At 41.8% G+C, this 70,122-nt stretch overlaps 1 protein-coding gene across 1 annotated transcript; it reads right to left on the reverse strand.

Moving 5' to 3' along the window:
* Positions 1–17,531: 17,531 nt before the first annotated feature.
* DIRAS3 (DIRAS family GTPase 3) lies at positions 17,532–42,134 on the reverse strand. Its single transcript, XM_060084457.1, is given in 2 exon segments — positions 17,532–18,292; positions 41,960–42,134. Coding segments are annotated over 2 exon segments (936 nt in total).
* Positions 42,135–70,122: the final 27,988 nt, after the last annotated feature.

The raw sequence follows: 70,122 nt of genomic DNA on the forward strand, positions 1-70,122 counted from the left end.
ACAAGGGTAGTATTGGTGGAATTAAATAAAATTGGGGTTTATTTTAGAATAAGAGCCTGTAGATCTGGTTCATGGACTAGATGGTGGGGGTGAAGAAAACAGAAGTGACGATCCAGAAAGTAAGGAGAAATACCCCTGGGGTGAAATGAAGATTTCAGTGTCTGCTACACTAAGTTACCTTCATACAGAAGACTTCCCTGATCTCCAGTCCTGGTTTGAGCCTTTTATTGGTTGCTTCTAGAGCAATGTATAGTTCTCATTGGTAACACTCCTAACTTTTATCATTTGTATTTGTTCAAAAAATTCCTCCACTAGACCTGAGGGGAGGAACCCACCTGTCTTATTTAACCTTGTTTCTCCAGTGCTTTGCACAGTGCCTGGTAGTTTATAATGTACTGTATTGATATTAACAACACTTAAAGAGCAGTTTCACTGTGCCAGGTACTATTCTGAGTACTTCACATGTATTAACTCATTTGATTTTCACAACAATCCCCTGAAATGGATACTATCACATCCATTTGACAGATAGGTAAACTGAGGCACAGAGAGTAAACTTGCCTAGGTCACACAGCTAGCAAAGGCCAATAAATGAAGTTATTATAAACAACACAGAATTTATGCTGCATGCCAGCACAGTGAGGTATGCTTGTGTTCCCTCCATCAGTTTGAGGCCAGTGAGACATACAGACCTGTTTACTGGGCCAATCATGGGAAGCAAAGTCAGCAGGGTTTGGACCATCTGGAGGCTAACTGAGGAAGGCTCTATTGTGGAGACAGCATAGTAAGTGGTTGAGAGCACTCACTTCGGGGCCAGGCCAGCTTGGTTTGAAACACACCTCTACAACTTACTGTGTGACACCTTCGCTGAATTACTTACAGCCTCTGTGCCTCAATTCCCCCATCTGTAGACCCTGGCACTATTAATAGTACCTGTCATCATTTGGACCATATGTGATAATATTTATAGAGCACTTAGCATAGTGTAGCTGTCATGGGAGGAACTATAGTTTGCCTAAAGGAAATGGCAAAACACGAGGGTTCTCTGCTCCCCCAATCTTCCCCAATAGGGCATTCATCCTGGATTAAGATGTTAGGATCAAAGAATCATTGGGGTTAATGTTGACAATAACCTAATTCATCCCCTCTTTCTCATCGTATAGATAAACAAACTGGGGCATGCTATGAGGATGAGTGGGATGAAATATGACAAAACCCTGGGAGTCCCGTGGAGAAATACGAGGCCTTCTGTATGTTAGAGGTTTAAAGAAGATTAGACATGTAATATACAGAGCTAGAAAAATCCGGCATCATTATGATTGAAAAGAAAATTCTTCCCAATCATTTCTAAGACAACTTCTCAATTTTCTGTGATTTGAGGGTCAAAGAGCAGGGATTATTAAAGTGTTCACTTACATTCTAAGTTTATTCTCCCATCAATCAAAAAAAAAAAAAAAAAAGCTTGGGCATCTTTGATTTTCTTTTCCTTTTACTCCTCTATTCAGTCTTCTGGTGGAGGTGTTAATGAAAAGTGAACTGGTCAAATCCCATCTCATCAGAAGGAGACAGACAGGGGTAAAAATTCATGGTAATCAGGCCCTAAATCATCAGGACTGCCTACGATGAAGCTGACTTAAAAGTAAGGTGTCTGAAAAGCCAATCCTCCCATTTCTTTAAAGAGCCTTCTCCAAGTTGCATTCCTTTCTGTCAGGCAATGAGCTCAATGACGTCAATTTCATTTCTACTCCCATGACATAAACAGTTCCTTATCAAATGCCCGGGCCACTGCACAAACCTGGCTTCAAGAAAGAACTCTCCTGATCTGACACATGATCCAAGTCAAAATATTTGAAATCCAATTTGAAACTGTGGTCTGGCATAATTGACACAATTCAGGGCCAGATATTTAAAAGCTGATGCAGAATGTACAATCCACTGGCAGAACATTTGCCCAGGGCTGGTGGATATGCAAATTGTTGCAGTCTTTCCAAAAAGCAATTTAGAAATACAGATCAAGAACCTTAAGAATGCTCAGACCCCTTAACCCAGTAATTTCACTCGTAGGTATTAAACCTGAGGAAATATTCAGAGACAAGGGGTAAGGTTAACGTACAAGGTTGTTCCCTGCAGTACTATTTGCAAGTACAAAAGCAAAATAGGAACCAAAGAAAATATCTAACAATAGTAAATTACTTAAATTTTGCCATATTTCAATCAACCAAATACATGGTTGTTTAAAGAAATGTTTAATAGAAGGGGAAAAACATTCGCAATTTGACCATGGGGGTGGGGTGGGAGAAGGGAACCCCGGGATTCAAAATGACAAGCAATATGATTCCAATTTTGTCAATCAATTCTATCAATTTATCCATCCATCCATCATCTCTCAATCTACCTAGAGGATATATGCCTAGAAAAATGCCTGGAAGTAAATAAATATGGTAATGGTAATTACCTTGGAATACTAGTCTCATGGGTGTTTTTCATCTTTACACTTTTCTGTATGTTCTAAATTTCCTAGAGTGAGCACGTGCTACTTTAAATGTGAAAGGGAGTTATAAGGAATATCAATTGCAGAAACAAGTTAACCCTATGTCTTCTTTTAAAGAAGAGGATCAAAGAATCACTCGGAATCACTGGGGTCCTAATTCTATATTCCCCTGCCTTCATTCTCCCTCTCCTTCAACTCTTCTGCTATACCTTCTGCCATGTCACTTTTTCTAAGCCATTCTTTTTATTACATAATCCCTTGCTTTAAAGATTCTCTGGCTCTTCACTGCAAATATATATATATATATATATATATATATATATATAGTGTGTGTGTGTATATATATATACACAATAACTCCTAAACTTGGCCTTCCAGGTCTTCGGCAATCTTTTAACAGTATACTATCTGTGTATTTTTACTAGCACTTTTCCCCCCTCAAATCCTCATCCAACAGATGTTTATGAAGTGCCAACTCTGTGCCAGGTTGGCTCCATGCCTCACCCCTCACCTCCCATTACGCTCCATATATTGCCTCTGCCCCGGACCAGTCTCATATGCTCTCACCTGCAAGTTTCTGCTCCTTGGCACACTCCATTGTGGAAGACCCAGTGCACTAGCAAACATCCTCTTCTTATTGAACCAGGTTCGTTTCTCATTTCCCCGACGTGCAGCAAGTCAAATGCTGAGACGCTGAGGTTTGCAGCAGAGGAAGTGTTTATTCACAAGGCAGCCAAACAAGAAAACAGGAGAACTCTCAAGCCAGCCTCCCCTAAAAGTGAGAGGCTGGGGGTATTTATGGGATAAAGCTGAGGCGTGCAGAGCGTGGGGAAAGGTGATTGGAAATAAAAAGGTGATGTAATCATCGTTCTGCGCAGGCGTAACTAAGCTACAGCCTTCTTCATCGGATGCACGTTCATGAAATGGAGGCATTAGCACGTTCTGAGGGTGGAGTTTTGGGCCCTATGACGTCAAAAGGCCACGAGCAAACACCCGTGCAAGCCCAAGTTGGAGGGTTGGTGGTCCTAACAATCTTAATTGGCTTGAGCTTAAATTGGACACAGCTGACTCCAAGTTCCTGACAACAACTTGGGCAAGTTCTTTATTGTTTAGGCTACGTGACACTTGGAGGACATGCAAGTTTTTTACTTTTTTTTTTTTTTTCTTTTGCGGTACGCGGGCCTCTCACCGCTGTGGCCTCTCCCGTTGCGGAGCACAGGCTCCGGACGCGCAGGCTCAGCGGCCATGGCTCACGGGCCCAGCCGCTCCGCGGCCTGTGGGATCCTCCCGGACCGGGGCACAAACCCGCGTCCCCTGCACCGGCAGGCGGACCCCCAACCACCGCGCCACCAGGGAAGCCCGACATGCAAGTTTTCTGTAGCAACAATTAAAGTGAGCTTGCTCAGTGAAGACAGGTTACAGGTTTAATGGATCTAAGTGATGATTACCCTTGGTTTCACTCTCAGAGACTTTAACTTATCCCCCCCAACGGGAGCACATGTTCTAGGGATTTAGGCAAGTGCCTTAATTCCGGCTTGCTTCAGCTTTTCCATTTGAATAATGAGAACTGTAGTAATAACATGTGCCCTATACATTTGTTGTGACGATCAAAAGACCTAATACATGTCGAAGGCTTAGAACAGTGCCGAGCATAATGTAAGAGTTCAAGAAATGTTCCTTATTTGTGTTAGAGGCTGTAAATTCATTAAAGGTAGGATCCTAATTTCATTCCACTTTGTAACTCCCACAGGACCTGCCATCTTGTTTTGACTCCTATCGGAAACTCAATGAATATTTGTTGACTGAATGTATGACTGAATGACAGTTATGTGAGCCTTTACTGACCATACCCCTCACCCTCTGGGCACCCTGTGACTATAAATCGTGTCCACATCATTCATGTGGTCAGTATCAATGCCAACACAGGCAGAGCCTATGCAGTAGCTATTTAACTCTGCACCATATTTCTTCCGCTCCTAAAGCATTGGGGTGGGGTAAATGCCTTATACTCTACTCCCAGGTTTCTACACTATTGAGATTTTTCCATGGCAAGTTGCAGAATAGCTACCTAATATTTTCCAATCTTACTAATTTTCCTGGCCACAGCTGAAGAAAATTGCATTAAGACTTTCGCTTTAAGCCCACACATTGTACTGTCGCAAATGAACATCAGGAACTGTGAGTGGACTGCCGGGGGACCACCTACACAATTCATTTACAAGTTAGAGAAAAATAAACAAATGAAGGCAAAATATAACCAATTTATTTGCATAACCATCGGGTACTAGGTACTGCAATAACATTTTCATGCAGTATCCTGCTGAAAAATTTTAAAGGCACTTAGAAGCTATATGACCACAGTCAAATCAGTTTGTCCCTCTAAGCCTTGACTACTTTCCCCAGGCCACCTCTTTTCTGCCCAGGTACCTCTCCTATCCTCTGACCCACCTGTCATCTGTCTACTAGAAAACTCTACTTTGCATGTGCAAAATGGAGTTAATTATTTCCTGCACCAAATCCACTCTTCCTCCCCACCACCCACTCAGCTGCCCAAGGCAGAAACCTGGGGGACACCCTCCCTACCTTCTTTTCCCCTCACACATAACTCATCGCAAAATTGTTGCAACTCTACCATGCTGCCCTTGCTCTCCAGATTTACTGCCACGACTTCAGTTCAGGCCACTTTCATGTCTCATCTGCTTTATGGCAACAACCTCCTGGCTGGGCCCTCACCCCATCCCCTCTCAGCCTTTCTAATCTAGTTTCCTCATTAGAGCCCATGATCTTTCCAAAATAAAAGCGACCTTGTCACTCTCGGCTTTTAAGCCCTCAGTGGCTCTCCATGAACTCCATCAGATGCCATCTGGCCCCTGCTTTTCTCCCAAGCTTTATCTCCAATCCATCAGTTCCTCTACTGCATAATTTGGACTTTGTACATGACGCAAGAGGTTCTCAAAACAAGATTCGAGGACCCATGGGGTCCCCAAGGCCCTTTCAAGGGGTCTGAGGTCAAAGCTATTTTCATAATAATGCTAAGACAATATTTGCTTTATTCACTTTCATTCTCTCATGAGTATTCAGTGACATTTTCCCAAGGCTACATGATGGGCCATACTCCAACAGACTGAATGCAAAAGCAGGTACAAGCAGCCAGCTGTCTTCTATCAAGCCCAACAAGAGATTTGTAAAAATGTAATTATGTCAGCTTTTTGCTAAATATTTTTTTCTTATCAAAATACTTTACTTCTACTGAACTTTCACATATAAGGCATCTACTTCTTTTTTTTTTGAATTTTTGAATTTTAGTTTATTTCTTTATACAGCATGCTCTTATTAGTTATCCATTTTATACATATTAGTGTATATATGTCAATCCCAATCTCCCAATTCATCACTAAATTTTTTTGTTTTGGAAAATGCATTTAATATTCATAAAAGATAGGTTATTGATGTTAGTACCTAATCGGCTTATTATTATTAAGTTAATAAACACATTCAAAAATTTTTAGTTTTAACTCAGTGTTTTACAGTAAATATCCATAGATATGGCCCACATAAGAAAAATCTTTGGAGGGTCCCGAATAGTTTTTAACACTGTAAAGGAGTCCCTACACCAGAAAGTTTGAGAACTACTGCACTAGCCCAGTGGAACCACACAGAGTATTCCAGTGTCATGTTCTCTCTCTCCTTCTCCTTCAGGTTTTTTTAATGACTCTCTTTGGCAGGGTTACCTTCCCCAGTCACATAACTTTCCCCTCCCCACCCTTGGCCTGCCAATACTTCTGCACATTTTAGTCCTCAGCTTGAGAACCGTACCTCAGGGAAAGACTCCTTTCAGCTCCCCAGAGCAGCTCCAGGGCTTTTACTGAAGGCTTCTTATATGCCAAGCATAGTAATCATTGCTGTACCTGCATTTTCTTTTCCTCTGAGTTAGGCTGGGGCAGGGAAAAGAAAGCTCAGGGAGGGGGAAAATATAATCAGTTCCAGTCTAGAGCTAAGGAAAGTTAGGCTCAGAGAGGTTTAGAAACCACTCGGGTCACACAGCGAGTGAGTGGCACGGTTGATTCGAATCCACTCTCTTCCCACTCTGTCAGTCGTTCTTGTACTTGAGGGTGGTAAATCTTCAACAGCTGGTTCTCCAGAGGGACCAAGCCCTGATCTGTAGCATTTAGCAATTTCCAGGGTGTAAATACTCCTATGGTAGCCAATTTCCAGCTACCAACATAACATCACTGAACCCAGTGTTGGGAAGGGCCATGCAGTAGCTCATGTCATAGAGTATTCCCACCGTACAAATATAGTCAACATAGAAAACCCAAGAGCACAGATAATAGTAACCGGTAGTAAAATAATTAGGAATGATAGTGTTGAATTTGGGGTATTTTGAGTTTGAGTATATTTGTTTTAAATATGATTAAACATAATTTATTTAATTGTGGCTTTATATAATCTAATTTTTCACAATGGCCGTATTTAGCAACCAGCTCACAAAATTCCTGAATATTTAACAATTGGCTCTGGTACCTTAGAATTAACTGTTCAGAGTTTGACAGTTTCAGATGCTCAGGCTCTACTCCACAATTACTAATTCCCCAGGGTGGGACCAGGCTTTTGCATTTTTACCAAGACCCCCAGCTATCACCAAACCCAGAGAGAGTCATTTGTACATTCTTCCTTTCATTCAAGTATTCAACCCACACATTGAATGCTGAAGGGCCTGCGTTGTGCCAGACACTGTTTCAAGGTGCCAGGAAGATGACACTGAATAAAACAAAATCTCTGCTACTGATGTTTAAGTGGAGGAGACTGCTCATAAACACAGAAGCAGATGGATTACCCTGACAGTCCAGTGGTTAGGACTTGGCGCTTCCACTGCAGGGGGCATGGGTTTGATCCCTGGTCGGGGAACTGAGATCCTGCATGCCGCATGGCACGGCCAAAAATAAAGTGAAATAAAATAACACAGAAGCAGAAATTATACACTATATGTGAGGATAGCAATAACTCTTTGAAGAAAATAGGGTAGGAAATGGAAAGCAATGCAGGTGCAGTGAGTGGTGAAAGGTCTGAGGCAAGAGCAAGAGGGGTGGGCTTGAGGAACAGCAAGGGGGGCAGGTTGGGTGGTGCACCTGAGCAAGAGGTGAGTGAAAGGAGGTGAGATCCAAGGAAGGCAGGGCTGAGCATGGAGGGCCTCGGGTTGGGGGTCAGGCTGAGGGGCTCCAGCCTTCACTAGAGCTCCCATCCCAGCACTTGCACTGGTCCTTACAGCAGACCTAGTATTCTCTCTGCTGTATTCTAAGTGACTTTCCAGTTGTCCACATTCCTACCAGACTGTGTGCTCCTTTAGAGCATGGACAGTCTGTTTCCCAGAGTTTGGTGCAGTGTCCTATACATCATGCAAACTTCATAGATATTTGTGCTAGAGAAAAAATAATAGCAACAAACCAGCATTTATCTGACTCAGCTTTGACCAGCCCAAATCCCTGGGATTGCAAAACATCAGTGGCAAGACTGTAGGCTTTGGCATCAGATGGGCTTGAGCTTGACTCTAACTCTTGGACACAAGTTAATTTACTACCGTCCAATTTCCTCCTCTGTAGGAAAACTGGTACATACTGCAGAGGAGAAGCACGTGCAATCATGTTTTTTGTCACATGCTTAAAAATGTGTCCTGGCCATGTTATCTAAAACACTCCCCTGACATTCTTGATCCCCTCATCCTGTGTTCTTTTTCTTCATGACATTTATCACTGAGATTTTATTATATAATATTTATGTATCTGTTCATTGTCTCCTCCCTCTACTCTCCACCCTACTAGAATGTATGTTCCATCTGGGCAAGGGCTCAGTCTGCTGCATTCAATCTCTATATCCTCAGCATCTAAAAAAGTCCCCAGTACCTAATAGGCCCCAAGTAAATATTTGATGGATGGGGATTGATGGATGGATGGATAGGTGGATGGATAGGGATGGATGGAGATGGATGGGATGGATGAAGTTTGATGATTGGATAAATGGATGGATGGTTAGATAGATGGATGGAGAGCTCAATAAAAGTTGGTTGTTATTAATAACTTAATATTTTTTCAAATATCTCCCTTTGGATTAGGGGTCCCATTAGGTGGCTCACTTGTACCTGCTTGGGTCTTGAACCTGCTTCCTTTTCATCCGTGGCACCTGCCATGGCCTCCTCAAGCTCCTGGACTGTCATCATGTATCAGTTCCAAGACATTGTGGTGACACCATCCTCCCCAATGTGTTCTGGGGAGGTAAGAAGTCTACTTGAGAATTTTTTTTTTTTTTTTTTTTTTTTTTTTTTTTTGCAGTACGCGGGCCTCTCAGTGTTGTGGCCTCTCCCGTTGAGGAGCACAGGTTCCGGACGCGCAGGCTCAGCGGCCATGGCTCATGGGCCCAGCCGCTCCGCGGCATGTGGGATCTTCCCGGACCGGGGCACGAACCCGTGTCGCCTGCATGGGCAGGCGGACTCTCAACCACTGCGCCACCAGGGAAGCCCCTACTTGAGAATTTTATTTCTTATTCTGCTAGGAAATCTTTTGGTTTGTTACTAGGATCTGACATCCCAGAAGCTTCTCTGCTTCATACCTGATGAAGCCAACCTCAGAATGACAAGTTTCCCAGCAACAATGGGGTAATTACACTCCAAAGCATATATTTAGCTCTTGTTTTCGATCTGCACAGAAAAGCTGGTTGATGACTCTGACTTAAGAACAAAATCCTACCTTCAGATTTGTTTGACTTGTGCTCTCCCTTGGGAGAGTGAATTTGGGAATAGAACATGAGGCTATGCTCTTGGTTATGGTGGTTAGGAGATCAGGGCTTTTGGAATTGGGCAAATCTAGGCTTGAATCCTGGTTCTGCTCCTTACCAGCTCTGTGCCTTGGGAAGATACTTAACCTCTCTAAGCCTCAATTTCCTTTATAAAATGTGACTTCCTCCATTAATATGTATTTATTCAACACCTATTAAGTTCCAGGCATTGTGTTAGACTTTAGAGGTACACCAGTGAGCAAAAGTCACTCATGGCCTCATGCACATAATCTTATACTCTATCTGGTTGCAAAACCATTAAACAAATAACAATGCAAAGGGGAAAGACAAGGTGTGATGGGAACTTACAATGGGGAAATAACCCAGTCTGGACAATCAGAAGGTTTAACTGAGGCAGTGAGGGTTAAACTGAGTTAGGCAAAGAAGGGATGTGGGTCGGGGGGCTGCAAGGAAAGAGAAAAATGTTTGATGTTGAGCTACAGTTTAGGATTAGAGATGAAGATTCTGTTTTCATAAGAGGTTTAGTAAGATTCTAGGAATAAGTCATGCTACTTTGGGGACCAGGTGACAAAGTACACAGAATCTGAGACAAGGCAATTATCTCAACTTCTGCATGAAATCCTGACATTTTCGAGCATTGGGAACAGCATCATGTGAACTTAGCTTTGGACCTTGCTATTGGGAGACTGAGTAGCTCTGGAAGAACATAGTAGATGCCAAGTGGGACTGCACTTGGTTGAAAAATTTGTATATAATTGTAACTCAAGGGGCTCTCAGAAATTCTTGGTGAGAATGGAGGTGGTGAGTGCTATATAACAAAGTGAGGGTGAGAATACAATCTTTTATATAAGGTGTTTTCTCATGAGTTTGAGATAATTAAAGAGGGAACACATATCACTAGTACAGTCATAAACAGAAGCAAAAATTCTAGCACCTCAACTAGTATTTGACAATAAACAGTTCATCCAGAATATGAATATGTTAATACTTTTATTTATTTATTTAAATTTCATTGAAGTAGAGTTGATGTACAGTAGTATATAAATTACAGGTATACAATATTATGATTCACAATTTTTAAAGGTTATACTCCATTTATAGTTATTATAAAATATTGGCAATATTCCCCATGTTGTACAATATATCCTTGTATCTTATCTTATACCTAATAGTTTGCACCTCTTACTCCCCTACTCCTATATTGCCCCTTCCCCCTTCCCTCTCCCTGCTGGTAACCACTAATTTGTTCTCTATATCTGTGAGTCTGCTTCTTTTTTTGTTATATTCACTAATTTGTTGATTTTTTAGATTCCACATATAAGTGATATCATACAGTATTTGTCATTCTCTGTCTTACTTATTTCACTTAGCATAATGCCCTCCAAGCCCATCCATGTTGCTGCAAATGGCAATATTTCTTTTCTGTTTTTGGCCATGCCAAGAAGCTTGCAGGATCTTAGTTTCCTGACCAGGGACTGAACCCGGGCCATGGCAGTGAAAGTGCTGAGTCCTAACCACTGGACTGGCAGGGAACTCCCCAAATTTTCATTCTTTTTATGTCTGAGTAGTATTCCATTATGTTTATATGTATATATATCACCTCTTCTTTATCCATTCATCTGTTGATGGACACTTAGGTTGCTTCCATACCTTGGCTATTGTAAATAATGATGCTATTAATATTGGGGTGTGTATATCTTTTCCAATTAGTGTTTTCATTTTCTTCAGATATATACCCAGGAATGAAATTGCTGGATCATATGATAGTTCTATTTTTAATACTTTGAGGAACCTCCATACTGTTCTTCATAGTGGCTGCACCAATTTACATTCCTACCAACAGTGTATTAGGGTCTCCTTTTCTCCACATCCTCTCCAACATTTGTTATTTGCAGATTTTTTCTTTTTTGATGATAGCCATTCTGACAGAAGTGAGGTGATATCTCTTTATTATTGTGACTTGCATTTCTCTGATGTTTAGCGATGCTGAGCATCTTTTCATGTGCCTGTTGCCTATCTGCATGCCTTCTTTGGAAAAGTGTCTTATTCAGTTCTTCTGCCCATTTTTACTTGGATTTTTTTTGATATTGAAGTGTATGAGCTGTTTACATATTTTGGATATTAACCCCTTATTGGGCATATCATTTGCAAGTACTTTCTTCCATTCAGTAGGTTGTCTTTTTGTTTCATTGATGGTTTGCTTTGCTGTGCAAAAACTTTAAGCTTAACTAGCTCTCATTTGTTTGTTTTTGTTTTTGTTTCCTTTGCCTAAGGAGACAGAGCCAAAAAAATAGTGCTGCGATTTATATCAAAGAGTGTTCAGCCTATCTTTTCTTCTAGGAGTTTTATGGTTTCTGGTCTTACATTTAGGTCTTTAATCAACTTTGAGTTTATTTTTTATATGGTATGAAAAAATGTTCTAATTTTATTCTTTTACATGTAGTTGTCCAGTTTTCCCAGCACCACTTATTAAAGAGACTGCCTTTTCTCCCTTGTGTATTCTTGCATCCTTTGTCGTAGATTAATTGACCATAGTGCATGAGTTTATTTCTGGGCTCTCTATAGATTTGTTCCATTGATCTATGTGTCTGTTTTTGTGCCAACAACTTCTAATTAATTGTCATTGTTTAAAAATTGTGAGATTCCCCCCAAAATCAGAAAAAAAATTGTAACACTGGGTCCACATCTCCCAGTAGAACTGAGTAGAGGTAGCTCTCTATAGATGGGTATAATCTTCCTGCGTACCATCAACTAGACTCCCTACTTGCCCACTGTGGACCTTGAGTATGAGATCCTCTCATTTCCAAGATGAAAAGAACTGCAGTCCACAGAAGTTTCCAGAGGCTGCCAGCTAGTTAAGAATAGCAGAGCTGATATCATAGTTAGTATCTTAAGGAGTCCTTCTACCAGCAGGATAGGAGACATTTTTCACTCAGGTGGGCATTTTCAAGCAATAATTCCAAACGTGATAAACTGCCTTGTCCTCAAACAGCCTGGCCTGATAGCACTGCTTAATTCACATTTAAATTACACTGGGAACAAATACATTTCACAATGTTCAGCTCCAGGTTGCAGAGAAAAACACACTAATAGAGCTCTGCAATTACGAGTAATTTTTCTCTGAATCCCTCTCTTCCTCTCCCACTCTGGATTAATGACTGCCTTCACAAAGAGTCCACATGAGCTTTCAGAGCCAAAGGAGTAAACAGGAGGACATGCATTAACGTGGAGGGCTGGTTACCTCCCACGCCTGAGTATAGAGCTTTTAGAAATGGAATTTTTTAGATGATGTGCTTCTCCTACAAATATCAGGTGAACATAATCTCTGAGGCAGTGGGTGTTGGGTAGAACAACATTTGCATTAGTCATGGAATAAATATCCAGAAGTAAAGAGGGAAAGAAACAACAATCCAATTCAACTGAGCAGTGGAGCACTTACTATGTGCCAGGCATTTGTGTACAATGCTTTCACAGGTTTTAGTTTATTCCCTTTGCACAACTCACAAGGCTGTGAGCAGCAAAAAATAAAAAAATTAAAAAAAATAAATAAGGAAGGAAAGACAGTATTGAACCCACATTTTTTGATTCTGGATTCATCTTGCTGATGTCAGAGGATCTGGGGAAGAATCCCAGCTCCAGTGATCCCAATGTGTGACCTTAGGTTAATTATTTAACCGTTCTGAGCTTCATCTGTTCCTTGTCTGTTAAATGCCATATGCTATGTGCACAAAACACTTATAGTTTTTTTTTCTTTCAATTAGACTATGTGGTTCCTCACTGGGGTTACTAATATTGAATATAATTTTAAAAGCACTGGGGGTTGGCGTTAGAAAATTTGGATTCTAGTTCCCACTTTTTCCTTTCCTGCTGAGACGCATAAGGAAATTATCTGGTTTTTTCAATAATTAGAAAAACAACATTGTACATGGCAGTATAATTCAAACTCTATTAAAGGTTATAAAATGAAAAGTGGGTCTTCCTTCCCCATTAAATAACCAGTGCCTTCCTCAGAGGCAATGCCTATTAACATTTACTTGAATATCCCTCTAGAAGAGTTTTCTATTATGCATATACGACCACATACACACACACTCTAGCCCTCAAATGGGAGCAAATTTAAAATAAGACTTGGAGATATGGTGTGTTGGCCCATATCACCTCATTATTTTAGTGTAGCTAAGCCCATACTGATAGTCAGGTAGGTAATTTCCAGTCTTCTGTTGATAATAATGATAGTTAATATTTATGGATTGCTTGGAATGTTCCAGGCACTATTCTAAGTACTTTATATGTATTAACTCATTTAATACAACCGTCCTGGATAGAAACTATTATTATCATCCATTTCACATCTGAGGAAAATGATGCCCAGAGAACTTGCCCCACAGACACACAACAAGTGGGAGAGGTAGAATGACCAATGCTGTAACACATCTTTGCAGAGTTTTGTGCACATTTGTCAGAATATCTGGCAAATGATGGCTCTTAAGAACAGCAGCAGTGTAATCAGTTTGCATTTTTGAAAGATCAATATAATAGCAGGGTGGAGAATGGACTCGTCTTATAACACCTGTCACACTCTGCTGTGCATTTTTTCCCCGTCTACCTTGTTAAGATTATGAGCTTCTTGAAGGCGGGGACTCTGAGCCCCAGGGCTTAGCACTGGGCCAGGATATTGCTGACCCTTAATAACATTTGTGAATAATTAGCATTGAAAAATAAGGAAGCCTTCAATGGGACTGGTATTTGGTATTTGGGCTGGGTTTTAAAGGGTGAATAAAATTTTGATAGGCAGAAAATGAAAGAAAATATTTCTTCTTTGTGTGAAGAAACAACAAAGGAATGGCTACATAGGATGTTTGAGGGAACAGAAAACTGTCCAGGCTGTTTGGAGAAAGGGTACATGGTGTGATGTGCTCACAGAGGAGACTGGAAAGGAAATTTGGAGGCAGACATGGGGGATTCTAATGCTATGCTAAGTTTGTGAGATCTTGTCTAGGCCACGTCCATTAACCTGAAGGACAAAACAGATGAGCATCTATGAGTGCACCCACATAGACCCACAATACTGGTGTCAAATAGTTAAATTTTTTGAATCTCAGTTTATAAAATTGTATTTATCTCCATACCAGGTTTCTTTCCTCCACTTTTTCACTTCCCGACATCAAACGCATGGCAGGTTTGTCAGCATCAGTAGCCTGAAAAAACATCATATCAGTGCAGTGGGCATATTTTCAGTTTTCATTTATTTTAATCCTCACCAAGTCCCTGAATTCACTCTCTTACATATTTATTTTTCCAAGTTCTGGCCCTGTGGGTCCAGGTTTATAGATGTAGCTTATAGATGTATTATTCACATTCATTTATATGCAAACATACCTCTCAGTGGATTTTGTTACCTTTCTGTTAATCTTGAATTCCATGAAGTTACATAGATATCTGACAACATATATTATTTTAAATACATGCTAATGTTTTTTGACACTTGATTGTTGATCCTAGCAAATGTATGTAATAAAATTCAAATTAGAAATTAGTTCTGCTAGCCACTCTTACTATGTATCAGCACTGCCCGACAGGAAGATAATATGAGCCAAAGATGAGCCACAAATACAATTTTTAAATTTCCAGTAGCCACATTTAAAAAAGTAAAAAGAGATACCAAATTAGTATGTTACATTTAACCCACTATATCTAAAATATTATCTCAACATGTAATAAATATTAAAAATTATGAGATATTCTATCTTCGTTCTTTTTGTTATAATGTGATATATTTACAATACATCTCACTTTGGTCTAGCCATATTTCAAGTGCAGAAGTTACATAAGGCTAGAGGCTACTATGCTGTATAGTGCAAAAATAGAAGCTATAGGTTCCAGCTCCTTTGAATAACACTACTAGCTAGAAGAATGGTTAGAATGGTTTATATCTTCCCTGTTCCAAGCAGTAATAATGTAAAGCTTCTTTCTTGCTTGTAATTGTGTTTGGGAGACCCCTACTAAGTCTCTAGGCATAAAAGATTCCAACCGTGTAATCCCTTCAGGGAAAAGTTTTCCAACACCCCATATAAAATGCTCTCTTCTCTGTTTCTAAACCACCCTATGCATTTTGTAATTGTCAATTTGCTTCTTTGCCTCCCTTCTGGATTCTAGGGAGGCTCTGAGAAAGCTTCCTTTTCCACATCTGTATAGCACAAATAGAGAACAGAAAAAATTCACTTGTCCTTGGACTAGTCATCTTAGAAAGGAAGTACATCATGGTGGTTAAGAGCACCGACTCTGGAGCAGAACACCTGGCTTTAAATGTTGACTCTGTCACTTACTGGTTTTGTAACATTTATCTGTCTGCAAAATGGGCATAACAGTATCTACTTCATTGGATTGTTGTGAGGATTAAATAATATAATGTAAAACATTGACATGTAGAAAGATTATATAAATATTTGCTCTAATGGAATGTAGAAACATTGGCACATAGATAGACTGTATATATATTTGCTATAATTTAAAAATATTTTTTACTAAGCATTACTTGCAACATTAAATCTCCTCCTTCCCCTTTCTAAAGGGTAGTATTTGCCACTTAGTAATCCCTTTGCTCATCTACGAAGAACAACAATGAATGCATATATTTTTTCAAGGAAAATTCACCTGGAAAATAGCCAAGATAGAGTGTTTTCTTTTAGAAATGGAATTACTCCATTTGGGATGTTAGCTAAGAAATACTTTTTAAAAATAGACTACATTTAAAAGCAATATGGAAGAACTACTTAGGTATTTCCTAGTGGTTGAGAATAATTGCTTTGAAAGTGAATAGGAAAAATTTTAAATAACTATTTAAAAGAATCCACTGAATGAATTTTCTAAGCTCAAAACTCTGACTCTACTACTATGAGACGGATGTTTATGATTTCTTCTCAACGATGTACTTCTTCCCTAAAAATCAAGTTATAAGAAGCCATTTTTAAAAAACACATTTAAGTTGTTCAGTAAATACTTACCAAATGAGGGATATTTTGTGGGGAAAAAAACCCACCAGACTAAAAGCCTCCCCCCTTCCCTTAACTGAAAAAAAAACACTTGAAAATAAGAACATGTATAGATATGGATTCCCTCACTCAAAAAATTATGTTCAAATATGAGTCTTTAAAAAAACTCTCTTAAGGAGAAGTTTCTCAGATTTCAAATCCCACCTGTTTCTCCCCTTACCTTCCATCCCACTCCCCATTCCCTATATCCAATACTTGTTGAGGAAAGACTTTTGAGGCAGCCAAAGGCCGAAGTTTGATTTTCACCACCTACCTCCAAGACAGCAGCAGAATGAGCAAGCAACCTCTTCAAAGATGCCTGGAGTTCTTCTGGATGTCAGTCCAGGAAAGGTGATGGATACAAACCAGCTCTGCATTGCAGGGACCCATGAACCAGCCCCACTCCCAACTGGCTAATTTCAAGAGGGCAGGGGCATCAGTGTGAAAAATTCTTATTAGAAATCTTCTCCAGATGTGACTGGCAATGGGTAATGGGTAATGCAATGGGTGATTTTTGTTGTTGTTCAGTGAAAAAGAAATTATTACAGCTGATTGCATGCAGGAAAAGCTTTATTAAGTCACGGAACTGTTACAATTTTTTTAAACTGCAGTGTAGAATACTCAAACATTTTTAAATGACTTAGGAAACAATTGGTATATATTTAGTAAGCAAGTTCCACTATCACAATTTTCTCTGCTCCCACCCTCAATGCTCAACTATAGAACGTTCATTTATTTATCATGTTTAGTATCTCTGTCTCACAGTCATCTGTCAGAGATTTTGTTGCAAAAACGTCTCTTAACAATTAAATACACAATGGGAAGATATGATCAGACAGTTACAGGACTTGAAATGTTTAAGAATAATACACAATAATAGGATTACAAGAAGGGCAGTGAGATCTTTCAATTCATTTTGCTATTTCCATTCTCTTTTTCAAACATTCATCTCTAAAGTCCGTCCAAGTCCCATCCTTTAAAATGCATCCTGTTCCTTTTTCCTCTCCTCCTCCAATGTCCATATTTTAAAGATTCGAGTTCTCTTGCCTGGGGAAAAGAAAAGTTACTAACTTACAAGGGACATTTATTGACATCTAATTGTTACAACCCAAACCACAGCACAAAAGTCAGTCGTGTACAGGTGACACAGCACAATGGGGTCGGTCCATGTTTTCAGCACACTGAAGGAGAAGAGGGTCGGGCTCCTTAAGGCTCAGGGTTCACATGATGATGCACTTGCCCAGCAGCTTCTCGGCGGTCTTGGGGATCTGGGATTTCTTCTGGGGAGGCTGGGCGGCGGTGGCAGCGGCGGCGGGCTTCTTCTCGAAGTTTATCAGCATCTGGAACAGCTCCTGCACATTGATATTCATCTTGGCGGAGGTCTCCAAGAAGGCGCAATTCCACTCCGACGCGTAGGCAGCCCCTTCCTTCTCGCTTACCTCCCGCTGGCTCTCATCACACTTGTTGCCCACCAGGATGACGGGGCACTTCTGCGGGTTGTTGCCTTTGAGTTGACGGATCAGCTCATAGAGGGGCTTCAGCTCCTCCAGGGTTTGCTTCTTGGTGACGGAGTAGACCAGGATGAAGGCATGACCCCTGGCAATGGCGAGGCGCTGCAGACCCCGGTAGCGGCGGCCGCCGGTGGTGTCGGTGATGTGCAGCGCGCCCGCCTTGTGGCTGCAGCCCAGCGCCTGGCGGTAGGTATCTTCGATGGTCGGCAGGTACGCCTCACGGAAGTTGCCGCGCACCCACCTCTGCACCAGCGCGCTCTTGCCCACGCCGGCCGAGCCGAGCACCACCACGCGGAAATCTCTGCTCCTCCTCTGGGGCAGGCAGGTACGGATGACGATCACGGTAGGCAGAGGCCGCAGCCGCTTCATCAGCCGTTCCTTGAGGCCAAAGCAGGAGTTGCCCATGGTTGGGTATTGGCGGGGAGATGCGTGCACACCTTCTCTGACACTTGGCCAGCAGTGAGGGAAGCCTAGGCAGGAAGAGAGAAAGAGAGGAAGAGTGAGCGATGGGAGTCTAACCCGGAATGGTGTCTTGTCGCAGCGCCTGCCTGGCCCGCCGCTCCCTGGGGACTGGGGGCGGGGGAGGTGGGAGGGGTGTCTGCCTCATCTCGCTCCCTAACCCCACCCTCCTCTCACTTCCCTCCTCCCTCCTCTGCGGCGAGCCCGCCACCCACCCCACGCACCTACGGAAGGCAATGCGGGCGGGGAGGAGGGCAGGCTCGCCCCGCACCTATTCCAGTAATACCTTACTGTTACTTTCGCGGTGGCTACGCACCCATTTTTATTTTTCACGCCAGACTACTCCACTCTACATAATGCCGCAATAACGGACAGCTTGCCAACCCTTAAAACACGCACGTCTGAGCGATGTTACCAAACATTTTCTCCCCAAATAAGCCCTTGTTGTCTTCTCTCCTTCGGTATGAAAAATTGTGCGCGTCTCTGACATGGATCGATCACTGCGGGCAAGGTTAGGTTGCTGCAGACATCGCGATCCAGGGTGTGGTCACAGGGGCAGCGAGGGGCGCCCAGGGAGCCCACAGAGTCCAGGATTCGTGACGCTAACAGAGACCCCTTACCTGCAGCAACTGTCCCCAGGTACCCTCTTCCCTGACAACGCACCCACCGGTTTCCACCCCACGATAACCCAGGCTGGTTCGCCCGCTATGCCGTGCGTTCATGTGCCCGAAAAAAAAGGCGGAAGATAGCTTTTACCTCTTTCCGAGGCGGGAACCTCGCGGCAAATTCACTCCTTGCCGGGGTGGGCTTCGGCCGCGGACGCAGCGGCGGCAAGTAATTGCGTAACCAAGTTCCGAGCTGCAGCTGGCAACCAGCGCGCTCGGAGGCTCGGGGCGAAATGCTCCAACGAGGGGACTGAGGCTGGTTAGCCAGAGCCAGGGGGCGCAGGCTGGGAGACTCCACTTGCATGGCTCACGGAGGGGGGATTGGGCTATGAGGGGCTGACCGAGCCCAGACGCGCCCCCCACGCAGTTCCCCCGGCGTCCCCCACACGGGTACCCACAGCCCGGGCGGGGGCGGGGGTGGGAGGCGGTCCTGCGTTCACAGGCGCCCGCCCATTGAGGGGGCTCTGCTTACAGCGCTGGCGATGCAGGCATTTCTCACCTACTGCATTCCTCACCACTTCTGTGCTTTTGCCCCCTGCGGGGTTAGCCTTTCCCAAGCTTCGCCACCTTCTTTTCACTGAGGACTGGCCAGTTAGAATTCTTCCCGCTACTGGTGCCAGACACTTCACCGCATCTCATCCACTTCACTTAGTAAACATTTGTCCAGCGCAAAACCCAGTTTCTGTCTTTGTAGGGGAAGACCAACAGAAGTCTCTTCTGTTACAAGAGACTTCGGAACCTGCCCCCGGTAGGATTTCCTGTTGTATAGACATGTGCTGTGTTTAAGGGTTGAGGGGTATCCTGTACACCCAGCGACATTAAGCAGCTATCACATCCATCATCACTATGTGTACAATACGTCTTATTTAGTCATCATCACAAAAACCTCGTAAGAGAATCGAGACTGGAATGTAGGCAGCCTTCTAGGAGCAGAGAGCGACCCCTGGCTGACAGCCAATAAGAAAACATGGACCGCAGCGCTAGCAACCGGATTTTTCCAACAACCTAAATGAACTTGAAAGCAGATTCTTCTCTACAAACTGCGCATAAGGTCAGACCGCCAACACTTTGATTTTAGCCTTAATTAAGCAGAGAATCCAGTTGAGCCCATCCAGACTTCCGACTTACAGAACTGTGGGTTCTGCGGTTGGGAGTCGTTTTAAGCCACAAAATTTGTGGTAGTTTGTTACATAGCAAAAGAAAACTAATGCAGCAGGTAAAATTACTTGTTCAAGGCTACAGGGCTCATAAATGATGAACCTAGACCCAAACCTAGTTCTCCTCACTCCAAGTCTTGTTCTTTTTCTGGTATTATCATTCCATGTCATTAAGCTGATACACTATATTTTACTCACTAGTGAGAACATTTTTATAGCTTTTCTTTCTTACCCAAAAGCTCATGCGTGTTAGGTAGAGATCAAGAGCACACGTTTTAGAGGCAGAAAACTAGGTTTAGAATATTTGTGGGTTTTTTCCCTTTTCCTTCTTTTGAGTACATCTTAATATACCTTTGAGCTGTGGGATCCTGGAGAAATTACTTTTCTGTAGAAGGGGAACTGATACCTGTGAGAAAGAATTGTGGGGAGGATTCAAAGAGCTACTGCCTGAAGACTACTTAGAAGGCATATAGAATGCAATAGGTAACATAAATGACAGCTATTGACCTTCACATAGTAATACAGAAGTCTGTATACACATAATCCTGTAGTCTTTGAGTATTTTAAGAGCGGCTTTTTGGAAGTGGCAATGATCTTTTTATTTAATCCAAAGAAGAGCAGATTTCAGTCTGGAAAACATAGCAGGTTTGGGGGTAAATAAGTTGATAGAAGAACTTGGGTCAGGAAGGAAGTAGGGTGAGAATTCTAAGCATTAATGAAATCTTTGCACATTCCTCCTAAACCACAAGAATCACTCTGTTGAAATTAGGGCAACTACAAAGTCTTTAGAAATGAGAAAAACTAGAAAAGAGGCTCTGGAAACTGAAACTGACAGGCATCGGTTTATCCCAGAGCAGGCTACTTGGTGCTTGACAAGTTGTCCTCTATATTGAGGGGTAGTTCTAATTCTTAGTGAAGTTTTCTTAGTTTACCTGTCACTCCACTCACTGATTCTAGTTTCATCTTCTGGAGTCTGGAACTGCATTGATCAATCTGCTCCCTTGGATAACTTTATATCCTTTCAGCCATTTGAAGACAGTCATGTCCCATCACTAAGTCATTCATAACATTGGAAGTGGCCTGAGGACCGTCTAGCCAAGCCCTTCGTTTTGGTGATGAGGAAACTGAACCTCAGAGGCCACATCATGCCCCGACTCCTGACCAAGCTTACTCTTCTCTCCCTCAGCCTCCTCTTCTGTTTGAAAACAACTGTTCCTTGGGGGGTATGGGTGTCTTTTTCTCCACCTCTTTTTAGATTTTTCCAATTTTTATAATGCACAGTTGTTTTTTTACAGTCAAAAAAACCCTAAAAATACATGTTTTAAACATAAAAAAACAAAAGGAAAGAGGCTCCTGAAAACACTGATATGGACGATGAATGAAGGTGCCTCTGGAGGCAAGACATTTAAAATAAAGAAACACCCAAAAAGAAGATGAGAAGCAGAAGGTGGAGGAGGAGGAGGAGAAGAGAAGGAGGAAGAAGAAGGAAAAAGCTGCGGGGCGGGGGGGGGGGGCTTCCCTGATGGCGCAGTGGTTGGGAGTCCGCCTGCCGATGCAGGGGACACGGGTTCGTGCCCCGGTCCAGGAGGATCCCACATGCCGCGGAGCGGCTGGGCCCATGAGCCATGGCCGCTGAGCCTGCGCGTCCGGAGCCTGTGCTCCGCAACGGGAGAGGCCACAGCAGTGAGAGGCCCGCGTACTGCAAAAAAAAAAAAAAAAAAAAAAAAAAGCTAGAGGGTGTGGAAATATATCCCAAAGCTAAAGCCTTCAAATGCCAGAGAGATGAAATTAAGAGATTATAAATAGAATTCACAAGGAATAATGAAAATTTGAAACCATAACTTCTACATCCAAACCAAGTCTTGCACCTCAAAAGCCAGTATAAAATATCTCACCTTAAGAGCACTAGCCCAGGGAACCAGCGCTGTGGTGCGCCAGAAGTGTCAAAGGAATGGGCCATTGAGTAGAGTTCCCTGTCCTTTACAGTAGGTTCTCATTAGTTATCTATTTTATATATAGTAGTGTATATATGTCAATCTCAATTTTCCAGTACATCCCACCCCCCTTCCCCCTTGCTACATGTATAAGTGATGCACTTTGCCATACAGCAGAAACTAAAACTACATTGTAAAGCAACTATACTCAAATAAAAATTAATTTAAAAAAATAAAAGGAATGGGCCAGACCAGAGTTCTGGAGCAAATATTGGCTAGTTAGGATCCACAGTTTGGAGATATATCAGGGAGAAAAGACAATTAATTGAAACTAACACTGAGATGAAACAGATGTGGGAATTATCTGACAAAGACTTTAAAGCAGCCATCATAAGAATACTTCAACAGGCACTTACAAATTTTCTTGAAACAAATAAAAAATAAAAACATCAGCAAAGACCTAAAGAGACGTTTCTCCAAAGAAGACTTACAGATGGCCAAGAGGCACATGAAAATATGCTCAACATCATTAATTAATTAGAGAAATGCAAATCAAAACTACAATGAGTTATCACCTCACATCAGTCAGATTGGCCATCATCAAAAAGTCTACAAACAGTAAATGCTGGAGAGCGTGTGGAGAAAAGGGAGCCCTCGTACACTGTTGCTGGGAATGTAAATTGGTACAGCCACTATGGAGAACAGTATGGAGGTTCCTTAAGAAACTAAAAATAGAGCTAGCATATGATCCAGCAATCCCACTACTGGGCTTATATCTGGAGAAAAACATCGTTTGAAAGGATACGTGCACTCCAATGTTTATTGCAGCACTGTTTACAGTAGCCAAGACATGGAAGTTACCTAAATGTCCATCAACAGATGAATGGATAAGGAAGATATGCTACATATATACAATGGACTATTACTCAGCCATTAAAAAGAAAGAAAGAATGTCATTTGCAGCAATGTGGATGGACCTGGAGATTATCATACTAAGTGAAGTAAGTCAGACAGAGAAAGACAAATATCATATGATATCACTTATATGTGGAATATTAAAAAAATGATACTAAATGAACTTATTTACAAAACAGAAACAGACTCACAGACTTAGAGAATGAACTTATAGTTACCGAGGGGAAGGGTGGGGTGGGGAGGGATAGACTGGGAGTTTGGGATTGACATGTACACACGGCTATATTTAAAATAGACAACCAAGGACTGCCCTGGTGGCACAGTGGTTACGAATCTGCCTGCCAATGCAGGGGACATGGGTTCGATCCCTGGTCTGGGAAGATCCCACTTCCATGGAACAATTAAGCCTGTGTGCCACAACTACTGAACCTGCACTATAGAGCCCATGAGCTACAACTACTGAGCCTGCATGCCACAACTACTGAAGCCCATGCACCTAGTGACTGCACTCCACAACAAGGGAAGCCACTGCAATGAGAAGCCCACATACTGCAACAAAGAGTAGACCCTGCTCTCTGCAACTAGAGAAAGCCCGCATGCAGCAACGGAGACCCAACACAGCCTAAAATAAATAAATATTTTTAAAAATAAAAAATAAAATAAACAACCAATAAGGACCTACTGTATAGCATAGGGAACTCTGCTCAGTACTCTGTAATAACCTAAATGGGAAAAGAATTTGAAAAAGAATAGATACATATATATGTATAATTGAGTCACTTTGCTGTAAACCTGAAACTATCACAACATTGTTAATCAACTATACTCCAATATAAAATAAAATTTTAAAAAATGTTCAGCAAAGAAATAAAATGTATAAAAAGGATCTAAACAGAAATTATGGAACTGAAAAATACAATAATAGAAATTTTTTAAACTTTCTGAATGGTCTTGATAGTATAATGGAGATGACATTGGATGAATCAGTGAACTTGAGGGAGGATAAAAAAATAAAATTTACTCAATATAAACAATAGAGAGAAAATAGACTGGGGATAAAAATGAACAGAGTCTCAAGGACCTGTGGTACAGTAACCAAAATCCCAACATTTGTATCATCAGAGTCCCATAAGGAGAGGAAAAGAAGTCTAAATGAGTATGGGAAGAAATTACAGCTGAAAATCTCCCAAATTTGGTGAAAGACACAAACTTACAGTTCCAAGAAACTGAGCAAACCCCACCAGGATAATTCCAAGGAAATCCATGCCAAGACATATAATTGAATTCTGAAAACTGAACACAAAGAAAAATTCTTAAAAGCAGCTAGAAATAAACAATATATTACCTGTCAGAGGAACATTATTTCAGATGATGGCAGATATCTCATCTGAAACCACAGATGCCAAAGGAAATGGCATGACATTTCTCAAGTGCTGAAAGAAAAGAACTGTCAACTGCAAATTCTATATCCAACAAAATGGTCCTTCATGAAAAAAGACATGTTCAGATGAAGAAAAACTAAGAGAATTTGTTGTTAACAAACCTACCCTTAAAGAGTGGCTAAAGGAAGTTTTATAAACAGAAAGGAAAAGATAATTTGGAACTTCATAAAGGAAAGTAGAGTATCAAGATAGGTAAAAGAAAAAGTAGGGGTAAATATGATAGACAATCCTTCTTCTCATAAGTTTTTACAATCATGATGATCAAAACAAAAATTATAACACCTGATATTCAAGGCAATGATATTAAAAATTGAGGAAGGTAAAGGGACCTGAATAGAAGTAAGGTTTTCATACTTCACTCAAATGGTAATAGATTATGATGTCATATATGCATATTGTAATACCCAAAGCAATAACTTTCTATACAAAGAGATATACTCAAACACACTAAAAATAAATCAAAATAGAATCCTATAAAACATTCCAGGGCTTCCCTGGTGGCGCAGTGGTTGAGAGTCCGCCTGCCAATGCAGGGGACACGGGTTCGTGCCCCGGTTGGGGGGGATCCCACATGCCGCGGAGCGGCTGGGCCCGTGAGCCATGGCCGCTGAGCCTGCGCGTCCAGAGCCTGTGCTCCGCAACGGGAGAGGTCACAACAGTGAGAGGCCCGTGTACTGAAAAAAAAAAAAAAAAAAAAAAAAAAAACATTCCAGTAACCCACAGGAAGGTGATAAAAGAGAAACAGAGGAAAACCAGGAAACAAATAATAAAATTGCATACTTAAGTTCATATGGTACAAGGACCTGTGGTACAGTAAGCCCTCATATATCAAGAATCACCTTAGGGCTTCCCTGGTGCCGTAGTGGTTGAGAGTCCGCCTACTGATGCAGGGGACACGGGTTCGTGCCCCGGTCTGGGAAGATCCCACATGCCGCGGAGCAGCTGGGCCCGTGAGCCATGGCCGCTGAGCCTGCGTGTCCGGAGCCTGTGCTCCACAACGGGAGAGGCCACAACAGTGAGAGGCCCACGTACCACAAAAAAAAAAAAAAAAAAGGAATGAAATAATGCCATTTGCAGCAACCTGGATGGACCTGGAGACTATCATACTAAGTGAAGTAAGTCAGACAGAGAAAGACAAATATCATATGATATCACTTATATGTGGAATCTTTAAAAAATTGATACAGATGTATTTATTTACAAAACAGAAATAGACTCACAGACATAGAAAACAAACTTATGTTTTCCAAAGGGGGAAGGGGAGGGAGGGATAAATTGGGAATTTGGAATTAACAGGTACACATTACTACATATAAAGTAGATAAACAAGGACCTACTGTATAGCACAGGGAACTATGTTGAATATCTTGTAATAACCTATAATAGAAAAGAATCTGAAAAAGAATATATATGATATATATACATTAGTTATATATATATATATATTCATTTGTTATAAAATTAATGATGCAACTAAACATACAACCCAGCGTACATACCTACTACTACTAAACATACATACCCAGAGCTCTTGGGTATTTATCCCAGAGAAATGAAAACTTATGTTCACACAAAATGCACACAACTTTATGTGTGTATTTTGTACACAAATATTTACAGCAGGTTAAATCATAGTAGTAAAATACTGAAAACAACCCAGCCATCCTTTAGCAGGTGAATGGTTAAACTATGGTACATCCATATCATGGAATACTACTCCAAAAAAAAAAAAAAAAAGAGAGAGAGAGCGAGAGAGAAAGAGAATTATTGATACAGGCTACAATTTGAATAAATCCCAGGAGAATTACGGTAAGGGGCAAAAAAGCCAGTCACCAAAGGTTGTATACTCTATGATTCCATTTATGAAACATTCTTGAAATAAAATTATAGAAACGGTGCTAGTAATAGGGCTTAGAGATGAAGGAAGAGGCATGGAAGGAAGGTGGGTATTCTTGTAAAAGGGCAACAGGAGAGATTCTCGTGGTGATGGAACTGTCCTGTATTTTGACTGTGGTTGTAGATATGGAAACCTATACATTTGATAAAATTCCATAACATTAAATGCATACAGAGATGAGTACAAGTAAAACAGGGGAAATCTGAATAAGAGCAGTGGATTGTATCAATGTTAACATCCTGGTTGTGATATTGACTACAGTTTTGCAAGATATTACCATCCAGGGAGACTAAGTTACTCAGGCTCTCTCTGCATTATTGCTTACAATTGCATGTCAGTCTTCAGTTACCTCCAAGTAAAATCATTAATTTTAAGAGGCATTTGCAAAAAAGCCAAAAACAACACATCTCTTGTGGCTCCCTGTTGCCTACAGAATTAAAGTTCAAACTATTTATCTTCAGATTTCCAGCTCCCTGCAAACAGATCCCAGATTCCCTTTCAAATCTTACCTTCCACAAGTCTACACACACTGGCTTAATAACTGGATATTCTTGGGAGTTTCTGTGTCTGCTTCTCCACTCAGTTCATCCTCCAACCCCATCCCCTCATCCACATGCCCCAATCCTGCCCTCCTTCTAGGTTCACCTCCAAATGGCACATCCAGCTGGAGGGAATCCCTCCCTCTGAATCCCCATGCACATTTTACCTTGTATTATAACTTTGTATATACTTGTTTTATACTCGCCACAAAGCTATGAGCTTTTCTCAGATGGAACTGAGATTCATTTATCTCTGATTCCCTTACAGGTGTTAGTAAGCACCATCATGTAGCTCTCAGAGGTGACCAGGATGGTGTGGGTTAATGTAGATTCCATCAAGAAGGGTAGAAGTCACTGTAGGAGTTCCGAGCTCTCGAGCCAGCTGGCTTCTCTCCAGCTGTGGTTCCACCACCTGTTTATAATTTGGCCTTTAATTCTATCCTTAATATCCTCAACTGATAATAGGGAAATACATGGCAAGTGTTGACATGTTAAAAGCACCTTCCTCAATACCTGGCAACAAATAGACACTCAAAATGCAGCTGGAGTTTGGAGACCTGGTCTCCAGTTCCTATTTGCTCACATACCGCTTGTTTGGACTTAGACAAATAACTTGTTTTCCTTTTATATTCAGTTTCTTCATCTGTAGAAGGAGGTCAAAAGTACCCCTGTTTGAAGTAAGATTAATTGACTTATGTGTGTAAAATTCAAGCAGGATATTGCTTGTGGAATGTGAATAAGCTAACATCCATTTGAGTCTTTGCTATGAGCCTAATATATTACATGTGTTTATTCATTTGGAACTTATATTATGAGTCCATGAAGTGGAACTAATGCTGTCTCCATTTTACAAATGAGGAGACTAGGCATAGAGAGATTAACTGCAGGGTAGAGGCTAGGAATTCTGGCTACCTCTCGGACTTGTGTATTTCACACCATGCTGCCTCTCTAGCAGAGACAGGTGGTGATGTTTAGGACCCTCACAATCATAATTTGGGGAATCTGTTTTCTTTCTGGGTTCTTCCCCTCTTTGAAGCTCTGTAGACAACTAATGGCAGTTGTTCCCCACCCTTCACCAAAAAATAGTATCTTCTTTACAGTTTTCATTTCCAAGATCAGTGTTGCTTCAGACTCTCTTCCTTTAACCCTGCAACGATCTTCTCCCATTCCTATGACTTCTATTCCCAGCCTGACTGCTTTCTCCTAGCACCCTGATGCTATAAACAGCTCCTTGTTCATAGAGATATTAGCTCCTACCTCATAAAGAAAGGAGGACACCAGATAAAACTCCAGCAGCCCCTAGCCCACACATATCCTGCAGCATTTTCTCTTTTCTCCATCCAAGGCTGATGCCTTCATCTGAGCCCTGGAGTGCTTTTCAACCTGTGGTCCTAGGATCACCTGAATTGGCATCAACTGGGATGCTTGTTAAAAATACTCAACCCAACTTACACGATGCTACATGTCAAACTTTTTCAATTAAAAAAAAATACACAACCCACATCTACAGAATGAGAATATATGGGTGATACCTGGGGGTCTGCATTTTAACAAGACCCTCAGCTGATTCTGATACAGAAGAAAGCTTGAAACTACTTTAGCACCTTGCTTGATCCATCATCCCATCTCTAACCTAACAGAATGAGTGAAGGGGGGTCAAAAGGTTAAAAGAAAGAAGAGATAACAACAAGAAAAAAGAAACACAAGAGGAAAAGCAAAACTGGAGGAGAAAATTTTGAGTATGATTTTGAATATGTTGAATTGGAGATGCCTGTGGGACACACAGGAGACTATTTCTAGTACTCAGTTGGAACTATTGAATAGAACTCCAGGGAAAGATGGATATAAATCCACTATATTTAAAATGGATTTCTTGTAAATATATATATAGTTGGATCTTCTTTATCTACTCTGTCTCTGTATTTTAATTGGTATATTTAGACAATTCATATTTAATATGATTATCGGTGGTTAGACAGATTTCATGATTATATTTCCCGGAACAAGAACTGGAAACCATGGTTTGCAGTGGATTTCTGTGTTTCTCCCAGATTCAAGAGAGAAAATTTTAATACCAAAGTGTCGACATTCTTGGGATATTTCAATGTTTTAGGCAATTTTCTTAACTTCTCTATCCTCAGTCTCCTCATCTGTAACATTGGGATAATAGTGGTACCCTACTCTATAGAGTTCTTGTGAGTAAATAATGAATATTTCATGAGTAAATAAATATAAAATGCTTGGGACAGTATCTGGACATAGTAATCACTCAGTAAATGTTAGCTATTCTCACTTACGGGGGAAATAGGGCTAAATATTTTAAAAAATAAAAGGTATACAGGTTGGAAAGGAAGAAATAAAACTGTCTTTGTTTGAGGGTTACATGATTGTCTATGTACAAAATCCCAAACAATTGACAAAATAAAAAACCCACTTGAAATGGGTAAATGACTACAGCAAGATCACAAGATACAAGGTAAATGTACAAAATCAATTGCTTTCCTTCATACCAACAATGAACACTGGAACTTGAAATTATTAATACAGTACCATTTACATTAGCATCAAAAACCTTGAAATAAAGAGGGAAGACATATGGGAACATATGTATATGTATAATGGATTCACTTTGTTGTAAAGCAGAAAATAACACACCATTGTAAAGCAATTATACTCCAATAAAGATATTTAAAAAACCTTGAAATACTTAGGTATAAATCTATCTAAATATATATAAGATCTATATGCATAGAAATAAAAACTCTAATGAAAAAGGTTTTAAAAGTTCTAAATAAATGAAGAGATATTCTGTGTTCATGGATTAGAAGACTCAATATTGTTAAGCTGTCAGTTCTGCCCAACTTGATTTATAGATGCAATATGATCCAAACTAAAATCTGAGCAGCCATTTTGTGGGTGTCAAACAAACTAAAGATTATATGGAAAGGCAAAACAAACAAATAAAAGGCAAAACTAAATAGCCAACACAATACTGAAGAAGAATAACAAAGTTGAAGGACTGCAATTACCCAACTTCAAGACTTACTATAAAGCTATAGTGATCAACATGGCATGGTATCTGTGTATTCTGCTATTGTTGGATAAAGTATTTTATAAATGTCAATTAAGTCTAGTTGATTAATGGTGCTGTGTCAGTTCAACTGTGTTATTACTCAGTTTTTGCCTGCTGGATCTATTAATTACTGAAGGGGTATTCAAGTCTCCAAATCCATAATAATAGATTTGTCTATTTCTCCTTGCTGTTCTATTAGTTTTTGCCTCGTATGTTTTGATGTTCTGTTGTTAGGTACACACACATTAAGGATTGCTATGTTTTCTTGGAGAATTGACTCCTTTATCATTATGTAATGACCCTCTTTATCCCTGATGATTTCCCTTGTTCTGCAGTCTAATTTGTCTGAAATTAATATAGCTATTTCAGCTTTCTCTTGATTAGTGTTACTACAGAATATCTTTCTCCATCCCTTTACTTTTAACCTATCTGTGTCTTTATATTTAAAATGGATTTCTTGTAAATATATATATATATATATATATATATATATATATATATATATATATATATATATATATATAGAGAGAGAGAGAGAGAGAGAGAGAGAGAGTTGGATCTTCTTCTTTATCTACTCTAACAGTCTCTGTATTTTAATTGGTATATTTAGACAATTCATATTTAATGTGATTATCAGTATATTTGGTTTAATATCTACCATGTTTGTAGCTGTTTTATATTCATTGTACTTGTTCTTTGTTTATTTTTTCCCTCCTTTTCTTCCTTCTCTGGTTTTAACTTAGCATTTTATATAGTTCCATTTTCTCTCCTCTTAGCATATCAATTTATAATATACATTTATAACAAATTTAAGTCCACTTTCAAATAACATTTCAGATGAAAGGCAGGTGACCTATAATATTCCCAATTAATCCCTCTCATCCCTTATAAATTTATGTCATTCATTTCACTCATCCATATGCTATAATCACCTAATGCATTTTTACTATTATCACTTTGAAGTTACCTATTAGATCAATTAATTAAAAAATAAAAAAAATTATTTTACTTTTATTTATTCCATTTCTACTGCTCTTCTAGTCTTTATTTAAATCTGAAATCTGAGGAAAAGCTTTAGAGAACATGCTGTCTGGAGAGAACCTTGAAGGGAAAAGAGGCTATTGGGGAAGAGACGGACAGAAGAATGATGCCAAAAGGGCACAGAGCCAAGAAAGCATCTATGGATGAAATAGTAGTTGAATTGGAATCCCTCCTAGTAATCATCTGTGGTTTAATTACCTCATTTCCTAGGTGAGTAATCTGCCCAAGTTTACACAGCTAGAAAGTTGCAGAACTGGGATTCAAACCCAGGAAGAGTGACTTCAGCACCTATTCTAACCACAGAAGGATGTAAGAACTTGCTCAAGATGTCTCAGCCAATCAGACACAGCCAGGACAAGATCTTAGTCCCTGTCTCCCAGACCCTCACCTTCCATTCTCCCACAGGTACGCATCCTGAAACACAATTAATACTCAGAAATACTATGGAGATTTTAGAGAGTTAACATAGTTTTCTAGGGTTAACATAGTTTTCTGGGGTCAAGGTTAACATAGTTTTCTGGGGTCAAGGTTAAAAAAAGAATCAGAAATGATATATCCTCAGGAGGCAGAGAGGATTTGTAGTTTCACTCATTACAGCTTTGAATAAGCTGCCAGCATAGTCTTCTTTTTTTTTTTTTTTTTTACTTTTTAAAATTTTTTAACATGTTTATTGGAGTATAATTGCTTTACATTGTTGTGTTAGTTTCTACTGTATAACAAAGTGAATCAGCTATACGTATACATATATCCCTATATCCCCTCCCTCTAGCATCTCCCTCCCACCCTCCCTATCCCACCCCTTTATGTGGTCACAAAGCAGTCTTCTTAATGAAATGAGCCAGAATCCTTCTTTGGAAACTTTCCTAGACAATCAGGTCTATGTAAGTGAATACTTATACCCTAGACCCAAGGGAATGCACCAACCAAATGAAGGCTCCTTGAGGAGGGGGTTGGTGGGAGGAGAGTGTCAGACACCACAATGGGACTGGCAGAGGAGATCTTTCCTTCTTTCTTGGAGTATTACAGGTAAAAGATTATGTATTCACAGAACAACAAGGATGGGTATTAAAAACATAGTGCTCACTGTAAAAAAGTAAGAAAGTGGGATTACCTAATTATATAAATTAAAGATATATGCCCACAAAACAACATTATACATTTTGCAGGAACATATACATACAAGATACATATTAACACATTAGAGTAGTTGCATATGGGAGGCAAGGAAAGACAGTGAGTTATACAGGACATATATATATATATATATATATATATATATATATATACACACATACACATATATATATTACATATTTACATTTCTTATACATACTTGATTTATATAAGGATATATATAATTTTATCTCCTTATATAAATCGTGTGTGCATGTGTATATTACAACCCTGAACAATGATAAGGTGCTTGAGGGCAACATCTGTATATGACGCATTTTAGAAACCCTCACACTTCCTGGTTTATAGTAGGCAAACAAATATTTCTGAATGAATGGCTTCATTTTCAACTTCCCCAATGTTCTGAGCAGTACCTGCCAGACAGAGCAAAGACCTTTCTTCCCAACACCTCCCTTGCCCGTGCTCCCAATTCTCTCTGTGCCACTAAGTTCTATTAAAGTAGCAGGAAAGAGCTGCCTACAAAGAGAGGAATAATTATTAAAGAATGAAAATAATTATCCCCATTAAAAACAAGAAGCACATTTTATGCCCCTTTTAAGTTAAAAAGTTTAGTTTTGCAGCGTATTCCCCTTTGATTTTTTCCACGTGCACAGTGTTTCCACTGTAAAATACTCATTGCCTAAACAAAAGCATCCTTGTACATGTTCATAAAGAGAAATAAGTTTTCACCCCATTGTGTTATTTCAGCAGGATTCTGAATGCTGTTTTTTTTCTGTGGAACACAATGGTATATACTCCTTGTTTCACTGTTTTCAAACAAAATCATGTTTCTGCCAGTTAAATTGAATTCAGCAAGGCTGAATTTTTAAAAGGATTTAAAAATACTATAACAGTTTTAGATTCACAGAATTATCACAAAGATAGTAAAGAGAGTTCCCATATACCTCACAGCCAGTTTCCCCTATTATTAACATCTTACATTTGTATGGTACATTTGTCACAATAAATGAACTGATACTGATACATGATTATTAACTCAAGTTCATTTTTTATTAAGATAGCCTCATTTTCTTTCCTAATGTCCTTTCTGTGTCTCAGGATCCCAGCCAGTTTACCACATTATGTTTAGTTATCTCCTTAGTTTCCTCTTGGTTGTGAGTTTCTCAGACTTCCCCTGTTTTTGATGACCTTGATAGTTTTGAGGATTATTGTTCAGATATTTTGAAGAAAGTCTCTCAAGTGGGGCTTGTCTGATGCTTTTCTCATAATTAGACTGGGGTAATGTTTTGGGAGGAGGACCACAGAGGTACAGTGCCATTCCCATCACACCACATCAAGGGATACACCATCAACATGACTCATCACTGTTGACATTTTCCTTGATCACCTGGTTGAGGCGGTGTCTGTCAGGTTTATTCACTGTAAAGTTATTCTTCTTTTTCTCCCTTTCCATCCTATACTTATAAGCTTACTTTTAAATGTTAAGACTAATTAATGAAATTCCAGAGGCTGGTCTTAAAAATGAAGTCTTTACAATTAGCAAAAGGATTCTCAGAAAAGAACGAGAAGAGGTTTCCCTTCCCCTGTACCAACTGTGGGAGAGCTGTTTCCTTCTGACTCAGGAAGATTGCATGAAGAATCTGATTTGATAAAGCTTTAAATTGACAAGACTCACAAGAATGTTACTTTTGTTTTCCTGTACAATATGGAGATGTGAATATGTGTCACTTTCCAATTGGTTCTGCTCTTTGCTAATGTACATTTGTCCTTGGCCACATAAGGTGAGAATACTGTAACATATCATAGAAATAATGTAGGAATCAAATGCAGAGATTAACAAAGGACTATGAAAATATTGGAAAAAAGAACAATTTCAACCAGGCAACTTGAGGACAGTTTCATGAAGGGTAGGACATGTGAGTATGGTTTTAAGAGACAGAGGAGGCTGAAGGAACATCACATGCACTAACACGAAAAAGGAAAGGACAAGACATAGGAAATGGAGAGCTCTAATATCTGAGCACACAGGATGGGCAGAACTTTTATACTAGGCTAAAGAGTTGGCACTTCATTCTATGAGCATAGGTGTGGGGGACATTGAGATTTTGGGGTAAGGAGAGTAATATGATCATATCCGAGTTTTAGAAAAGTAACTGGCAACTGTTTAAAGGAAATTGGAAGGATAAAAACTTAGAGAAAGACAGCAGTTATAAGGGCTTCCCTGGTGGAGCAGTGGTTAAGAATCCGCCTGCCAGTGCAGGGGACACGGGTTTAAGCCCTGGTCAGGGAAGACCCCGCATGTGACAGAGCAACTGAGCCCGTGCTTTAGAGCCTGTGAGCCACAGCTACTGAGCCCACATGTCACAACTACTAAAGCCTGAGCGCCTAGAGCCCGTGCTCCACAACAAGAGAAGCCACGGCAACGAGAAGCCCACATACTGCAACGAAGGGTAACCCCTGCTTGCTGCAATTAGAGAATGTCCATGCACAGCAGCAAAGACCCAATGCAGACAAAAGTAAACTAGTTAAAAAAATTTTTTTTAACGGAGAGGAGCTTCAAGATGGCAGAAGAGTAAGACGCGGAGATCACCTTCCTCCCCACAAATTCATCTACATGTGGAACAACTCCTACAGAACACCTACTGAACACTGGCAGAAGACCTCAGACCTCCCAAAAGGCAAGAAACTCCCCCACGTACCTGGGTAGGGCAAAAGAAAAAAGAAAAAACAGAGACAAAAGAATAGGGACGGGACCAGTGGGAGGGAGCCATAAAGGAGGAAAGGTTTCCACACACGAGAAGCCCCTTCGCAGGAGGAGACGGGGGAAGCTTTGGAGCCACGGAGGAGAGCGCAGCAACCGGGGTGCGGATGGCAAAGTGGAGAGATTCCCGCACAGAGGATCGGTGCCGACCAGCACTCAGCAGCCCGAGAGGCTTGTCTGCTCACCCGCCGGGGCGGGCGGGGGCTGGGAGCTGAGGCTCGGGCTTCGGTCAGAGCGCAGGGAGAGGACTGGGGTTGGCTGCGTGAACTCAGCCTGAAAGGGCTAGTGCGCCATGGCTAGCCGGGAGGGAGAAGGGGGAAAAGTCTGGAGCTGCCAAAGAGGCAAGAGACTTTTTCTTCCCTCTTTGTTTCCTGGTGCGCGAGGAGAGGGGATTCAGAGCGCTGCTTAAAGGAGCTCCAGAGATGGGCGCGAGCTGCGGCTATCAGCGCGGACCCCAGAGACGGGCCTGAGATGCTAAGGCTGCTGCTGCCGCCACCAAAAAGCCTGTGAGCAAGCACAGGTCACTATCCACACCTCCCCTCCCGAGAGCCTGTGCAGCCCGCCACTGCCAGGGTCCCAGGACCCAGGGACAACTTCCCCGGGAGAACGCACGTTGCACCTCAGCCTGGTGCAACGTCACACCGGCCTCTGCCGCCGCAGGCTCGCCCCGCACTCCGTACCCCTCCCTCCCCCCGGCCTGAGTGAGCCAGAGCCCCCGAATCAGCGGCTCCTTTAACCCCGTCCTGTCTGAGCGAGGAACAGATGCCTTCAGGCGACTTAAACGCAGAGGCGGGGCCAAACCCAAAGCTGAACCCCGGGAGCTGTGTGAACAAAGAAGAGAAAGGGAAATTTCTCCCAGTAGCCTCAGGAGCAGCGGATTAAATCTCCACAATCAACTTGATATACCCTGCATCTGTGGAATACCTGAATAGAAAATGACCAAATTGAGGAGGTGGACTTTGGGGGCAAAGATACATATATATATATTTTCCCCCCTTTTTCTCTTTTTGTGACTGTGTATCTGTATGCTTCTGTGTGTGATTTTGTCTGTATAGCTTTGCTTTTATCACTTGTCCTAGGGTTCTGTCTGTCTGTTTTTTGGTGGTTTTTTTATTTAAAAAAATTTTTTCTTAATAATTACTTTTTATTTTCATAACTTAATTTTATTTTATCTTCTTCTTCCTTTCTTTCTTTTTTTTCTCCCTTTTATTCTAAGCCATGTGGATGAAAGGCTCCTGGTGCTCCAGCCAGGCGTCAGGCCTGTGCCTCTGAGGTGGAAAAGCAAAGTTCAGGACACTGGTCCACAGGAAACCTCCCAGCTCCACGTAATATCAAACAGTGAAAATCTCCCAGAGATCTCCATCTCAATGCCAAGACCCAGCTTCACTCAATGACCAACAAGCTACAGTGCTGGACACCCTATGCCAAACAACTAGTAAGACAGGAACACAACCCCATCCATTAGCAGAGAGGCTGCCTAAAATCATAATAAGGCCACAGACACCCCAAAACACACCACCAGATGTGGACCTGCCCACGAGAAAGACAAGATCCAGCCTCATCCACCAAAATACAGGCACTAGTCCCCTCCACCAGGAAACCTACACAACCCACTGAACCAACCTTAGTCACTGGGGACAGACACCAAAAACAATGGGAACTACAAACCTGCAGGCTGCGAAAAGGAGACCCCAAACACAGTAACATAAGCAAAATGAGAAGACAGAGAAACACACAGCAGATGAAGGAGGAAGGCAGAAGCCCACCAGACCTAACAAATGAAGAGGAAATAGGCAGTCTACCTGAAAAAGAATTCAGAATAATGATAATAAAGAAGATCCAAAATCTTGGAAATAGAATACAGAAAATACAAGAAACGTTTAACAAGGACCTAGAAGAACTAAAGAGCAAACAAACAATAACGAACAACACAATAAATGAAATTAAAAATTCTCTACAAGGAATCAATAGCAGAACAACTGAGGCAGAAGAATGGATAAGTAACCTGGAAGATAACATAGTGGAAATAACTACTGCAGAGCAGAAGAAAGAAAAAAGAATGAAAAGAATTGAGGACAGTCTCAGAGACTTCTGGGACAACATTAAACACACCAACATTTGAATTATAGGGGTCCCAGAAGAAGAAGAGAAAAAGAAAGGGACTGAGAAAATATTTGAAGAGATTATAGTTGAAAACTTCCCTAATATGGGAAAGGAAATAGTTAATCAAGTCCAGCAGGCACAGAGAGTCCCATACAGAATAAATCCAAGGAGAAACACGCCAAGACACATATTAATCAAACTGTCAAAAATTAAATACAAAGAAAAAATATTAAAAGCAGCAAGGGAAAAACAACAAATAACACACAAGGGAATCCCCATCAGGTTAACAGCTGATCTTTCAGCAGAAACTCTGAAAGCCAGAAGGGAGTGGCAGGACATATTTAAAGTGATGAAGGAGAAAAACCTACAACAAAGATTACTCTACCCAGCAAGGATCTCATTCAGATTTGATGGAGAAATTAAAACCTTTACAAACAAGCAAAATCTAAGAGAATTCAGCACCACTAAACCAGCTTTACAACAAATGCTAAAGGAACTTCTCTAGGCAGGAAACACAAGAGAAGGAAAAGACCTACAATAACAAACCCAAAACAATTAAGAAAATGGTAATAGGCACACACGTATCGATAAATACCTTAAATGTAAATGGATTAAATGCTCCCACCAAAACACATAGACTGGCTGAATGGATACAAAAACAAGATCTGTATATACGCTGTCTACAAGAGGCCCACTTTAGAGCTAGGGACCCATAGAGACTGAAAGTGAGGGGGTGGAAAAACATAGAGAAGAAAGCTGGAGTAGCAAGTCTCATATCAGACAAAATAAGACTGTAAAATAAAGACTATTACAACAGACAAAGAAGGACACTACAGAATGACCAAGGGATTGATCCAAGAAGAAGATATAATAATTGTTTATATTTATGCACCCAACATATGAGCACCTCAACACATAAGGCAAATACTAACAGCCATAAAAGGGGAAATTGACAGTAACACAATCATAGTAGGGGACTTTTACATCCCACCTTCACCAATGGACAGATCATCCACAATGAAAAGAAATAAGGAAATACAAGTTTTAAATGATATATTAAACAAGGTGGACTTAATTGATATTTATAGGACATTCCATCCAAACAACAGAATACACATTCTTCTCAAGTGCTCAGGGAACATTCTCCAGGATAGATCATATCTTGGGTCACAAATCAAGCCTTGGTAAATTTAAGAAAATTGAAATCATATCAAGTATCTTTTCTGACCACAATGCTATGAGAGTAGATATCAATTACAGGAAAAATTCTGTAAAAAATACAAACACATGGAGGCTACACAATACGCTACTTAGTAACTAAGAGATCACTGAAGAAATCAAAGAGGAAATCAAAAAATACCTAGAAACAAATGATAATGAAAACATGATGACCCAAAACCTATGGGATGCAGCAAAAGCAGTTCTAAGAGGGAAGTTTAGAGCAATACAATCCTACCTTAAGAAACAAGAAACATCTCAAATAAACAATCTAACCTTACACCTAAAGCAATTAGAGAAAGAAGAACAAAAAAACCCCAAAGTTAGCAGAAGGAAAGAAATCATAAAGATCAGATCAGAAATAAATGAAAAAGTAATGAAGGAAATGATAGCAAAGATCAATAAAACTAAAACCTGGTTCTTTGAGAAGATAAACAAATAGATAAACCATTAGCCAGACTCAACAAGAAAAAAAAGGGAGAAGACTCAAATCAATAGATTTAGAAATGAAAAAGAAGAAGTAACAACTGACACTGCAGAAATACAAGAGATCATGAGAGATTACTACAAGCAACTCTATGCCAATAAAATGGACAACCTGGAAGAAATGGACAAATTCTTAGAAATGCACAACCTTACAAGACTGAACCAGGAAGAAATAGAAAATATGAACAGACCAATCACAAGCACTGACATTGAAGCTGTGATTAAAAATCTTCCAACAAACCAAAGCCCAGGACCAGATGACTTCACAGGCGAATTCTATCAAACATTTAGAGAAGAGCTAACACCTACCCTTCTCAAACTCTTCCAAAATATAGCAGAGGGAGGAACACTCCCAAACTCATTCTACAAGGCCACCATCACCCTGATACCAAAACCAGACAAAGATATCACAAAGAAAGAAAACTACAGGCCAATATCACTGATGAACATAGATGCAAAAATCCTCAACAAAATACTAGCAAACAGAATCCAACAGCACATTAAAAGGATCATACACCATAATCAAGTGGGGTTTATCCCAGGAATGCAAGGATTCTTCAATATACACAAATGAATCAATGTGATACACCATATTAACAAATTGAAGGACAAAAACCACATGATCATCTCAGTAGATGCAGAGAAAGCTTTCGACAAAATTCAACACCGATTTATGATATAAACCCTCCAGAAAGTAGGCATAGAGGGAACTTTCCTCAACATAATGAAGGCCATATATGACAAACTCACAGCCAGCATCATCCTCAATGGTGAAAGAATGAAACCATTTCCACTAAGATCAGGAACAAGACAAGGTTGCCCATTCTCACCACTATTATTCAACATAGTTTTGGAAGTTTTAGCCACAGCAATCAGAGAAGAAAAAGAAGGAAAAGGAATCCAAATTGGAAAAGAAGAAATAAAGCTGTCACTGTTTGCAGATGACATGATACTATACATAGAGGATCCTAAAGATGTTACCAGAAAACTACTAGAGCTAATCAATGAATTTGGTAAAGTATCAGGATACAAAATTAATGCACAGAAATCTCTGGCATTCCTATACACTAATGATGAAAAAACTGAAAGTGAAATTAAGAAAACACTCCCATTTACCATTGCAACAAAAAGAGTAAAATATCTAGGAATAAAACTACTTAAGGAGACAAAATACCTGTATGCAGAAAATTATAAGACACTGATGAAAGAAATTAAAGATGATACAATAGATGGAGAGATATACCATGTTCTTGGATTGGAAGAATCAACATTGTGAAAATGACTCTACTACCCAAAGCAATCTACAGATTCAATGCAATCCCTATCAAACTACCACTGACATTTTTCACAGAACTAGAACAAAAAATTTCACAATTTGTATGGAAACACAAAAGACCCTGAATAGCCAAAGCAATCTTGAGAAAGAAAAATGGAGCTGGAGGAATCAGGCTCCCTGACTTCAGACTCTACTACAAAGCTACAGTAATCAAGACAGTATGGTACTGGCACAAAAACAGAAACATAAATCAATGGAACAGGATAGATAACCCAGAGATAAACCCACCCACATATGGTCATCTTACCTTTGATAAAGGAAGCAAGAATATACCGTGGAGAAAAGACAGCCTCTTCAATAAGTGGTGCTGGGAAAAGTGGACAGCTACACGGAAAAGAATGAAATTAGAACACTCCCTAACACGGTAAACAAAAATAAACTCAAAATGGATTAAAGACCTAAATGTAAGGCCAGACACTATCAACCTCTTAGAGGAAGACATAGGCAGAACACTCTATGACATAAATCACAGCAACATCCTTTTTGACCCACCTCCTAGAGAAATGGGAATAAAAACAAAAATAAACAAATGGAACCTAATGAAACTTAAAAGCTTTTGCACAGCAAAGGAAACCATAAACAAGACGAAAAGACAACCCTCAGAATGGGAGAAAGTATTTGCAAGTGAAGCAACTGACAAAGGATTAATCTCCAAAATTTACAAGCAGCTTGTGCAGTTCAATATCAAAAAAACAAAAAAACCAATGAAAAATGGGCAGAAGACCTAAATAGTCATTTATCCAAAAGAAGATATACAGATTCCCAACAAACACATGAAAGAATGCTCAACATCATTAATCATTAGAGAAATGCAAATCAAAACTACAATGAGATATCATCTCACAATGGTCCGAATGGCCATCATGAAAAAATTTACAAACAGGGATTCCCTGGTGGCGCAGTTTTTGGGAATCCGCCTAACAGTGCAGGGGACGCGGGTTCGTGCCCCGGTCTGGGAAGATCCCACATGCAGCGGAGCGGCTGGGCCCGTGGGCCACGGCTACTGAGCCTGCACTCTGGAGCCTGTGTTCCGCAGTAGGAGAGGCCATGACGGTGAGAGGCCCACAGAAAAAAAAAAATTACAAACAATAAATGCTGGAGAGGGTGTGGAGGAAAGGGAACACTCTTGCACTGTTGGTGGGAAAGTAAACTGATAGAGCCACTATGGAGAACAGTATGGAGGTTCTTTAAAAATCTAAAAATAGAACTACCATACAACCCAGCAATCCCACTACTGGGCATATACCCGAGAAAACCATAATTCAAAAAGAGTCACATACCAAAATGTTCATTGCAGCTCTATTTACAATAGCCAGGACATGGAAGCAACCTAAGTGCCCATCAACAAATGAATGGATAAAGAAGATGTCGCACATATATACAGTGGAATATTACTCAGCCATAAGAAGAAACGAAATTGAGTTATTTGTAGTGAGGTGGATGGACTTAAAGGCTGTCATACAGAGTGGAGTAAGTCAGAAAGAGAAAAACTAATACTGTATGCTAACACGTATATATGGAATCTAAAAAAAAAAAAAAAAAAAAAAAAAAGTCATGAGGAACCTAAGGGCAAGATGGGAATAAAGATACAGACCTACTAGAGAATGGACTTGAGGACATGGCGAGGGGGAAGGGTAAGCTGGGACAAAGTGAGAGAGTGGCATGGACATATATACACTACCAAACATAAAATACATAGCTAGTGGGAAGCAGCCACATAGTACAGGGAGATCAGCTCGGTGCTTTGTGACCACCTAGAGGGATGGGATAGGGAGGGTGGGAGGGAGGGCGACGCAAGAAGAAAGAGATATGAGGACATATGTATATGTATAACTGATTCACTTGGTTATAAAGCAGAAACTAACACACCATTGTAAAGCAATTATAAAAGATGTTAAAAAAAATAGGAGGAGAAAATTAAACAAAAAAAAAGTGGAAAACTTTTGGAGGCAGAATAGACAGGATTTGGACCAATACCATAGTTAACAGTAGCAGAGACTGGCAGGATGCTCACCAAAGCCATCTCGTCTTCCTAGGCACACAGCTGGACTCCATTCCTGGCCTCCATTCTATTAGCTGGCAGCATGTGACTGAGTTCCAGGTGGACAGAAAGTTTACGGATGAAAGTCAGGGATGACACTTCCAGGCCCATCTCACTCTCTCTCTTTCTCTTTTTCCTTCCCCATCATACTGGAATGGAGTGAACTCCCAAGTTCCCAACTCTGAGAACCATGCATTGTAGATGGTAGAACCACTGGGTAGATGGAGCTGTGTTTCCTGAATCACTGCTTCGAAAAGAATGATCCATCCTGCTAGACCTTGAGATAAGTGAGAAGTAAACTGCTATCCTGTTGAACCATGACATGCTTGGGCCTGTCTGCAATCACAGCATTGCTTAGACTACCCTAACCAAATTAGAAATTGGTACTTTGAAGTGCGTGCTCCCATAACAGAAGACTAAAGCATGTGACACTGACTGTGTGACGAAACAGGTATTGGAGATGGGCAGGCTGGGGAGTCCTGTTTTGCTATGGCAAAATATTTGATAAAACTGTTGCCTGAGTCACCGTGCAAGGGATTGCGGTGTGCCCTGGTGAAACTTCACAGGAAGCCTGCAGGCATCAGTGGCTCCTGAACCCCTGATTTAAGGGGCTAAGGGGCAGTCCTTGGGTTGGAGTGAAGCCTGAACTGCATACATACAGTACTTCATATCAGATGTTGAAAATGCCAATTGTCTTCATCCAAGAACGGGGTGCAGAAGGTGGCAGAATTATGAGGGCCTAAAGCCCTCACTGCTGCCCACACGCCTGTGGAGGTGGGCTTCTCGGCTTTCCCCCCTCATAGAGCTAACCTCAGAAATGCCTCACCTGGACCTTACCTTCAAGGGCAACTTGCCCACGAGTCGGGAGGTGGCAGATGGGTGCTGAAAGAGGAAAACAGTCCTGCTTCTAACACTCCATAGGTCTGGGGGACCCAGAAACACTTTTCAGTTAAGAGGTGTGCACTATTCTGTTTGGGGTCCTGGAAAAGTTAAGCAGGAGTGATGGCTGGAGACATCAAGTAACCCATTCAGGGTCATTTAGCTGCTTCTCCATTTAAATGGTTTGCCGGCATGATGCAGCAAATTAGAAGCAGAGTTTAGACTTTCCAAGAACTCATGACATCTAAGAGCAGAGCAGAAACGGATGTTATGGTGGCCATACTGTGGACGATCTGATCCAACTCTCATTTACAGAGGCCCAAACAGAGAAGAAGAGGAAGAGCCCACTCTCCCACAGGACCTACTGTGTGCCTGGCACCCTGCAGAAAGCTTCCCACATATTAACTCATTTCATCCTCACAACAGCACTACAAGATAAGTACTATCATCTGCGTTTTGCAGATAAAAAAAAACAGGTGCAGAGTGGACACGTGACTTCAGAGAGGGCGAGTAACTTACCTAAAGTCGTACATCTAATAAGTGATGGAGCCAGGATTCAAATCCGTGCAGTCTGGCTCTAGAGTCTATGCTTGCAGCCGCTGTACTACGCCAACTCTGAAACTAGTGGGGATCTACCGGATCTGTATTTCCAGGCAGTTCGCTGAAGCCTTCGTACTCACACGCGCTGTCTTCCTGCTGCTTGTTGGACAGGGCTTCAGATTAGCATGCACTGATTTGACATGGACCAAACATGGTCAGGCCCAGCCTCGTCTCTCCCAGCTTCTCTCTATAATGCTGCCTCAGCCTCCTACACCCTGCACCCCTGCCCTCTCCACATCTGTGAACAGCTCTGTGGCAGAGTGGGGGAGCATATCCTGATGAGTCAGTTCTGGGTTTGAGTTCTGGCTCTGCAGTTTATTGTCTCTAGAATAACCTTGGGCAGATATATAAGAATATCTACCAACTAGGATTATCATGAGGATTCGATGAAATAATGTAGATGACGTGTTTCATATAGTGACTGGCACATGATATATACTTTAACAGCAGGAAAAAATTTATTGATGTGAAATTCCATTATTCCCAGCTTCAAACGTCTCATAGATGGCTGTTCATACCCATAAATGGTTGACAAGTCCCCTGCAGACTATGCATTCTGATTTAGGGTATGGAAAATAGGGTCAGTTAAATAGCCATTAGAGTGAGCAGGAAAGAGCACTCACAGGGGCTGGGAATGGTCAGTGAACCCTTCTGGTGGAAGCTGCATTGAATTCAGCCTCGAAGGCGGAATTGATTCATCTAAGTAGAAATGAGTGGGGAAAGTATGGAACAATGCTTAAAAGCAAGAAGCACACAGTATTTTGCAGTAGTGACTTTTGTTCGGTTAATATAGGCACCACCCAGGTGATCAGTGGGAGATATGTTTGAAAAGGTAGCTTGGGGAACCATTATAAGGGTCTTGAAATCCAGGCAAAAGAATATGAGATTTCTCCCTCCCTCCTTCCCTTTCTCTTATAGCAACAGTAATAACAATGGCAACAGCAAAGACAAAACCTCACAGAGGAAAACAGCCCAGATACCAATCTGTGCTCTCAGATTAAAATTTAAAACCCAAATCTCAGGATCCCACGTGTAGACGAGGGAGGTTGTGGCCATACAGAAGGGTTTTGGCAAGTGTGTTGCTCTTACAATAAAGCTCTCCAAGGGCTGCATGGACTCAGGATGAATCATAGCAATTTGCAGCTTTGTGTTATTGGAAACATTTCAGTTCTATGAACCAGTCAGTGCTCAAAGAGTTCGGTCCTCATCTGGTGCAAGATTAATACAAAAGACTCACTGGGACCAGAGGAGGTGTAAGTTGGGTATAAACCAGCAAGAGCCTCATAGGCCAGGACAGAGTGTGCTTGAATGCCAGCAGGGCCCAAAGTCTTGAGTCAAGCAAGAAGACTTTTTCTAAGGTGTTTGATCTTTGTTGAACTTCCTTCTTCAAAATCTTCAGGTTACATTCTGTGTGTAGCTTTCCTTCCATGTGTTCAACTTTATTTTTTATTAGCAGTTATTAACCATGGATAATTTCTCACTTTTGTTTCATCAATGTCACTTATAAATTTTCACATCAACTATTATGTTATTATAACTGATAGTGCCAACAAATAATTCTGTAAGATTAGTCTTATTAGGGCATTGCTGAATTTTTTTAAAAAGTTATTGAAATGTACCTCACTAAATAAGAATGTACAAATCATAAGCATACAACTTGATATAATCCATCATCATAACCAATAGGACATTTTTAGCACCTCCAAAAGCCAAGCTCAGGTCCCCTTTCCAAAACTACTTTCTCCCTATTTAGTTACTACACAGACTTCCAAAGCTATAGTTAAGTTTTGCTTGTTTTTGACCTTGTATAAGTGGAGTCATACAGCATATATTATTTTGTGTTGGATTTCTGTTCTCAAAATAATGTTCGTGAGATTTTCTCATGTTTTACGCTTCCATGGTTTTCTTCATCATAATTGCTGAAGAGTACTTCACTGAATGAGTATACCACAATTTCTATTATGAATGGGCTTTTGGGTTGCTTCCAGTTTGGGACTGTTTCAAATAATGCTGCAATAAACATTCTCATAAATGTCTTGGTACACATATACTTGCACTTCTGTTGGGTATATGCCTAGTAGTGGAGTTGCTGGTCACAGGGTAGGTGTGTTTCAGTTTGTATTTCCTTGATTACTAATAAGGTTGAGCACCTTTTGTAGATATATCAGCTATTTGGATATCCTCTTTTGTAAAGAAGATATATTGAATTATCTGTATTACTTACCGATTTATAAAAAGTTTTTCACGTATTTTGGACATAAGTCCTTTGTCAATTATGTGTCACAAGTATCTTCTCCTACTAAGTGGCTTACTTTTTCACTCTTTTAGTGATGTCATCTGATTAACAAAAGTTCTTAATTTAATGTAGTCCAATTTATCAATAATTCCTTTATTGTTGGTGAGTATATGTGTCATTTAATAAATACTTTTCTCTATCTTCACATCATGAAGATATTTTCTTACTTTATCTTAAAGAAATTTCACATTTAGAGCTACCATCAATTGAGAATTGATTTTTATGTATGCTGTGACATAATAATCAAGTTTCTTTTCTTTTTCCCATACAGTTACCCAATAGACAAAACATTGATTGACCTGTCCTTTCCCCAACTTGTATGATCAGATGTCCAAATATGTGTGGACCTGTTTGAGGACCTTTTTCTTAGTCTATTTGTCTACCTTTACATAAATACCACACGGTCTTAATTACTATAGCATTATAATAAGTATTGATATCTAGTGTTTAAGTTCTTTGACCTTACTCTTTCATAGTATCCCTTTTTATTTCCATATATATTTTAGAAGCAGCTCATAAGTTTTTTTTCTTTTTTTAAATTGGAGTATAATTGCTTTACAATGCTGTGTTAGTTTCTGCTGTACAGTGAAGTGAATCAGCTATATGTATACATATATTCCCCTCCCTCTTGTACCTCCCTCCCCCCATCCCACCCATCTAGGTCATCACAGAGCACCGAGTTGAGCACCCTGTGATTTTTATCAGGATTATAACCATGCAGTTTATGTCTTACAGGGTTTTTCAATCCATAAACATGAGATATTTCTCTACTTATATAGGTCTTCATTAATTTCTCTCAATATTGTTATTTTTGTGCAGAAATCTTGCACATATTTTGTAAGATTTATTCATAGGTATTTGGTAAATGGTATCTGCTTAAAATTTGTATTTTCTAACTTTTGCTGCTTTAATTGATTTTGTACCTTGACCTTGTATCCACAAACTTTGCTAAACTCACTATTTCTGATAATTTAATTGTAAATGAATTTTTTTCGCATAGAACACTATTTATAAACAATAATAGTTTTTTTAAAACAATAATAGTTTTATTTCTTACTTTACATTCATTATATCTTTTGTTTATTTTCTGTTCTCGTTGTACTTGCTAGGATTTTCTGTAAAATGCTATATGGAAGTGGTGATGCTGGGCATACTTGTCTTATCCCTAGTTGCAGAAAGAAAGCTTTCAACATTACACCATTTATTATGATGTTGTGTTTTGTTTAGCAACCCCTTATGAAACTAAGGAAATTCTTCTCTATTTATAATTTTTAAGAAGTTTTTTTCTCACAAGTAGATGTTGAATTTAATTAAATATTTCTTCATCTATTGAAATGTCCAAAAGATTTATAGCTTTCTTAATGTTAATATGGTGAATTACACTGCCTGTTTTTTTTCCAATGTTAAACTAGTCTTGCATTCCTAGAAAATATCCAACTTGATTTTGATGAATTGCTGGATTGAGTTTGCTAATATTTTCTTTAGGGTATTCACACCTAAGTTCATGAATAATATTGGCCTATGATTTTTGATAACAAGGTTATGGTATCAAGGTTTTAGGACCTCATAAAACAAATTAGAAGCTTTTCCTCTCTATCCTCTGGGATAGTTTTTATGGAAATAGAATTATTCTTTCTTAAATGTTTGGTACAATTCACCAGTGAAGCCCAACTTTTCTTTCTGGGAAAGAAACTTGGAATTAAATTTTAAAAATTATTTATAGGACTAATTCATATATTCTATATCTTCTTGGGTCCGTTTCAGTAAGTAGTGACTTTTAAGGAATTTATCCATGTCATGTAAAATTTCAAGTTGACTGGCAAAAATTATTTATATAATTCTCTTGTTAATTTTGTAGCATTTGTTGAGTTTAAGCAAACTGCCCTTCTAGCACGTAGCACAGTGTCTATCAGCTGGTAGCATTCAATAAATTACTTGAGGAATGAATGAATAAATTTGAGTGAAACAGAAACACATGAAGACACAGTGACCAAATACTACTTACTGTCACATTAAGCTGGGAAGCACAGTTGAAGAAGACCCTTGTGCATGCCGGGAGCCTGTATATTTGAGGCCTTAGCCAACGGTTCCCAAACCTATCAGACACAACACCATCATTGTAAATATACGTTTGTAACTCCCCCCTTTGATATCTTGAAAAGAAATTCACAAATAGTCTAAATTTTTAGAAAATAATACAATAAACTCTTGAATAGAAAATCAATAAATGAAAAGTAATTTATAATAAAAAGAGTGTGTATTTCAACCTGGAAATGTTTAGGCATGATTACGCTAGAGACATGTTGAAGTTGGCAGATGCTTGCTCCTAGTTATAATGAGCAAATTTGGATGTATGAGAAGACAATACTCAAATAATGTTTATTGTTGACACTTTTTCTTTATATTGAACATTTTGAGATAAAAACTAAATGAGCATATTTGTGTGTGTGTATATATATAAGTAGTATCAATATGAATGTGACAGCTACAAGTGTAAACTGATACAGTATATTGCATTGTTGACTCAGATACCAGAAGTGCTGTTGTTGATGATGGAATATTTCCAAGTGGTGAACAATTCTTGGTAAAGTTCTGAAACAAAGTTCAATCTTCTCTTGATTTACACGGGAGTTGCATTCCTGGAAAATTCAGTATATGTCAAAACCATGTAAAACATCCTTCTAAACATATGTAAAATGGAGTTAGGTGTTAGGCTCTGGTAACCATAGAGATTTTTACCTACATATATTTCCAATGGGGCATTTGTAATTTGTGTGGGGCTTTCTCCCTCACTGTAGGACTTTAGTGGATTTGTCCCTCACCCAGTTTATCCCAATAGCACCCCCCCAATTATTGCAATAATCAATCCCCTCCCACAATAAATTTTCCAACAACCCCTGCCCCCTGCCAGGAAGCACTGTCATCCTTGCTGAGAACCTGAACCTTGTTCCCCTGAGATAGAGCTGCCTCCTCACCCCAAATCTCTCTCCCAAACTCTGTGAAAGCACCACACAGACACTGGAGGATACAGCAAGCCCCTTAGAAGGATTCCAAACTTGCATCATTGAATCATCTTTATATTTATTTTTATTATTATTCTTAAAATTTCTTATCATCTTCCCAAAAGGATGTTTCGGTGAGTGGCAAAGAGGTATACTCATAAACAGGGGGGAAAAATCTGGTGGGGTGAAGAATGAGAGGAAAACAGGCAGGCAGAATGAAGCTGGGGGTGAACCTAATGCCTAAAGCACACACTCCCAGGGCTTGTACATTTGCTAAATGTAAGAGGTAGCCTGGGTTGTCAAGTTAAAGAGGGGCACTGGGTCAGTTACACAATTCCACTGTCCAGGAGATAAAAACAAGGTAAGAACGTGGACTCTGGAGCTGACTGCTTCGATTCAACTTGGCTCCATGCTTACTAGTTTTGGGACCTTGAGTAATAATAATAATACCTGGAATACCTACCACATGGAGTACTGGGAGAATTAGATAAGTTGATATTCATAAAGTGCCTAAAACAGTACACAGTAGTTACTTGTACATGTTATATAAACATTTGCCAAACAAACAAGCTAAAACAGTTGCTCAGAGAAAACACAGCTTTTCCTAGCAGTTTCTCTCACTGAGTGATGTGAGATTGAATTACTTAGCTTGGATGCTTAGGGGAAACTCAACATTCATCAATCCCAACCTGCTTGCACTACAGTGCAGGAAACTGTAAGCAGAGAGTGGAAATCTAGTGGCCGAACTCATGTAGCTAAGGTGGTGGAAGAGCCAGGTCACCGGCTCCAGTCTGCTGCTCTTCCCAACCCTCCATGGCTGGAGCTGGCCTAGGGAGAGGATGCAGAGAATGGGCCTGTGATCTTTGCACCCAGCATGTCTGCAGGTTCCAAAATCCCGCCTTCCCCCCAACTGTCCTCTTACTCTCCAAACTCCCATTTGTCCCTAAGTACAGAGAGCAAAGAATGAAACAAATCAAGTGTGAGTGAGCCATAAACTCAAACACTCAAGGCACATGCACGTTCAAAGTGGATTTCCTTTGAATAAATCTCCAACTTTGGGGAGGAGGAGGAATGGATAGGTAGAGGGTAAAGGTTTTGGCAAGAATTTAAAATGAAATTGTCTGAGCTGGCAAAGTTCCACCACTTTCTAGCGAGACTGCACAGAAAGTTACCTAAGGGTCTCCAAGCCTCCTTTTCCTCATCTGTAACGTGAGGATGATAATCACTGCTCATGGAATCGCTGTGAAGATTAAATGAAATAACGTAAATTGCCCAGCACCATGCCTGGCACAGGGTCAGGAGCCGATAAAGATTATCAGGCACCAGCAACCTACCAGAAGAGAGAGATTTTTCCTTCACGCTCCGAAGAAAGGAGGCCACATGTTATTTCACCCCAGAAAGATTTTATTTCAGTGTTTTCCTCCTCCAAGAACCCAGTTATCTAGGGGAGGGGAATGGGGGGCGGGGCGGTGTCTGGAAAGAAAGCACCTGAAAGCCCAGTCACTCTAGGCCCATGAGAAGCAGTGCAAGGCAGCATGGATGTGGGGTGGAACCCAACACAATCACTCACTGTAGTGAGTTCCTGAGCACGTTCTCTTCCCCCTCTGACCCTTAGACAAACATTTGTTCATTGCCCAGAATATGACACATGTCAGCGTTTGCCATTACTAAAGTGCTTGTTCCTAAATGAGGAACTTTGAAAAATTGTACAAGAAATCTAGAAAGGCAGTGAATTGGGGATGAATCTCCCACTGGTGACAGTTCAGAAAGACTGGCAGCAAGGGACTTTGCAAAGTGCATGCTTACACACTCTCGTTTTACAAGGAACGTTATGAAACTCTATAGTTCAGTCATAGTGAGAAATACTGGAAAACTAAAAAAAAATTTTTATACCCTTAAAAATTCATAGAGAGTGAAGTAAGTCAGAAAGAGAAAGACAAATACCGTATGCTAACATATATATGGAATTTAAGGAAAAAAATGTCATGGAGAACTTAGGGGTAAGACAGGAATAAAGACACAGACCTACTAGAGAATGGACTTGAGGATATGGGGAGGGGGAAGGGTAAGCTGTGACAAAGTGAGAGAGTGGCATGGACATATATACACTACCAAATGTAAAATAGATAGCTAGTGGGAAGCAGCCGCATAGCACAGGGAGATCAGCTCAGTGCTTTGTGACCACTTAGAGGGGTGGGATAGGGAGGGTGGGAGGGAGGGAGATGCAAGAGGGAAGAGATATGGAAACATATGTATATGTATAACTGATTCACTTTGTTGTAAAGCAGAAACTGACACACCATTGTAAAGCAATTATACTCCAATAAAGGTGTAAATAAAATAAAATAAAAAATGCAAAGAAAAAAAATTCAGTAACTCAATAACTCCACTCTACTCAAACCTGTCATTGGACAGAAATGACATGTCTTATTGCAGATTTTAATGTTCAAAGGGACTTTGACTTGTCCATGTATGGGTGGCAGTTGCTGGGAGCTGCAGGCTCTCTGTGCACACACAGGGGTGCAGGTGGCCAGACGTCTTTTGTCTGGGAAGCAAGAAGAGGCAAAGTGCGTCCACCAGGAGCCAGCTACGTGCCTCTAGTATTTCACTCAACACCCCCCGGCCCTGTGTTAGGGGATCTTTTTCTCCCCTCCGGCATTCTTGCCAGTCCACAAAACAGGAATCTCTGCCCTCTTTGGGATACTGGAGAGCTAGCTCACACCCATCTTTCTCCCTCTCCTTCATTTCTTCCCAGGGAAGGGAAAGACTTCTCTTTCTGGTGAGATTGGAGAAGCGCCCTGAAATGTGGACTCTCTTTGTTAGGCTGGCTGTGTGTTGAATGAAGAGTTTTTTCACCGTTTCTGCTTTCCTGTGAGAAGAACAGTTGGATCCCAGTCCACAGTCAAGGGGGACACATCTTTCTCCAGAATTCATGGGTTCGAGGCAAGCTGAACACTCTCGTGTGTCTGAGCTGTAGCCCCAATTCTGCCCATGTGCAGGTCCAGGCTTGGTCGGGGTTGTGCCATTTTGAAGGTCATTTGGTTGTAGGTCCAGTTGAAGTGCTCCAACATGACCACCAATAAAGCTGCTATTTTCATCTCTATCTGACTATAAGTATGACTATTTTTTTAGTTGTTCCAGAACCAGATAAGTCCTACTACCCAGAAGAGCTAGAAGGGGGCTTGAAAGGGATATGGTTCAAGTCTCTATCGTACAGGTAAAAAGCTGCGAACTGAATGCCCTCCTGCTGGCTTGCCCTCCCAGACCCCACCGAAGCCAGCAGTGTAATGAAGTAGGTTGCCCAAGACTGCTCGGTTGCCTGGCCTTGCCCTGCTCTATTAATTAAGCACTGCCTGAGCACTGTGGCACTGCATAAGCCTGCTTTGCACTGGACCCTACTACATCTCATCATCGTTCACATAGACTCCTCGCCTCAAATTGTTCTGTGCTTGTTTTCACTCGCTCAGAAGCACCTGAGTCTACATTCTCTTGTCCCTGCTCAGACTCCTTTGCTTTGCTGGGGCACTATCACCAGGGTCTCGGGATGTGTTCCTGTTCTGGATCTGACCCCCGGGTCTCCTTGCCCAGTGTTCTTTCTGCCCACACCAGGCAGGTACTCGCTGTGAATTATAGTTGGACTTCTCTTAACAGTGGACTCTATTAAATAGAACAATAGTTTTATCTCATTGTGTGATTCAGAGATGGTTGCCAGGGAAACCACTGGGAATATGTTTAATCTGTAAATCCTATAATTGCCCTAAATTAGAGTAATTCATGCTCTCGCTTCAAATGCATTTGGACTGAGCTGGCTGGGAAGCAGGTGAGGAGGAGAGAATGATAACAGGTTGGCTCCCATGGCAATCTGTTCACACTCCTTATAAAGTGATTTTTCCACCGCTTTGCCAAAAAGGCTATGGGGATTAGAGAGGAGGCCAGAGGGAACACCATGATGTCCTTCTACTGGACCCGGAAATTCAGAAAACCCAAGAGGGCAGTCTCCCTTCTTATGAATTCAGGTGGTCATAGCAGAGGCACTGGGGGCTACACCGATAGTGATGAAGAGAGGTAAAGGAACATCTGCAAAGACTTTTTATTTTAAAATGGATTCAGAATCCTAACACTGTAATTCACAGGGGGCTGCTAACTCCAAATGGGGAGGATTAAGCTACTTGGAAAATTTTATCACCAGCAAAAAGCAGGGTGGTCTAAATGTAAGATCATGGTGTCAGATTGGGAGGAGGGCCCAGCATCATCTCTGCCAAGCCTTTTCTTTTCTTTTTTTTTTTTTTTTTTTTTTTGCAGTACGCAGGCCTCTCACTGCTGTGGCCTCTCCCGTTGCGGCGCACAGGCTCTGGACGCGCAGGCTAAGCGGTCATGGCTCACGGGCCCAGCCGCTCCGCAGCATGTGGGATCCTCCCGGATGGGGCACGAACCCGTGTCCTCTGCATTGGCAGGCGGACTCTCAACCACTGCGCCACCAGGGAAGCCCCAAGCCTTTTCTTGATCCACGTTCATTTTCAGAGGGTAACCCACACTCTGCTCTTGCACATTTCCAATGATGAGGAACTCACTCCTCCCTAAGACAGCCAATTTTACTTTTAAACAGCCCTGATTGTTAGGAAATCTGCCTTATAGTGTGTCAAAAAATGGGATGCAGGGTGGGTGGCACTTTCCCTGATTGATGTAGTTGACTGGCTAAGTTCCCAGAGGCTTGTTTATAAGCTGAGACATATCCTTCCTCTGTCCTATAGGCTCATCATCAACAAGCCACACTGGCTCTGGGGCCCAGGACTATCCATTCAGTTAGGGACTCCTACCTTCAGATGGAGGGGAGCAGCAGTGGGGGAAAAAACAGAATGTTCCTTGATACAATGCTTGATTAAGAACTAAGAGAAGGGCTTCCCTGGTGGCGCAGTTGTTGAGAGTCCGCCTGCCGATGCAGGGGACATGGGTTCGTGCCCCGGTCCGGGAGGATCCCACATGCCGCGGAGCGGCTAGGCCCCTGAGGCATGGCTGCTGGGCCTGCACGTTCGGAGCCTGTGCTCCGCAACGGGAGAGGCCACAACAGTGAGAGGCCTGCGTACAAAAAAAAAGAACTAAGAGAAGAGCCACTGTCTCTAGGGCCCCGTGATGTTTATTTCATTGCGGTAGAAAACCAAAATCAAAGCACAGACCCTGTTGCCCAGCGTAAATGTCATATGAAACTCTTCTTTATACAATATCAGGATCAACAGAGGATGACTCGGTGTTTCAGATGTCGCTACATCTGGGGGCGGGTGGGGGGAGTCGCTGTGCTCTCTTTTGGAAACACCATAGTTCCATGAATGCGGCTGAAGGTCACATTAGCTCGTGGCTGCTACATCCCAGTGGTGATTCATGTTGGAGTCTGCAATCAGTGAGAACCCCCAGACTGCTTCTCCTTTGTTGGTGCAACATTACATGGCCCACACCCCAGCTCTACTGGGACCGTGGATGTCCAGGGCTCCTAGTTCCTTGTCTGCTTCTGTTGTCAAGTTTATGAGCTCACCTTCAGCACTGGAAAATTCAGGATCGTAGAGGTGGCAGCCTGCTGTCTCTGGCTCTTTGGCACCACTCCTGGTCTTTAAGGTCCCAGGAGGTCACTGCCTGTGGATAATTGATCTCACTGGCATGGTCCCGTTCTCCTCAGCTCTAACTTATCCAAACCAGTATGTTTAATGAAACTAAATGTCTAATCCACCTTTATCTCTCTTTCCAATTCCTTGACAGAAAAGTTGGAGGAAAGGCAGGGGCTGAGGAGTCCTGCTCCTTCTCTGATCTACTGAAGCATCATAATTAGTTTATCTGATTATATATATATATATATATATATAATCCATATGAGAGGTAATAGTATAGGATTTTGGAAAAAGACTTCCAACCTGAGTGTTTATATTTTGTGTAGCCCTTTCACATTGTTTAGTATTGCTTGTTTTTGTGCTACTTAATTGTTTTAACAAAGAGTTCCCGGGTCTATAAAAATGGACACATTCAGTTCAGTCACTTTTATGCAAAATCTAGTTTTATGTGCCACAAAGCCATAACCAAGGTCTGCCTCATTGGAGAGAAAGATTCCAGGAAGAAATAAATGGTCATGAGTGGCAACTTTGCGAATTTCAAGCTATGAAACGATGGCAGACTTCACTGTCAAAGGGGCCCTGGGTTCTCCAGAAAGTCCAAATCCCAGACAAGAAAGGATCCTAATTTTCCTCTCTGAATTCTACTCAAAACTTACTAAGAAACTAGCTACCGTGTAAAACTGGAAAATTATACTTGCTAGAATGTGGAGGGTGTGGGTAACCTCAGTCTTAGAGCAAGAAGTCTGACTTTGGAAGCAGGGGTGGGAAGACAGGACTGGATTCTGAGGCTACATCTATGGGAAACCTTTTAGTACTATACACTGAAAGTCAGAGGAATGCACAAAGACGCTGAGCAGGAAAGTGGGAAAAGGATTATTCTATAAATCGTGTGTGTGTGTGTGTGTGTGTGGCTTTACACTTCATAGCTCTGCATCTTTGGTCAACTCACTTTACTTCTGATTCTCAGTTTCTTCATCTTTTAAAAGGGGGCTTAAACCGGCGTCATAATGTGCCAGGATTTTCTTGAGAACCAAATGAAGTCATGGAGGATATTAGAAATGCCCACCACTGTCTCCCTGCTCCCTCTAGGCAGTACACTCCCCTCTCCCACCCTGCTTTGTGTTTTGTGATCTACCCCCAGCCCCCAACTCCCTTCTCTACTGGGGTTGATTAGAATGAGGTGAGCAGCTACACCAAAGAGTGGTGAGCTGGCCTCAAAGAAATCCATCAACATGCTGAGCGCATTTCTCTTTTGAGATTTTTCACTGAGAACTGAATTTTTTTTTTTTTTTTTTTTTTTGCGGTACGTGGGCCTCTCACTGTTGTGGCCTCTCCCGTTGCGGAGCACAGGCTCTGGACGCGCAGCCTCAGCGGCCATGGCTCACGGGCCCAGCCGCTCCGCGGCATGTGGGATCTTCCCGGACCGGGGCACGAACTCATGTCCCCTGCATCGGCAGGAGGACTCTCAACCACTGCGCCACCAGGGAAGCCCGAGAACTGAATTTTTAATTTCATTTAATTTTGATTAATTTAAATTTAAATAGCCACATGGAGCTAGTGGCTATCATACTGAACAGTGCAGGCTTATAGATTTATTCTCTGGAGAGGGTAAAACAGAAACCAAAGAGCTGAAAAAAATTGAAGAGATTTTCTTATCATGGGAAAAATTCGCACACCAAAGATGCTGCAGATTCAGAGAAAGGCCAAAGAAATACAAAGGAAACAAATGGTATTGCCTAAAGGTGTTTGGGAGGTAGAGATGACTGTGAAGACCAGATAATTTCTATCCTGACCATCTACACCAAAATTCCCTGTTAATAGAATCCAATAGCCAAGTGTTAAAAAGCATTTCTGGCACTATGGGGAACTACATGCTATGGAGTCTCCACTACTATGAAATGAATACAACCTGATAAAACATACCTTTTATTTCATTCCCAGGCTTGAGAGAAGGGATGTATGACTCTTGCACACCCACACTCACCCTTTCCCAAAGATCTGAACTCACAGTGATAAGTGATAAGTATGGGAGAAAGGTAGCGCTGCCCTGCTGGCAAATGCTGATATTAAAACCAAAAATCAAAGCTAAGTAACAAGGTGAAGAGATTAAGTCTGGGATTCTATAGGGGGGCTAAAGTATAAGCTGGGTAACACTGACTCTCAGCAAATGCCAATACAATTCTGCTCTGGAGAAAACTTCCTCATTTAGGGTTTCTAGGATTTCCACAGATTAAGATCAACAAAATATAAGCTCTTAATAAAATTTAAGAAACCAAAACATAAGAAGTCAAACCACTTTGGGCCAGAGGCAGCAGAAACAAAGTACACCAGATTTAGATCTTCAAGGACTTTAAATATTAAAATAATCATATATAAATATGAAATAACTATGTATGAAATCCACAATCATTTTGCAAAATGATTTGGTACTGCTTAGTGAAGTTGAAAATTTGCTAACTCTATGACCTATCAATTCCATTCCTAAATACATACCTGGAGAGACTCTTGCACATGTGCACTGGGAGACCTGTAACGAGAATGTGAAAATGAATGAACTACAGCTATTTGCATCAACTCAAAAGAATCTCACAAACATAGCTTTGGATTTTAAAAAAATGTAGCTCCCCTAGGGTATGATCTTTTTCTAACATTCCCAAACGAGCAAGGTGAAACAATACATCGTTTAAACATTCATAAGAATGTGATAGGGACTTCCTTGGTGACACAGTGGTTAAGAATCCGCCTGCCAGTGCAGGGGACACAGGTTTGAGCCCTGGTCCGGGAAGATCCCACATGCCGCGGAGCAACTAAGCCCGTGCGCCACAACTACTGAGCCTGTGTACCCTAGAGCCCGTGCTCCACAACAAGAGAAGCCACCACAACGAGAAGCCCACGCACCGCAACGAAGAGTAGTTCCCACTCGCCACAACTAGAGAAAGCCTGCACACAGCAACGAAGACCCAACACAGCCAAAAATAAATTAAAATTAAAAAAAGAAAGAATGTGATAAAATATGAAAATAAGGCAAAGGAACAGTAAACAACCAAAGCCACACATGACCTTCTCTATCTAAGTAGTGATTTGCCATTGGGTCCACCTCCCTGAAAATAACTGAGGGCACCCCCTCCTTGCTGGGGGTTGTGTCCCAGTGAGTAAACTCACTCTTCTGAGGATGCCAGCCGAGGACCTGGTGGGAGGTAGTGGCGTTGCCCACTCAGCAGCCTTTGACTGAGGCTGGGACCCTTGCCTCTATCCACATGCTGCTAGCCCATTTCTCATTTGGGGGTGATTCAACCCTCCTTAGAGAGCCTTTGAATCATGCAGGGGAAAGTTCCTGATTGTCACAGGGACTTGGGAACCAAAAGGCCAGCAGTGGCCCTGGTGAGACACACCGGCTCTCCCATCCTCGGAGCCCTCTGCGTCTCTCTGTTTCGTCTGTATATGTGATGTTCACTCCTGCCCAGCTGGTAACTGCTGGCCTCTGGGAAGCAAGCAAGTCTCCGCCCAGACCCCTCAGGACAGAGGGCTGCTGGTCCTAACTTCAGAATCTTTAGGGCTGCAGATGATGCTCTGTCCTCAATCCTTTCCTGCTTGGGAGCAGTAAGTCGTCCTCGCAGTAAGATGTGGTTAAATTCGGTTGAAGTGGACAGTTACAGAACACTTGCTCGCTGGTCTGTCTGCCCAGGAGCAGAAATCTGGCTTGCTCCAGTTCTAGCTGCATTCTCAGAACCACTCTGTGTCCTGGGCTCTATCGTCCTGTGCAAAGCTGAGCAGCGCCCTCCCTGGGACACCCTGGGAACGTACACGACTGGTTGCTCTGAGAAAATGCCTTGCCGTGAGGAGAAAACATCCATGGCTGTGGCTTTAGAGGATCAGACCACTGCCAGCTTGTGGGAGTGACTTTATGAACACTGGATGGAGGGCCCCTCTAGAAGAAGGCAGCCCCATGCCAGGGTGCATAGCTTGATGAGGAGTGAGAACCTGCTCCCTTGCCCAGGTGCTCTTGTGCAGTGCATATGCTGTACCACTGTACCTAGTAGTCAAACCCTCTTGTTCCCTATCAGTCTGGTGACCCAGCCTTGGCTTCATTCAGGAGGAGCCTGCCTTTCTGTGACTGCTTCGTGGCTGCCTGAACTGGACTCCAGTTCTAAAGAGATGGGTCCAGGTGTCTAGCCCCTATGGCCTGACATTCAAGGCCTTCTCCACTCTGCTTCCAATTTGCTTTTCTGTCCACTACACATCAGACTTCCTTCTAGGCAGTCTACTCTAGTCACTGTCTTCCAAAAAATGCTTGTGAAATTTCATCTTCACACTCTCACACTCTTCCTTTATCCTGCCCTGTTAGCCACCCACTTGAAGACTCAGCTCATTTTCACTTCTCTGAGAAGCCGTCCCGAATTGCCCCAGCTCAGAAACCACTGCAAAGCACCCACTGTACTTCCCTTCCCATTGGTCACTGACTGCACAGCTCGTGTACTGAGAGCCTAGCTCCCTAAAAAAGATCATAAGTTTCTCAAAGGTAGGAAGCTTTTTTTTTTTCTTTGTGGTACGCGGGCCTCTCACTGCTGTGGCCTCTCCCGCTGCGGAGCACAGGCTCCGGATGCACAGGCTCAGCGGCCATGGCTCACGGGCCCAGACGCTCCGGGGCATGTGGGATCTTCCCGGACTGGGGCATGAACCCATGTCTCCTGCATCAGCAGGCGGACTCTCAACCACTGCGCCACCAGGGAAGCCCAAGGTAGGAAGCTTTTGAGGAGACTTATGTTCCCCAACTTAAGAAACTTGCTGGAGGGTATTATGCTTAGTGAAATAAGTCAGACAGAGAAAGACAGTACTGTATATTTTCAATTCCATATAGAATCTAAAAAAAAATAAAACAAATGAACAAATATAACAAAACAGAAACAGACTCACAGTGGTTACCAGTAGGAAAAGGGATGGAAGGAGGGGTGAGATGAGAGTAGGGGATTAAGAGGCACAAAATACTATGTATAAAATAATCTACAAGGATATATTGTACAGCACAGGGAATAGAGCCAATATTTTATAACTAAAAATGGAGTATAATCTATAAAAATACTGAATCACTCTGTTGTACACCTGAAACTAATATAATAAGTCAACTATACTGCAATTAAAAAATTAATTAAATAAATAAGAATCTCACCGAGCAGTTACCATGGTAACAAATAGCTTCGCCTATTCTCTCAGATCAAAACAAACAAACAAACAAACTGTTGAAGAGCAAGGAATCTGGCTCCCTGCCTGGACTGGTAATGAGAACATCAGGACAAGATTGAGGCCAAATCCGTGAACCTGGTTTAATAAGTTGCCCATGAACGTGGCCTGGGCTACTTTGGTCCCATCTCACAGAAAGTGCTTCATTCTGGAGATACTGGTCCACCTGTAGCTCACACCCCTGAATGCCAGAGTGGGAAGCACTTGCTCTTCGTGAGTGCTTGGAGGCCACATGGGCTGAAGCTCCCATAACAAGAAAAGCAACTGTGCCTCACAGGTGGAGGACCCACCTAGATGTTGGCCGAGTCAGATTTATGAGCTTAAGAAAGAGATGCTTTGGATGGTTTTCAAACTCTTTGGTGAGTTTGCAGCAATCTCAGACCACTTAAAAACTCAAATCCACCACAACTCAGCACAGCATGTTACAGAAAATCCCTGGAAATGGGCATCTTTGCTGAGTTTCCCTAGTAACACCATCATTCCACAGGTATGACTGAGCCCCTCTGTGATCCAGCTCTAGGTGCTGGACATACAGCTGGGAACAAAACAGATGGAACTCTGCTCTCACGAGCTTCCACTCCAGCTCAGTGCCTAGCTCACTTTTCACAGGATCCAAGCACTTGGGCAGGTGTTAAGGCTGTGACAGGGAGGTCACAGGAGCCCCTGGGGTAGGGAACACAGCACACACCTTTCAGAAATATCTTCTCAAACCCCACTGTTCAAAGTGTGGTGTGTGGACCAGCATCCCCACAACCTGGGAGCCTGGTAGAAATGCAGGATCTCAGGCTTCTCCCGAGATCTTCTGAGTCAGAAACTGCACCTGACTAAGCTCCCTGGTGAACCATGTGCAGGTGAAGGTTTGGAAAGCACTGCGATAGAACATGTCCCACACAAAAAAGAGTAGATGGTCAAATAAGTTTGAGGAAGAGTCTACCCGTCCCTCCCTCACAGACTCAGAAAGCTAGCATGAGAAAGGTGCAGATGTCCTCAGAAAAGGAACTTGTTTAAAATACCAATGTTCCTCAAACTCACTTGATAGCCCAACAATGACTCAGCACCTGTAAACATTCAACCGAACTAGTGTCCTGTGAAACCCACCTTGGGAAAAACCGTGATGGCTCTCTGACAGTCACAGTTTCAACTTACTTGGTTTAAACAGTTCCAGATGGAATGAGCCCATAACACGATAACTGGCAGCTTTGCTGAGGCACAGATTTGAATCATGCCTACTGCTGGGGCTCTGGGCAAAAGTCTCAGCTCTGGAGAGCTTTTGGGAGGGTTGTGGGGGGACCCAGGGACTGCTCCTTCACGTGGCTGGGTTGGTCTCTGCTTCTGAGTCCATGGCAAAGCTCATGGGGTAATAAAAACACTGCATCTCAATGAATACCACCACTGCATGAGAGATAAGCCTTCGAGATAAGTTAAATTGCTGGTTAACGTGCATTGTGAGGATGTTCATAGGAAACACTGCATTCTAGATGGAACATGTCATGTGGAGAAACCCAGGAGCCAATATAAGCATTCCTTATTTGTCACTTAGGGAACTGGAAAAGGGTCTGGGTTACATATACTCACAGGTGTCAAGAATCCGTGGCGATGGTGATGATGATAACAGCTAACATTTATGGAGGGTTTCTGGCACGCCAAGCACTGTCCTAACTCACGTTTCCTTACAACGCAATGAGATAAACAGTGTGAATCATTTTATACACTAGGAAACTGAGGCACAGAGCTGGTTCCTCACTTCCACCCCTTTTACACTGAATGCAACTTCTAAGATCTAGGTGACAGGACCAAACCAGCCAGAGGAGGAAGTGGTGCCTGGGTCCCCTCTATCCTCCTAGCCAGCCCCCAAGAGCTGAGAGCCTTGCCCAGAGCATCAGCCTGGCAGTGGCCATGACTCAAATTTGTGCCTCAGCAAAACTTCCAGTTACCACGCTATGGTCTCCTTCCTACTGAAATAATGTAAACCAAGAAAGTCGAATCCCCTTTGGGAGAATGTCTCTCCTGTCTGCAATTTGGGGGTGTCACTTCAGGTGTGAGGTAGCCCTAAGTGGGCAGGTGCAGACTGGAGTAGCCTCAGTAGTGGGCCAGGGCTGGGATTCTGCGTTTCTGTCATGCCCCAGGGGGTGCCAGTGCTGCTGGGGCAGACCTGGAAGGCAGGACAGAAGGTGGGACTAAACTTGCTTCTGTAAGGCCTGGGCTCTACCCGCTCTGGCCCCAGCTGCTGCGGGGCCTCTGGCAGGCCTCTTCCCCGGGGCCTTAGTCCCTTCTCTTTAGTGTTCAGAATAATGATACCCCTCTTCCCCGTCCCCACGTGAAGTTGCTGAAAGTTTCTCACCAAGTGTGTGTGACAGTCCCTGGCACCTCCTGTTTCAACTCACTGACTGCTTCTCACGAGGTCCTTTCTGGGGCTCCCTTGGGCTTGTGGTTGCTCCAGGCTGGCAGATCCGGATCACATGAGAGCTGGCCCAATCACCCCTGTCCCACGGACATGCAGATCTGCTGCTTCCAAATCACACGAGAGAACCCCAGAGATGAGGATAAAACCCCTATTGTGTGTTCAGACAAAACCCACGGATAAATCATCTTTGGTTCTTGGGATGACACATAGAAGTCCCTGGGACCTAGAAGTCAATCGCTCAGTTTATGGTGTTTTCCTCACTTTGGGACATAGTATAGGGTGGTGGTAATGGAGTCATCCAGGCACAGCCTTGAGAGTTGGCTGTGTGACCCAGAACAAATGACTTAACCTCTCTGAGTTTTAGCTTGCGCATCTGTAAGTGACGTGAATCAAGTACCTATGTCATGGGGCTGCTGTGAGATGCTGGTACATCATCAGTGCTTCCTAAAGAGTAGCTCTTAGAATGTTGTTATCTAGACATTGGTTACAAGAGGGGATTCTGGGGTATACAATAACAGAATACTTCTTAAATTTGCCTTTCAAAAACATCAAATTTCTGAAGAGATGTTTTAAAATAAAATTAAAAAATATGTTCTCTCCCTATCAGAGAGACATTTTATATGAGGTTGGGCACACGTGACAAAAAAATTAACAAGTCGAAATCTAGGGTTTACAAAATTTGAGGACTTCCTTTTTCCTCCTGTGCCCCACTGCTCTGGACCCTTTCCCTCCTGGCAGCAGCCGCGGGCATTTTAATGCAGCTCTCCCTGGAGACTGGGGGAGCTCCACCTCCCAGATCAGTGGGTGCAGCTCTCCCCTGGAGCTGACCTGAAGCCCTCTTGCTGTATGCCATCCCTTTGCCCCAGAAATCTAGGCCAAGCAGGAAAGAACTCTGAGTTTCATCACTAACTTCCAGGTTGCCTCCTGCCCTTAGTGCTGACCTGGAGAAGGACTCACTAGGACCTCAAGACAGAAGCCTGGAGCAGCAGGTTAGAGATTCCACCCCTCCAGTGGCTTCCTTGAGCCTCCCATCTGAGGGTCAGCTTAGGGGATGGAGGGGGACAGGGACAACACTTGTCAGGATGCTGTTGTGAGCATGCCCTCGCCCTGTGTTAATCTTCCCACAGCTGCATGGGGTAAGGGACTGGCTCGAGGCCACACAGAGGCTGAGATGGATGAGTGGCTGAGCCAAAGGAGCAGGCGGGTGTTTGCCTTTCCACCTCGTAATGCCAATGCCTACACGGTATTTGGGACAGGAGGAGAAGCGTATCTGCTAGAAACGCCAGTAAAGGCAGTGAATGGAGTGGTTAAGAACAGGCTCTAGAAGCAAAATGAATTAAACCTGGCTCAGTTATTTCCCAGCTGTCTGACCTCAGGGAAATCGTTTAACCTCGATATGCACCAGTTTCTTCAGCTTTAAAACGATGGAAATAATCATACCTACCTCTTGGGACTTATTTGAGGATGGAAATGAATTGATAAATATCGAGGAATTAAAATGCTACCTGGCACATGCGTAGCATGGGATCTATAAATGTTAGATATTATCATTATTGCTATTGAATTAAATCCCATGAAGGTAGGGATATTTGTCTGTTCTGGTTATTGGTCTGCTTTGGAACAGTGCCTGGCACTTAATAGGTGCTCCATAAATATTTTGGGGGTAAATAAATATCATCATTACAATCAGTTAGAACTCTTTTGTAATGCAGACATTATTTTTTTGACCAGCAGAGGGCAGCAAGTAGCTATGACTGACAGTCATTCTGGACAAGGGGGTTTTAAATGTTAATTTTGAAGGCTAACAGGACTGTCGCCTCCTGAGCCAGCTGGTGGGTTGAAAGGTTGCTGTTGTACCTGTATGAGTGGCCCCTACTCCTCCCACTTACCTTTATGCAGTTAGGGTGACTGGCAGAAATTCCAACTCACGACAAACCTTGGTTTGATATTCTCACAGGGCCAACTTATTTTCAACTTCTTTCTTCCTTCCTTCCTCCTTCCCTCTCTCCTTCCCTTCTTTCCCTTCTCCCTTCTCTTTCTCTAATTATGTCACTCTCTCTCTGTCTCACACACACACACACACACACACACACACTCACTCCAATGCATCAAGCTAGTATACTGTACACATTCCCAAATTCTATCTGTACTACTGCACCTTGTACTCCAAACCATTAAGTCTAGAGTGGATATTCTTCCCAGTCAGTTAGTGTTGCTAAATATAGTATAATAGAAAGAACATCTGATAGATTAAAAATTAGACCCAGAGAGGTACTGTAACTTGGTCAAAGACACACAGCAATTAGTTGCAAAATTACAGCATAAGCCAGGACATTCTGCTCTGTCCATCCCACCAGGTCATCACTCACCTCCCCTTCTACCCACAGAGAATACTCAAGCGGTCCCCATTTATTGATCCAATCAATGTGATCATCAGCTTCTGATCCCAGATGCTATTTCCCTGAGCTCTGCAATGGAAGAGCTGACTGCTTCACAGGGCATCCCCCTGGGAGGTCCAGGCACAGGAGACAGTCAGCAACCACTGCCTATTTGTCCCTCAGCAAACTCGGCCCCTGCCCACACCTCTCAAGTTTCCTCCATGACCCAGTGCAAGTCCATCTTCCCCAATGACAGGGCCCATACCGGCAAAGTCAAGGTGAGGACCTGGGTAGCACCTGGGTAAAGGAGCACAGAGAGCTCTACTTCTCACAGGGAGCTTCTAGCGTGCCTGGTGGCTGGAACGGTTCCCACAATTCAGCCTCAAGGCTGTCCCAGAGTCTCAGCTCACGGGTGGCCCACTGCTACAGTCTCCCCAGTTTGCTTAAGATAGTGTCTTTCCCAATCATTATCCAAAAAAACTTTTAAAAAAAGTATTTGAGATTCCTACTGAAAAACAAATTCCATATGAATTAATGAATTAAAGAAAGAAAACTTAAAAAGAAAATTTAGAAAACTAGAAAAAAATACGGTTGACCTGTTCTATTATCTCAGACTAGAGAGATTTCCTTCAGCATTACAGCAAAGGTAGAAAATATAAAGGAAAAGATTTACAGAATTGACTATATAAAATTAAAAACTCCATGCCCCCAAGAAACATCAAAAACACAATCAAAAGCAAGTAACAATTGGGAAAAGTTTGGCTACATGTATGAGAGACAAAGGATGAATATCCTAAACCAGAATATCAGAGGAAAACAGATGAAGAATCTGAACTGACAACCTAAAAATATAAACACACAGGAATGTAGAACATGTTCAATCTCACTGCTCATGAAATATAAGTAAAATGCAACTTTTTTTGCATCTTAAATTGGCAAATTGCAAAATTGCATAGTGTCAGTGAAGATGTGAAGCCACAGGCCCCCATTCTGCTGGTGGCACATTTCTGGGGGCCATGGTAAGCTTACAGGTGTCCATCATGAACTCTTTTTTCCATAGTCTTTATCACCATCACTGTGTTTATTTATTACTTATTCCCCCTCACCGCTTCCCCCTACCAGGTCAATATGCACATTGGTGACAGGGACATTGCTTACTTGTCTGTCCCAAGTACTTAGAACAGCACTAGCCCATAACTAGGGTGCTCAACATACACCTAATGAATGAATGATTGAACTTTTGCCCCAGTAATTCTACTCTTAGGAACTGATCCTAAGGCAACCATCAGAGATCTACAAGATTTATATCCAAGGATGTTCATTTCAGCATATAATAGTCAAATTTTGCAAATCGTTTAAATGTCCAAAATAGGGGCTTAATAAACAAATGACACATCCTTATTAGAGACTACAATAATAAAGTCATTAAAATCATGTTGTAGATGATATAATGATATGGAGTTTCTAGATATAGTGTATTGTGAAGAAGGCAGGTTACATAATACTGTTTTGTAGAGAATTTCTGGAGAAATTCTCCAGAAATCTTTTGTATATAATACCATTGTAATATATATAAAATACATGTGTTATACATATACACATATATTTGATATATACACACATATATGATATATGCATGCATATATAAACATAGGAAACATCTATGCATAAATATACACACATGCATACATGCATATAAAAACTTGTGTAAGAACACTGACATTTTAAGTATTTATGTCTAATACTTCGTGTGACCAAGTTGAAAAGTTTGCCTTTTTTTCTTGACTCATGCATCTTTCCAAGGTTTTTACAAGCCTGTTTTGCTTTGGGGCATCAGGTAAGAACACAACGTAGCACCCATATTACTCAAGCTGACTCTGGTTCCAGGTATCTAACAGCTCAGGGGTGACCCTGCACCAGCAGAGGGTGGGTGCTGGCTAGGCCCCGCTTCCTTGCTCAGCGGGGCTGCCGCTCACCCTTCTAGGGAGCCGGAAGCCCGAAGCCCGAAGCCGCCTGAGTGAGCAGCGCAGTGGTGACCGTCCCCAGCTTTCCCTTTTCTCAGCGTAAGTTCCGCACTCCCTCTCAGTGTCTCCTCGGACCGCCTTACGAACCTGCACAGGAATCCTTGTCTCAGCAGTTGCCTTTCGGGGGACCAGGCTAAGCCACACAAACGTGATTTAACACTCCTGCCCACTCCTAGGAACAGCTCCCTTTGTGAAGCATTTCACAAACAAAGGGAAGAGTCTCTTTAAAATGGATTCTCAGTTCGCAATGAGTCTTGACCGGCTTCTGGCCTTTTCGTGCTCTCCTGGAATTTCCATCCGGTCAGCGTGTGAGGAACGTCCACCAAGCACGTGCAACGGAAGGATCTCCTGTGTTGGCCGCTCCTGTCTTTGGCTCACTTTCAGTCTCTCAGTGTCCCTGAACTGAGAAGAGTTCATCATGGGAGTGAAGACCATCCTGACCTTGACTCATCCCCCTGGAAAGAGTTGCTGGCTAGAGCAGCCACCTGAGGGATCTCAGAGCTTCAGAGGAGCTCGGAAGAACAGTGAGAAGGATCGGAGGGGCTTCCGAGTCAATAAATGCAGGGGATCTATTTACACTAGCACCCCCTCAGGCTGCGATGCCAGCGCATCTGCCCACAGCGGATCTGGATCAAGTGCCCTGCATTGCTGTAAGATGTCATTAACACATAGCCTCCTTTACCGTTCTTAGAATCAGAGCTGGTGAGGACTTCAGAGATCACCTAGTTCAAGGGAGATGGGGTGTAGGCAACTGCCCTAAGGGTCCCAGAGCAAAGTCATATGCAAAGCTATGACAAGAACTCACTAAAAAGCAATAATTATCATGGAGCAACTGCAAATTCCCCCATTCCAAGGTCTGACTTTTGTTCTAAGAATTTGCTCAGTGGTAGCTGTCATCCTCCCCTTGGCCGGAAGAGGGCAGACACTTGCCATCGATGGAAGTGGAGAGGAAGCAGATATTTTTTAGGCTGGAATAACATCTCCCAATAAGGTCATTCTGCTCTAATGAGAGTTGCAGCTCAAAAGAAAATTCTTGACTCTTCTGCTGCAAATATGCCACTGAAGAGACAGGTTTACAGACTGAAGATCTCTTCTTATTTCCAACTTTGTCATTTCACTTCTCTGAACCTCACTCCTTTATTATGTAGTCACTATGTGACTATGAAGAGGAGATATTAAAGGGAAAACGTGTAAATTATAAAGTTCCATATTACAAAACACATGCACATGAAAAAAGGAGTTTAACAGTAATGGTGTGTGTGTGTGTGAGAGAGAGAGAGAGAGAGAGAGGGAGAGAGAGAGAGGGAGAGAGAGCGCGAGCAAGCGAGCTGGACAAAGGAGAGATCCAGGCTAAGGGAGGAAATTCTCCAGCAGTTGAAACCAACCCATTTTGCACTTCCGTCTTAACTACTTTTATTTACATTTCAAACTGTGCTTATTTAAAAGTTAAAGATATGCTTTACCTATTGAATCTATGTGTGGGAAAAAGTGAAATTCACAGATACACTTGTAAAGTCCTACAATTTAGTTGAAAAATTATTGCTGAATACAAAGGCGGGTATTGGCGATACAGGCATACCTTGGAGATACTGAGGGTTTGGCTCCAGACCACTGTGATAAAGTGAATACCACCATAAAGGGAGTCACATGGATTCTTTGGTTTCCCAATGCATATAAAAGTTATGTTTACACCATACTATAGTCTATTCAGTATGCAGTAGCATCATGTCTAAAAAACAAGAGACATGCCTCAATTAAAAAACACTTTATTGCTAAAAAATGCTAAACATCACCTGACAACAGAGGGTCGCCATAAACCTTCAATTTGTAAAAATTGCAGTATCTGCAAAGTGCAATAAAACAAGGTATGCCTGTATTAATTTTAAAAACTCTTAAGTGTTTTAGTGGTCACATGTTCATGAGAAGCAAAAAGGTAAGAAGTGGATAATTTTTCAAATCTAGTGCCATTTTCTTAGGATGTCGAGCCCTAGTAGAAGTATTATTTTCACACTAATCTGTGCCAGCTGGAGCAATGCTGCAGTCTGAGTATCAAATTCTAGAACAATGAGAAACTAGAAGGCACTTAATAGGCAAGCAGTCATGAGGCAAGGGTCCAGAAACCACATCTGGAGGAGGAGCTGAGGAATCAAGGCGTGAGCCTGGAGGAGAGCAGTCCTGGGTGGGACAGGACCTGTGGGAGGAACTGCAGTCAGAACAAAAAGGCCAAAGTCGCAAAGGGAGTCGGGTCTCAATACTGAAGGGTCTTCTCAACCACCGAAGCTAAGTGCATGATCATAGAGACAGGAAGCTCTGAGCACTGGGGTGGATCCAGGAGTGCCCGAAGAGCCCTCTGATGTCAGGAGAAAAGAAACTCACCACTGACACTGTCTCAGAAACCAAGTCATCTCTGTACAATGAAAGTCATCCCTGTAGCAAAATGTGGACGGGCAAGAGCAAGCAGCCGAGGTCAGAATGGTTCCTGTAGCACAAAAGTACAAGAGGACCTTGAAATACAGGGAGTGAGGCATAGGCTCATGGAAGTCAGGCTACACCCACACATTAAGCCTAATCAACTGCACTAACGTATCCTGATGCTGAATGGCAGTGAAAGGAGCAGGGTCTGATTGAATCAAGGGAAGAAGGGCATCCCCAGCAGTCAGACAGAATGGGATGAGCTGAGGTGCGTTCACTGGCTCACCCACCAATGCTCCCCAGCTGGACTCCCACACTGTGCTAAGCACTCTTCAGGGAGCTGTGTGTATTCTCTTTGGAGGTACAGGGATGATCCCTCAGGCTTCATCATGGTTGAGATGTTATTTCTTTCAAGGGCTCTCATTTCTCTGGGCTTTTATCCCCTGTGCACCAAAAACCTCCCATTTCCTCTTTTAGCCTCCATGGATACCCAACAATAGCAAGGAAGAACACGTCCTTGATGATGGAGACACAAGGCGTGTCGAACGCTTCACTGTTGAGACTGCATGGGAATTGCCATCCACTGAGACTCCCCGATGTGACCAGGCAGCCTCTCAAAGCTGGATCAGTTTGAAAGAGTTGACAAAATAGAGTTTCTAAAACTGCCAAGATGAGGATGAGACCCAAGACCAACCTCCCTTCTGACACTTCTGTAGAGCTTCTCAAGGTACCTGCCAGAACCCCGAGGGGTCTGACTTCCAAAGGCTTCACCAGCTCTTAGATATAAGAATTGAGACATCATCTCAGTCCTGAAAAATGATTAGAACTACCGAGAAGTCATGAGAGAAACCACTTATTTCATTTTTATGGACGTTTTCTTCCCCTAAGGGGAAAATGTAGGACTAACACCTCGTGAACCCAATGGCTTAACCAACATAAAACTGATTGTTTTCTATGGGAAATAGCAATTGTACCTTACTTGTTTGATGAATATAATCTTAAATTCTCTTATTTTCTAAAGGCAGATAGTTGGGGAATTTTATACTTCTCCATAATATTCTTCAAAACTACTTTAAAAATTTAAGATAATTTGTAAAATGCATACATGACCAATAATTAACTTTTGCTCTAGGTTGATAGTCCTTAATAAAGGCTTTTTCTCACCTCTTGAAGGGTTTCTTGAAGTCTCCAACTGATTGAAAACAATTGTGTTCAACCTGCATTGTTGAAACCGAGAACTTCTTCAGCAGAACTCCAAGCTCATTTCAT

Source organism: Mesoplodon densirostris, chromosome 2 (genome assembly GCF_025265405.1).
Source record: "Mesoplodon densirostris isolate mMesDen1 chromosome 2, mMesDen1 primary haplotype, whole genome shotgun sequence".
NCBI classification, from domain to species: Eukaryota; Metazoa; Chordata; class Mammalia; order Artiodactyla; family Ziphiidae; genus Mesoplodon; species Mesoplodon densirostris.